The 69,703-nt window shown below is 36.6% G+C and overlaps 9 protein-coding genes and 1 long non-coding RNA gene across 13 annotated transcripts in view; 8 read left to right on the top strand and 2 right to left on the bottom strand.

The window, feature by feature from the left end:
- Positions 1–14,643, top strand: part of LOC113065142 (zona pellucida sperm-binding protein 4-like) — a 20,593-nt gene extending 5,950 nt beyond the window's left edge. Inside the window, exon 9 of the mRNA XM_026236353.1 lies at positions 14,597–14,643. Within this exon, the coding sequence (XP_026092138.1) occupies positions 14,597–14,610 (14 nt within the window). The 3' untranslated portion in view covers positions 14,611–14,643. The remainder of the gene's footprint in view (positions 1–14,596) is intronic.
- On the top strand, positions 860–9,895 carry LOC113065143 (uncharacterized). Its single transcript, XR_003278938.1, has 4 exons — positions 860–1,100; positions 1,725–1,801; positions 2,366–2,452; positions 9,027–9,895. It is a non-coding gene; the product is annotated as an uncharacterized LOC113065143 (long non-coding RNA).
- An 11,576-nt stretch (positions 14,644–26,219) lies between the features above and the next one.
- On the top strand, positions 26,220–36,907 carry LOC113065139 (calpain-2 catalytic subunit-like). The gene is made up of 21 exons (XM_026236349.1): positions 26,220–26,581; positions 27,185–27,254; positions 28,654–28,772; positions 30,063–30,196; positions 32,111–32,279; positions 32,423–32,506; positions 32,592–32,677; positions 32,886–32,954; positions 33,068–33,228; positions 34,040–34,209; positions 34,320–34,331; positions 34,433–34,644; positions 34,749–34,785; positions 35,408–35,473; positions 35,555–35,612; positions 35,692–35,756; positions 35,884–35,952; positions 36,044–36,122; positions 36,214–36,330; positions 36,460–36,518; positions 36,596–36,907. Exons 1-21 carry the CDS (start codon positions 26,345–26,347, stop codon positions 36,617–36,619), a joined length of 2,097 nt encoding a protein of 698 aa, XP_026092134.1. The 5' UTR covers positions 26,220–26,344; the 3' UTR covers positions 36,620–36,907.
- Positions 36,908–37,015: 108 nt separating this feature from the next.
- On the top strand, positions 37,016–46,708 carry capn1b (calpain 1, (mu/I) large subunit b). 2 transcript variants are annotated; one of them, XM_026236348.1, is made up of 23 exons: positions 37,022–37,160; positions 38,025–38,050; positions 38,898–39,144; positions 40,059–40,128; positions 41,490–41,608; positions 41,961–42,094; positions 42,168–42,336; positions 42,423–42,506; positions 42,595–42,680; positions 42,756–42,830; positions 42,994–43,154; positions 43,237–43,406; positions 43,502–43,513; positions 43,895–44,106; positions 44,251–44,290; positions 44,410–44,472; positions 44,553–44,610; positions 44,696–44,760; positions 44,885–44,953; positions 45,038–45,116; positions 45,765–45,878; positions 45,963–46,021; positions 46,156–46,708. In XM_026236348.1, exons 3-23 carry the CDS (start codon positions 38,899–38,901, stop codon positions 46,180–46,182), a joined length of 2,112 nt encoding a protein of 703 aa, XP_026092133.1. In that variant the 5' UTR covers positions 37,022–37,160; positions 38,025–38,050; position 38,898; the 3' UTR covers positions 46,183–46,708. The 2 variants fall into 2 exon arrangements, with proteins under 2 accessions (XP_026092132.1, XP_026092133.1); XM_026236347.1 differs by lacking the exon at positions 46,156–46,708 and having other exon boundaries at positions 37,016–37,160; positions 45,963–46,145.
- Positions 46,709–46,854: 146 nt separating this feature from the next.
- Positions 46,855–47,692, bottom strand: mrps28 (mitochondrial ribosomal protein S28). Its single transcript, XM_026236352.1, has one exon. The coding sequence runs from the start codon at positions 47,642–47,644 to the stop codon at positions 47,096–47,098; it is 549 nt and encodes a 182-aa protein (XP_026092137.1). The 5' UTR covers positions 47,645–47,692; the 3' UTR covers positions 46,855–47,095.
- A 214-nt stretch (positions 47,693–47,906) lies between these two features.
- Positions 47,907–50,995, top strand: sde2 (SDE2 telomere maintenance homolog (S. pombe)). Its single transcript, XM_026236350.1, has 7 exons — positions 47,907–48,151; positions 48,286–48,403; positions 48,708–48,819; positions 48,950–49,119; positions 49,691–49,796; positions 49,890–50,253; positions 50,340–50,995. The coding sequence occupies exons 1-7, from the start codon at positions 48,050–48,052 to the stop codon at positions 50,547–50,549; spliced, it is 1,182 nt and encodes a 393-aa protein (XP_026092135.1). The 5' UTR covers positions 47,907–48,049; the 3' UTR covers positions 50,550–50,995.
- A 350-nt stretch (positions 50,996–51,345) lies between these two features.
- Positions 51,346–54,754, top strand: wdr83 (WD repeat domain containing 83). The gene is made up of 9 exons (XM_026236344.1): positions 51,346–51,585; positions 51,908–52,028; positions 52,108–52,213; positions 52,945–52,993; positions 53,070–53,196; positions 53,278–53,345; positions 53,437–53,545; positions 54,249–54,363; positions 54,465–54,754. Exons 1-9 carry the CDS (start codon positions 51,483–51,485, stop codon positions 54,612–54,614), a joined length of 948 nt encoding a protein of 315 aa, XP_026092129.1. The 5' UTR covers positions 51,346–51,482; the 3' UTR covers positions 54,615–54,754.
- Positions 54,755–54,900: 146 nt separating this feature from the next.
- LOC113065136 (persephin) lies at positions 54,901–57,210 on the bottom strand. Its single transcript, XM_026236345.1, has 2 exons — positions 56,225–57,210; positions 54,901–55,679 (listed from the first exon to the last, which is right to left on the bottom strand). The coding sequence occupies exons 1-2, from the start codon at positions 56,301–56,303 to the stop codon at positions 55,279–55,281; spliced, it is 480 nt and encodes a 159-aa protein (XP_026092130.1). The 5' UTR covers positions 56,304–57,210; the 3' UTR covers positions 54,901–55,278.
- A 3,529-nt stretch (positions 57,211–60,739) lies between these two features.
- On the top strand, positions 60,740–63,849 carry yju2b (YJU2 splicing factor homolog B). 3 transcript variants are annotated; one of them, XM_026236341.1, is made up of 10 exons: positions 60,740–60,815; positions 61,244–61,301; positions 61,827–61,880; positions 61,987–62,069; positions 62,154–62,209; positions 62,313–62,373; positions 62,469–62,611; positions 62,765–62,937; positions 63,022–63,160; positions 63,288–63,849. In XM_026236341.1, exons 2-10 carry the CDS (start codon positions 61,299–61,301, stop codon positions 63,743–63,745), a joined length of 1,170 nt encoding a protein of 389 aa, XP_026092126.1. In that variant the 5' UTR covers positions 60,740–60,815; positions 61,244–61,298; the 3' UTR covers positions 63,746–63,849. The 3 variants fall into 3 exon arrangements, with proteins under 3 accessions (XP_026092126.1, XP_026092127.1, XP_026092128.1); XM_026236342.1 differs by having other exon boundaries at positions 60,780–60,829; positions 63,288–63,745; XM_026236343.1 differs by lacking the exon at positions 60,740–60,815 and adding an exon at positions 60,903–60,997 and having other exon boundaries at positions 63,288–63,745.
- Positions 63,850–66,980: 3,131 nt separating this feature from the next.
- The window catches only part of LOC113065133 (complement C3-like), a 19,980-nt gene continuing 17,257 nt past the window's right edge, over positions 66,981–69,703 (top strand). The window contains exons 1-6 of the mRNA XM_026236340.1: positions 66,981–67,128; positions 67,400–67,426; positions 68,731–68,923; positions 69,031–69,193; positions 69,284–69,354; positions 69,434–69,525. Coding sequence (XP_026092125.1) covers positions 67,052–67,128; positions 67,400–67,426; positions 68,731–68,923; positions 69,031–69,193; positions 69,284–69,354; positions 69,434–69,525 — 623 coding nt within the window. The 5' untranslated portion in view covers positions 66,981–67,051. The remainder of the gene's footprint in view (positions 67,129–67,399; positions 67,427–68,730; positions 68,924–69,030; positions 69,194–69,283; positions 69,355–69,433; positions 69,526–69,703) is intronic.

Here is a 69,703-nt window from a genome sequence, read left to right as displayed (position 1 = left end):
TCTCTAGAAAACGTTCTTAGACCAATGTTCCCGGAACGTCTTTAGGACGTTATCTGTACTTGATGAATGTTCTTAGAAGGTTGACAGTAAACATTCTTAGAACAACATTCTTGGAAAGTCTTTAGGACATTATCTGTACTTGATGAATGTTCTTATAGGGTCACTAGAAAACGTTCTTATAACAACGTTCTCTGAATGTCTTTAGGACGTTATCTGTACTTGTAAGGTTGATAGATAATGTTCTTAGCACAATGATATCTGAACATGTTTAAGACTTTATTTGTACTCAATTAATTTTCTCAATGTTGAGAGAAAACAATTTTAGAACAATATTCTTAGAGCTTTCAATTTTATTAATGTAATTTCTAAATTAATTAATTGCTAAATGTTATGGTGTTATCCTAAAATATTATGATAACAGCATGTCCTTATATTTTCAGGTTATTAGGAACGTTATCATAATGTTGAGAGAAACTTCTTTCTTATAGGCTATATAAAACATGAATAGAATACAATGGAATACATTAGGATAGAAAAATAAATGTATTTAAATATGAAACTACAACCTTGAGTATGTGGTGGCTAATCGCCTGAATGTAATTTATAATTATTAATTATACATCTTTTTGAATTTATTGAAGTCACTTTGGGGTATTATGTGAATGGCATACACTGTAAAAGTGAAATTTGCCAATTGAAGTTAATTAATTTAACTCAAAAATGTAACAGATTATTTCATCTTAATTTGTGATTTGAACTCAAAAGCTATTTAGGTTAAGCAGAACTCAAGCTAAAAAAATACATATTAATTTATTGAATCTGCCATACAATCTATTCTTTTTAAGTATAAATGGCTGACCACAAAATATTTAAAAGAATAATGAACATAATTCGTGTTTTCAAACAGAGTAAAAAAGTAATTATTTTACTCGACAAAATAATATCCGTGTGTTTTTCAAAAACCGCGCGCATTTTTCAGTCAGTCACGTCACGTGCACTCCGCTCATCCACACTGGACCGCGCTCACTCACTCGCTGATGGGATCACAGCAGGATTAACGTTATTCGCGAGACACGACGCGGTCATGGTAAAAAATACAGGTACGTTAACGTTAAGCATTTCGAGCTTCTTTAATCCCATTTAAATCACTCTAAAGTCAACTTTATCTGAAAATTAACAAGCTTATCAAAACGTGTGTAACTCTAGCTAAGGTTAGCACAGGAGCAAGGTGATAACGCACCATTAAGTTATATTAAAGTTATCAACGGTGTAAAGTGTTAAATATGCAGTGTTATAGACAACAGTTCGTCATTGGTAAATTAAGAAGTATTTTTGTGGTTTATCACATTAACACAGCGTAAGACGAGTCCCGCAAAGTGTAACGTTATTTTCAAACTAATGTTACCGTTAGAGAGACGCTGATCTCTAACCGTCACTCCCTACACAGATCTGAAGCGAGGTAAAGCGAACACACATTCACTGCATTAAAACACTTTATCCTTTATGTTCAGTGTTACTGAATATCTGTAGGTTTCATCTAGAATGTCCCATCTGATGCTGATCAAGTTTACTAAATCCGCCGAATGTTTAACAAAGGGGCTGAAGAGCGTTTATAATGGTTGTTTAACCTTAGTTAACATTTTACAGTTATTTGCTCCTCACGTTGTCTTATTTAAAATTCATACTAACAAATTGCTGTCATACTTTGAAATCAATGTTTTCAGTGCAAAGGCAGAGAGTGAAGGTGTGGTGGTATTGGCAGCAAGAAGGCTGCATAATATGGGTCTGAAATGAAGTACCGGTAAGTACTATTCACATTAAACAAATTGATGGGCTTTAGTGTTGTACCAGATGAAATTTGTCACGTTAAAAACAGTTATTTAAATACATCGTAGTTTTGTTTTTATTTTTTGATGATTTGCTATTAATGCAGATGAAATGGTGACCAGAAATGACCAGCAGCACAAATGTTAAGTCTTCTGAAGCAATTCTATACTTTTGTTTTATAAGTTCTATATTTCTTATCTAATTGCATATTAGATTAATCAAATCATTAATACACAGATGAAAAATAACAAACCTCAACTAAAGTCCAACAAGAATGACATCATGACATCTAAGAACCAGTCATGTTTGATTCAGATTAGGGCTTGGCGATATATGAAAAAATCTTGATATTGGCAAATTTTTTATAATATTCAATATATATCTTTTTATTTTATATAATATATATAGATAATATACATTTAATTCCTATAAGTAATTACACATTGCCATGTTTTAACACATGATTATAAAAATAAGTTGTCCATAAATGTTACTTAATTGTGAGTTAAATTTCTCTAATTTTATGTTTTGTCTTCAGGAACATTATCAGTCATTCAAGCTATGATATCCTGGCAGATCTACTTCCTGAAAAGAAGACTCAGCAGATCTTTTCAAGACACACTAGGTAGGACACAGTTCAGGACAACTTTATATTTACTTGGCAACATTTTTCTGAAATCAGCAGAAATTACTGAATAGTTGATCTAGGGATGTTCATTTTAACCGGTTAACCGTTAACCAACCGTTAAGGATTTTGACAAAATTAAATTACAAAGTAATTTATAAAAATATTTTAAAAGGTTTGCTGCATAGTTAAAATATGCTACTCGTATAATTTTTATTTTATTTTTATTTTTTGAGAGAAAAAAAAACACAAGTCACTTATTATTTCATTCAGAAATAGGCCTAAAGGCTATTTTAGTTCCTCTCACTCCCCAACAAATCATTTCAATTAAATGTATCTATTCAACACAAATTAAAATGTTTCCATATTCACAATGTATTTGAATAAATAATATTTATTATGTACTTAGTTTGCATTCTTTTTAGGGATGTAAATTTCAAGAAAAAGTAATAATCGATAATCGCTTTGTATTATTCGATTAGTGGTCAATAACCCCCCCCCCGCGCATGCACCCCCCACACGCATAAACACACACACATAAAAAGAGAGAGAGGGAGAGAGAATATTCAGGCTTTCAGTCTATATGATGGTAAACTGTTGAATATATTAGAGAAAGGTCTATCCTAACCCAAGCCAATTGATGGTTGTATGATTGCTAAAGCATATTAATATAAATCCGAATGATGGCAATAAATAACATAACAGTCCGTCTATTATCAATTGCTCACAAGGTTGTAGGAGCCTATGACATTTCGTTTTTTAAAATGAGCATGAACATTCATAGCATTTTTAAATGAAGTTTACAGATTAAGATTAGAACAGATTAATTCAGACATAATTATTAGGCTTAAAACACATTACGTGTTAAACAGAATATCATAAAACACGGTACGCGTTAAAACATGTTGTGAACAGCCTGAATGAAGGCACTGATTTGAATATTAAATGTAATGTATGTATTTATAACAATAACCTATTTTATATTTTTATTAAAAAAAAATGAGCATGTCCACAGTTCTAGTTATTGGCAGCACTACCCTCTGATTATGTCTCCCTTTTCCCGCTGGCCTGTAGACTGCGCTTCACGCTCCGGGCCATTGCTCTGTCCATCTCTGTTACCCTGTCAGATTCTGTCCCCTTCCATGAAAAAAGTAGGTAGTACTTATATGGGCCCGACAAACCGAGGGGGAGCTTTTAATTGAAACAAGAGAACTAACATAGAGCCTTACATGGCTGGTCGTTTCGATTCTTTATTAATTTAATTCAGAAATATGATTGGAACATTTTATGTTTGTTAAATTCAAGTTTGTTTGTTTTTTAAATAGCCTACAAAGCGACCAGCTCAAGACCGTGAGTTGAGCAATTTTGATCAGTTTATCCTTCTCAAATAAAAAAAAAAAGATTAATATTTTAGTAATTAAGTCAAAACTACGACAATGAAATCATGTTACATTGCATGAAGTAAAATTGAATATATTACACCTGTAATTTAAAAAAGGATGTGGCACCTTTCATGCTTCACGTTAGGGATGTCAACGATTAATCGATGATCGATTAATTGTCGATAAGAGATGCAATCGATTAAGGCTATCGATGGTCGGTTAACCGATTCAATGTTGGGCTGCGTGCGGCTCATGCGCACTCAACACGTGCCAGCGGCTGTGAGTGACGGTGATGATATATAAAAGCATCATCATTCATTCACAATGTACAAATTAAGCTTTTAATGTGATTTAAACTTTAAAGTACATTAAAATAGAAACAACATAAAAGTTCTTCAACATTAAAAGCAATAGAAATGTAGTTACTAATCATTTCATCAGATAACTGTTTTATATCGTGCGCTTTGCAGGGCTGCGGGACACAGTGACAGGACAGGTAGTCTTTTCATTCCTACAACTTGTTAATTCATTCCTACGAATTATTAATGTGGCAATTGTCCATGTTTCATGAATTTTGTTCCCTAAATAACCCATGATTTAAGTGAAATAAGGGAACAAATTAATAAATCGAACGAATTCTTAATTCATGAAATCTTTAATTTCCCTTCCCATGTTTACCACAGTAAGAGATGCGAAAACAGTTATTAAAAGCGAAAGATAATAAAATAAACATGGGAAATTAGAGGGTTAGACTATGAAGATTTAGGAAAAGAAACAATGCCTAAATATACAGAATTTGTGGAAATTCGTGACCAACCGGCAAACCAGAACAAAGCCGCGTAAATGAAGACTATATGGGGTCCAAAAGCATGATCGCGATGTAACATTTTCCAGTTAATCTATTATTCCTCTAATAAACAAAGCTTTTATACCACACTTGTCATAATCAGATCTTATCATTTCTAAATAAATAATTGCTGGATTCAAAACAGCGATTAATAGGCGCTGTGACCGACACATTCCTGGAGCATTCAGTTTAAATAGACCGTAGTATACCGGTCCACTCTGCTGTTATGCCAAGGACGTTTTTGCTCATATGAAGAGGATCTTTTCCGTCTATATGCGAATGCGTGTTAAGTACAAGCCTAGTTTACATTATAAATAATAGTTTAACATTCAAATACATTGCGAATATGGAAACATTTCGATTTGTGCCGAATGAGACATGAGCAATAACCTCCAAATAAATCTAGCCAAATCCGTGCTCGCTCATCCTCGACTGCACGCATGCACTGTCAAGATCTAATGCGCTGTATGCCGGATTTTTAAAAATTGGACATTTTCTAGGACAGAATCCAGCAGGATCAAATTAATGTGAGCAACTGTGTTTTGGTGCAGCAGCGCCGATGTAGTTCACTTAATGTGCAGCGCAGTCACACGCGCTCCACATTTCGGATAATTTTATACAATAATGTCAGTTGAAAACATTGCAATTGTGCTTTAAAATACAACAACGAGCACCACAAAACCATTTAAAGATGCGCGTTCAGCGTTCTCCGTGCGGGATTGGAAACTGTCAACAAAGTAAAATGACCTCAAAAGTATGGCGTGCTCTCTTCATTTTATCAAATGATCATAATCGCATCTATTCATTTTATAATCCTGCTACTAGCATTTTATTCAGACTAAAACCTCTTTAATTCAAGTGAGAAAGCGTTTTGTGTGTGTGTGTTTGGCTTTTGCACATCCTGTCATACCGCTGACTGTGTGCCTGCAATAGACGCATTTTGCAGTATTATGGTTAACAATTAATCGATTAATTGATCGTTAATTTAAACGACGATCGATCATGGAAATAATCGAAATTTGACATCCCTACTTCACGTTATTCATTTATTGTTTGTATTTTATCTTAAAATTGACAGAAGCCTGAGGCTTTGTGTTATAATAAAAAGTAACAAAGCTCAAAGCTTATTGCGATTAAAATAGGGCTGAAACGATTCCTCGAGTAACTCGATTAAAAAAATGATCGAAGCAAATTCCTCTGCCTCGAAGCCTCTTTTATGTGACACAACGCATTTACGTCACCCACAAAGCGAAAGGAGACATAAGGAGTCAGCAGTGTTTTGATTTGAGGGCACGGGCAAACGTAAAGAGAACGTCCTGGCGTGTGTCCATTGCAAGATAGAGCTGGCATACCACAACTAGAGCCCTATGATTTCCCCGATGCAGAAAACATGGAGGGAATCACGGAATCCAGTCATAAAAACAGATTTTACAGTTTACGCGGAATGGCACGGAATTTGCCAAATTTTGAATGAAATAATCGAAAAGTCTTTGCACTTACATCAAATCATGATATGGACTAATATCTGTAAATATTAAGCCGGAACAGTCTATTTAAATATGAATCCTGCATGTTCTGCGTGTCTCTGTTAATGAATGGAGCAGAAGCGCGTCTTCATTCATTAAACACACGGAAGCGCGCATGACGCTAGCGGTGATTTCAGCGTCTGCTGTCTCTCTAAATAAGGACGTGAACACATGAAGAACATCTCAAGAACTGCACTGAAAATCACTTCATGAGCATTTGACCATTTGATTTGATTAAAACTAGCGTCACATCACATACACAGAACTGTAAAGGTATGTCAACCCGTCAAAATAAAAGTCTGGTTTATTAAAGTTATTGCGGGTTAGTACTGAAAAGTTAAGTTTGCTTAATTTTCAATAATTAAAAGATTAATTAAATTAATGTTTTATGTGTTTAATGTGCATCTATTTAAAACCCCAATTGAATGGCACTTAAATGCACTTAATTTAACTTTATATATAACTTTATTGTCATTGTTCACAGGACAAGTACAGACAGAGAAACAATGGGTAGTGATTAAATGTTTATTTTTGATGTATGCATTGCATTCTATGCATTTCAAAAATTAAAATATATTTTTTTTATATAAAAGGAAACTTAGTTGTTCATTTTAAGAGACCCAGGAGTCTTATTTTCTCTTGCATAATTAATATTGCACTTTAATTAAGCAAAAACGCATTTTAACTGATTACTCGATTAATCGATGGAATTTTTGGTAGAATACTCGATTACTTAAATATTCGATAGCTACAGGCCTAGATTGAAACGTTACATATTATTTCCAAGCTTACCATAATTAAAAACTTGCGAATAGTCACATAACGTGTTATGTGAACATAAAAACATAACATGTTCATATGTAAAAATCAACATAACAAGAGTCAAATTTTTTAATGGTTTAAAAACATTTTATGGTTATCTAACCAGTGGAATATTACATTTTAGTCCTTCAACAAATAACAATTCATTTTAATGCAGCTAGCTCGTAATCACGAATTACGTGGGAGACAGGAAGTTTCTCGCTCTGCACAGTGAAGTGTTGTCACGGTACCAAAATTTCAGTATTCGGTACCGATACCAGTGAAAATCCATGGTTATCGGTACCAAAGCAAAACACAAAAATATTCTAATTTAAAAAAAAATAACTTTTTAGCACTAAAAATAAAACCAATGCCATTCTTTGTACTTATTTACAATTTGGTTTAAAGTTTTTCTACAATTTATATAATTATGAAAAACAGTAAACATGTTTCACCCAAATTTAATTTGTCTTTTAATTTACCATTTTATATCTGGTAAATAAAGGGGATTTTCTAGTAAAATTAAAACGTGGAAGAAATATTGTGATTTATTTCTTTTAAAAAAATAAAGTTTTATAAATTATTTCAACAATAGTAGTAGTATCACATACATTTTACTAAATAATAGTAATATTTCTAGCACAATGCCTTTATGTAAAAATTAACTTTTAGGCCTAATGAAAGCATATTTGTCATTTTAACTGAACTTAAGACTGGTGGTGATGCTTATGATATTTTTTGTCATTGATGGTTTCTGTAAAAAAAATAGTAATAGATCATATTAATTATTATTAAAAGATAATACTAGTAGTAATACTACTATCATACTAATGTATATACAATGCACTATGAATTGATGAGCTGCTGGGTTCATGAATATTAATCACGTTGTCTGCGTTCGGTCAAACTGATTTGCTGAAATCAAAACAGGGGAGGGTACTAGATCAGTGCCAGCCAATGAAATTGCCATTTGCGCATTAGCTCCGCCCACTACTGGAGAAACCGTTATGTCTTCTGCTTGTTCAAAAATTAATATGAATAATTCTTTATTAACTTACAGGAAAAGACAATAAAGAATAGTTTACATATAGCGTGTCGATTCAGCGTGGTAAGACTCTCGCTCTCTCTCTTTTGCATGTGTGAGAAACTCAAAAGATCTCTTGATGGAGAGAGAACTCTGAAGCTCAGATGCTGAAATTATGCGCTTCAGTCTATGTAGTAAACAAACCCGCACGTCTCTGCCATTCATTAATACACACAGAGACGCACAGAACACGGATTCATATTTCAAGCAACATTTGCGTTTTAACATTTACAGATACTGGTCCATATGGAGATTTGATTTGATTCATTTATGCTAACTTCGACAAATTCCATGACTGTCCATATTAAAATGTAAGTTTCATTTTCATGACTGGATTTTGAGATTCCGTCCTCGTTTTCTGCTTCGCGGAAATCATAGCGCTGAACCGGGTTTGAACGGGACCTCGGGACTACGGGTACTTAAAGAAACCTGGTACCGTCACTTTTACATTTTTTAGTACCGATTTGGTACCGAAGTACCGGGTCTTTTGAGAACACTAGTGGACTGCATCATCCTGTTAACTTTGTGGTTCATTATTTTGAGTCGTTTGGGATGCGGTGAGACAGAAGACCCTCTCACAACATATTGCTTTATAATTCTATGGCGTTTGCCCCTCCAAAATTGCCCCTTTCAATTAATCATGCATAATCATGCAAAAATCGTTACCCATCCCTAATTCTAATATCAAATATGTTTAGCATAACATTACGCTGGTACGGTAATAACATTTAACAGCACTGATTTTACTGCATATTTAAACTGAGCAGTGTGGCTGCATTGTCCAAGTAGAAAGTTTAACTGTGTCACCCTCATGTTGTTCACACCCATTTAGACAATTATTTTTATTTTTTTATAATCTTTCATCATTTTTGTCTTTCCGTTGAATTTTGTAATAACACAGTTTGTAACATCAGCTAATCTGTTTACTTTACAGATGGAGCGCGGAGAGACCGGACAGTTCCCACAGTGCTAGTTTTTCAGCACCCACACCCCAAACACAAATTCATATAGAAGTTTTCAATAATAAAATGTTCATATGATAGTTTATATTTAGCTATGAAGCAATAGTTTATTGTCATAAATATTAAACTAAATATTAAAGTCCTTCTGTAGTGAAAATCAAGTTTTTATGCTGTTTTTTTGTCTTTGTGGCATTAAATATTGCTACATCACAATCCAATAACCAATCACATCTAAGAATAATTTCCTATAGCATGCCAATACCAGCGCACAAGCACAAAGCTAAAGACAAATTATAGCAAAAAAAATTAGATTAAATATTTGACTACAGGGGACTTACATTTTTTTTTACAAGATATGAAATTTTCACCAGTCTGTTCAATGTGTTGAAAGTGAAAGTGATTATCTTTAATAATTCAGATACCTGTTGAAATGCACATGTAATTGAATGCTTGCTTGGATCTGGGATGTTGTGTTAATAAATGTCATGCTGAAAGAGAATGTTGCAACAGTGCTAACCTGAAAATAAAATTTTATTAAGCTACACTTTGTAATGTTCAAATTAAAGTTTATACAATGTTTTATTCTTAATAAAATTTAAGTGGAAAGAACATTGTAGGCACATTATGCTGACCATAAAATAAAGTTCCAACATTTTAATGTTCTTGGAATTTTCCAAATAAATGTGAATAGAATATTGTGTTTAAATGAAAATTAGGTTGCAGGAACGTTATGCTGACCATACTGTAAAATAATGTTCTAGCAACGTTAAGCAAACTAGACATTTTAACGTTATTGGAATGTTCAAAACAAATGTTCATAGAACGTTATATTTTTTATGAAATGTAAGTTTCAAGAACGTTGTAGGAACGTTATACTAACCATAAAAAAACATTCTGGGAACATTAAGCAAACTGGACATTTCAACGTTTTTGGAACATTCTAAATAAACGTTCATAGAACGTTATATTTTTTATGAAATGTAAGTTTCAAGAACGTTGTAGGAACGTTATACTAACCATAAAAAAACATTCTGGGAACATTAAGCAAACTGGACATTTCAACGTTTTTGGAACATTCTAAATAAACGTTCATAGAACGTTATATTTTTTATGAAATGTAAGTTTCAAGAACGTTGTAGGAACGTTATACTAACCATAAAAAACGTTCTGGGAACATTAAGCAAACTGGACATTTCAACGTTTTTGGAACATTCTAAATAAACGTTCATAGAACGTTATATTTTTTATGAAATGTAAGTTTCAAGAACGTTGTAGGAACGTTATACTAACCATAAAAAAACGTTCTGGGAACATTAAGCAAACTGGACATTTCAACGTTTTTGGAACATTCTAAATAAACGTTCATAGAACGTTATATTTTTTATGAAATGTAAGTTTCAAGAACGTTGTAGGAACGTTATACTAACCATAAAAAAACGTTCTGGGAACATTAAACAAACTGGACATTTCAACGTTATTTGCAACATTCAAAATAACGTTTCCACAACCAAAAGGGAACGTTAGGAAAACGTTCTCACAACATAAATTTGTTAGCTGGGTGAATGCTACAGTCGTGTCAGATCATGTCACTGGACTGGACTCTCGAATATCGTCATCACAACAGCGGAATAATGTAAACAAGAATTAATTTGTGGCTAGTCCGCGAAATGCAGTGGAATCGTCAGTCATCAATCAGGGAAATGTTGCAAGTCTGTAAATTAAATCCCAAATAGATTAACCATCTGTTATGCTACAAAAATCACATATCGAAGGATGTATGAACATGATGTGTCATTCTCCCACAAACATTAATCGTTATTGGGACAAAATCTAAGGACATCATTATTGTAAGGACATCTATACAAACCATTGTATCGGGCCAAGTGCGCCACCTGTTGGCAATTTGATATTAGAATTTATTAGGATTAACCCCTTGAGATGTATCATCTCGTTTTCGAGGGGGTCCTTACAATGAAACACAATTACAACTTAAAGAGCATTACAAGATTACAATTAACAAAACATCAACAAACAGGCGAACAGTAAAACACCACCAAGAAAAAAACAAACAAAAAACAAAACTACAGTACACATAACAACACCGACAGTTTCAATGATAGCATGTGCAATCTACTTTAAAATAAGATAATAGAGATTGTTTAAACAACCGAAAAGAGGTAATGGATCTAATATCTACAGGCAAATTATTCCAGTCTAGTATAGATTTAAACATAAATGCTCTCTTACCAATTGTTTTTTTTTACACGAGGAACGTGAAAGTAAGTCTGGACAGAGTGCCTAACTTGATGATTTGAAGAAAAAAATACAAAGTATTGTTGTAGATAACTATAATAATCAAAGTAAATACATTTAAATATAAATTGGAGCCAGTGAGTCTGCCTTCTCACATTCAAAGATGGCCACTGAAGTGCATCATACATTGTACAATGGTGACTGGAAAAAGAACATCCTAAAACGAATCTACAAATTCTATTATATGCCGAATTAAGTGAGACAAGATCAGATTTTAATGCCGTCTGATAAACCACATCAGAGTAATCAAAAAACGGAAATATTAATTGAACTACTAGTTTCTTACGAACACTCTAAGAGAAGCAATTTAGAGATCGATGCAAAATACTCATTCCAACATTGACTTTTCGTAAAACATGATTAATATGTGGTTTAAAGGAGAGTTTAGAATCAAGCCATACACCAAGATATTTAATAGTGTCAACTTTATGCAGAGGAATACCGTCATTACATGAAATAACACAAGAACAGCTTTTAGAATTAAGTTTATATCTAGAACCAAGAATCATAGTATATGACTTGGTTTTATTAAGAACTAATTTATTAGCCAAAAGCCAGTCTTGTAAACTATTAAAATCCGATTGAAGAGATAACTGAATTTGTAAAGGATCAGAATTACATGTATATATGACAGTATCATCTGCATAAAGTTGAACCTGACAGTTCTTAAGAAGTAATGGTAGATTATTTACATAAATAGAAAAAAGAAGTGGTCCCAGAACTGAACCTTGAGGCACACCTCTTTGCTGAATCAGGAAATCAGATTTATTCCCATTTAGGACAACGCATTGTTTCCTGTTATGTAGATATGAATTAAACCACAAAATTGTATTTTTTGAACAACCAATAGCATGAAGTTTATCTAAAAGCAGATAACGATCAACCAAATCAAAAGCTTTAGTCAAATCAAGAAAAATAGCACCTGTAAGCTTACCATTATCTGAGGCTGAAAACACATCATTTGTAAACTTAAGTAATGCAGTAGTTGTGGAATGATTAGACCTAAAACCAGATTGAGATGATGATAGAATATTATTAATAGATAAATAATTTGAAAGATGTTTATAAATTAATTTTTCAAAAACTTTAGATATAGAACATATAATAGATATTGGTCTATAGTTATTAATATCAAGTACATCACCACCCTTATAAAGCGGAGTAATGCGTGCACATTTCCAGATCACCGGCAACTCACATGTAGACAAAGAAAGATTAAATAAATCAGCTAGTGGATACATAAGAATATGTGAAGTTAATTTAAGATACCTATTTTCAATTCCATCTAATCCTTCACCACTAGTCACTTTTAATTCATCAATCGCACTCTGAACATCAATTGGAGAAATCTTCCCAAATGAAAGGCTGATTCAGCCTGCACTTCTCCAGAGTGACAGCTGGAGCGCCGATGACAATACAGCTGTTCACGATTGGCCAGACTCACTACATGACTACGTTCACGTGTGTTTCGGGGTTTATTCAACATTTCAGTTCCAAAAAATGGCCACAAATCTGCGTTAGAATGTAAAAGCATTAATGTAGTCAGCTGTTGTATTGTCAAAAAAAAAAAAAAAAAAAAGAAATCAAGTGACCTTATTCTTGAAATACATGGCACCGTATTAAGTAGTGTTGAGTATCTGTGCTCACAAAATGTTCTGAAAGGCCTGCGCATTTGACAATTCTGCATTTTATTACTTCATAGTGATAAGTATGTTATTATAGACATGTCTGTTTCTCCTCATGAACCTTTTTTGGACAGGCTTCTGAAGCAGAGTAATGATCTATAACTGATCTACAGCTAAATATAGGAGCATTGGTTATAACCAGTGGATATTTTGTACTACGTACATTTAATAATAATAAAATACGACACTGACCGCAAGGGAAAAAGGACAATGAGGAGGAGGATGAGAAGAATGAGGAGGATAATAAAAAATGAGGAGGATAATAAGGATGAGGAGGAGGATGAGAAGAAGGAAATGGGGAAGGAGAAGAATGATGAGAAGAAGGAGATGGAGGATGAAAAGAATGAGGAGGCGAATTAGAAGGAATGGAGAAGGAGAATGAGAAGAATGAGGAAGGAAGGAACTGCTGCTTAGAGAAAACCCTCGCTGCTACGTAAAAAAAAAAAAGGGGGGGGGGGGGCGGCTGCTGCTTTGTTAATGGAGATGGAGAAGGCAAAGTTGAATGAGAAGGAGATTATAAAAAAAAAAAAAATTATAAAGGAAAAGGGGCTGCTGTTTTCTCCTGCTGGGAGATTACCCCTTGCCGCGATACATGAGGGGGCCGCTGTTATCCCTCAAGCGAGGGACGAGCTCCCCCTCAGAAGAAAGGGACTGCTGTTCTCTCCAGCTGGAGAGAACACCCTTTGCTGCTATGGCTGCAGGGGACTGCTGTTCATCCTGCAGCAGAGGATGAACACCCCTGTTACTTAAATGGAGATGGAGAAGGCAAACTTGAAGGAGATGAGAGAGGAAAAATAATAATAATTATAAAGGAAAAGGGGCTGCTGTTTTCTCCTGCTGGGAGATTACCCCTTGCCGTGATACATGAGGGGGCCGCTGTTATCCCTCAAGCGAGGGACGAACTCCCCCTCAGAAGAAAGGGACCTGCTGTTCTCTCCAGCTGGAGAGAACACCCTTTGCTGCTATGGCTGCAGGGGACTGCTGTTTATCCTGCAGCAGAGGATGAACACCCCTGCTACTTAAAATAAGAGGGGTCTTGCTATTCTCTCCCTCGCTTTAGACAGGAGAACACGCCTCTCCTACCATAGGCTGCTTAAGGACATCTCTATAACATTCTTTCTCTTTTGCAGGAAGGAAACAAGGAAACGCTACTCTCCTACCACTCATACCAAGCTCAGGGACATGCTGCTCATTTATGGTTCTCCCCCTGGAAAAATACCTCGCTGCTATTACCAGCTACCTTAATTATAGAGAGCTCGCTATTTTCTGCCTCATTAGAAGGGAGATACCCCTTCGCTAGCCAGTAGGTTACATTAAGGATATCTCAATAACACTGTCTTTTCTCTTTGCAGGACTGGAACAAGGTTGGTTTTGGGGGTTCTTCTTCAGGCAGTAATACTCTCATTATGTTTTGGGGGTTAATGTTAAAGCTCTTGTATGTTCAATTATTCTGGGAGCAAGAACCCCCATAAGGAACCATACCGCCAAAGATAAATTGTGTTCAATAAACTCAAGTACACTTGCCAAAGTGGTTCCTGTCTGAACTCTGGTCATGTAAATCTAGTGTTTTTAATAAACCGTGCAGAACCCCAAGGTATCTCTTTGTCTATTGTTTTGGTTCGGCAGAATCCGGGATTACATGCCTCTTCCCAGTTGTTTTTTTCCTCCCACTATTAAACCAAGGTTTCACAACCTCTTGTAAGGTTGTGCATTCCTTTATCCATCCTCCAGTTGCTAACCTGGGACAGCACAAGGTTCCCCTTTTTTAATTTGTCTTCAAAACAGTAGTTTGCTTCCCAATATTCACAATCTAAAGTTATGTGGATTACTTTGCGGCTTTTGTTTTAAATACAACTCAAATTGCTGAGCTCAAGTTTTAAATTGAAATCAATTCTCGACTGTCTTGAAGCAAACACGAAACCGTGTCAATTGTCCTCAACTCAAAGTAATGCTATTAAAGGGATACTCCTCCCCAAAATGAAAATTGTGTCCCTAATCACTTACCCCCGTATCGTTCCAAACCTGTAGAAAGAGTCTTTTTACTAGATACATAATCAACATCTGTTCACAAAGCTGACACCTCAAAGTTTACTGTTCAGGAATCAGAATTACTCAGATGGTTATAATAGAGATATACGTAAGCTCAAACATGTCAGTAAAAATATTAAAAACCTATTTAAGTGCATTTAAAAATGATGTAGGATATGATTTTAGATACATAATGAAGCTAAAGCCACAAGTCTACAAAGACCGTGTCATGTGTTTTTAGAGAAGGCTAATAAACTTGATTTATGACTCCTGGAATGCGATTATCTCTTGTTTGGACCGGCAAAACTGCCCCATTCATGATTCTATTGTTCTTACGAAACGAGCCTTTCACACATCAGCCAGGTATTACACAAAATCCTCATTTATCATTATTCTTCATTTCCAGTATACATTTACCCCACTATTATCAAAAGCCTTACTATAAAAATACAACAAAACATTTTCTTACTACCTTTGACAAAATGCATTATGAAGAAGAACTGCACCTGCTATGTAGCTGCATTAGAGCTAATGTTAGCATCAAGCTACATAAGACTTTTCATGAAAATAATCAATTGTTTGTAATAACCTCCTTTTGCGATCACATGTGGAATTTTACTGTTGTAAAAATATGCTATTTATAGCTTTTTACGTGGCTGCACAAGTTAGTATTTCAGATGTACATTTTTAATATTGTTATAAAAATGCCGCAAATCTCAAGAAAATAACATACCAACCATTAACTAACGTAATCGTGTGTTTATTATTTGGATATTTCATGGGTACAGAGGTTTCTCTGTGTTGTTGTGGTCAGATATCAACACAGATGTGTACAGGAAATGCATCATGGGTAGGATGGGGCGGAATATTTTGCACAGTTATGATGGACAAGACACGGCCGAATCCGGTCTCTGTCAGCGCGCAGGGGTTGGGCTGGGAGCGGATCATTATCATCAGATCGCGTAAATCAGTGGAAAATGATTAGAAATTATGATTCTTTCTGAAGAAATATGAAGTAAACATATCTCGGTGTATATGCAACTTTTGACTATAAACCCTGTTTGACGCTTTTCAGTGAATCTATGAGAACACAAACCACTGCAGACTTGACTGAATATGAATGCTTGGTGAGTTTCTATTCTAAAAATGACTCCTATTTATTTTGTACTACTGACATAAATGACGGTCACTGCAACAACGTTTTATCATTGGTCAAATATTGAAGCTAGAGTCTTTAAACTTTCAACTGATCCACAGTTTCTCCAGGTCAAGTGAGAGAGTGATGTTTAACTTGCTGTGAAAGTAAAACAATAATCTGGGGCCGGTGTTGATCCTTGACAGCAAAGGGGTTAAAGATATTTTGGATGAAAACGGGGAAGCCTGTGACCATCCCATATACTGCCAAGAACCAGAAAAGTATGAAAAGCACCGTCGGAATTACCCATCTGCCATCAGTGGATAAACCGTAACGTTAGGAAGCAATGAGAACACTTTGTACACAAATGAAACAAAGACTTTATTCAAAAGATGATCTCCCCTGTCTCTCCCCACATCACCCTAGCGCCATTTTGAATTGAATCTTGAGATCCAATGAGAATCACCCAGTTGTTAATGAAGAGGGAGGGACTATCGTTAAAGGGATAGTTCACCCAAATAGCGAAATTATGTCATTAAAATCTTACCCTCATTTTGTTCCAAATAATTTTTGACTGCACAAGCGAACAGCAACGATTTTTCTTTTTAAAGACTACTTGTGGTTTATTTTTTGTGCATTGGAATTGCGTTTTGAACATTTTGAGGAAACAATACACCTGATAGAACAGTTTTCCAGTTGTCCATGTCCAGAATGCAACTCACTTTCTGGAATGGGCAAACAACGAAGTCCCCTAATACACATTCGGAACCTGCTCTTGATGCAAAAGTTATGAACGACCCTGGAAGTAGCAATGCAGGGTAAGGAAATTCATTTGTAAGACACAAGAGAAACTCCAAAGGGGGAGGATGATTCGCATAGGCAATCTTCCCTTCAAAAGATTTCGCCTCAACCATTTAATGCTGCTGTTCCAGAACATCCTCTCCTATGCCATGTAGAAGATCCCACATCACCTTCGTCTTGGAAAATTCCATTTAGAGTCAAGATGAACTTACATGGCTTGGTGTTAGATGCTTCACTTGACACAGGTGCATAGTTTTCTGTGGTGCAAGCTGACATTGTTCAGAATCAAGCCAAACTGAGGGTTAACATTAAACCATGGTCTGCTCCCCCAATCCAACTAGCAGATGGTGGGGCATGCCAACCCTTAGGTCTGACATGGTTGGCTTTTGGCTTCGTGGGACAGCATTTTTATCACCGTTTTGCCATTGTCCCACGCTTACCCTCAACCTTGGTCTTGGGGATGGACTTCATGTTGTGTGCCTCCATCACCATTCACATCCCATCCAGAACTGTTGAAATAGGCAACGATCCTTTATTAATAGAGGAGATGGAAGACAGAAGTGCAGAAGTCGGAAAGCAGTTTTTATTTATTTATGGAAGTCCCATCTTCTGTACTTTGAGAAAAGGTTGAGGAAGCATGTCTGAGTAATGCTGAGAAGGAACAACTTTCAGGGCTACTTGGAAGTTTTTCAGATCTCTTTGACGGTCCTCTGGGTCCCACATCACTAACTGAGCATTCCATTGACACATGAAATGCCAAGTCAGTCCACCTTCCCCCTTATCAAACCTCCCCAGCTAAAAAGCATTTGATTGAGAATCAAATAGGAAACATTTTGAACAACGGCATCATTGAACCGGCAACAGGACCTTGGGCAGCCCCCGTTGTGATTGTTCAGAAGCCTTGTGGTGAGCCACAATTTTGTGTGGACTATCTTGGGTTAAACCAGCTTACTGTGAAGGACGCTTACCAAGAGTCGTTGAGTCCCCAGACTTCCTTTCTAGAGGAAAGAGACAGGTAGAAGACTCAAAATCTAAGACTGCTTTTGTTTCACATTGTGGGCTTCCAAGTCACATTTCAGTTCTGTGTGCTTCCATTTGGTCTTTGCAATCCACCAGCAACCTTTCAAAGACTTTTGAACAGTGTCTTGGCTGGTCTTGTTTATAGGTGCTGTGCAGTCTACTTGGATGTCATTGTTATAGCTTCACCCATTTTCAAGCAACATCTCGATGACCTCAGGGAAGTCCTTTCACAACTCAAGTCTGCTGGGTTGACCATTAAAATGGTCAAATGCCATTTTTTTCACAGAGAGCTCACCTTCTTGGGTTACCGTGTCTGCCCAAGTGGCGTCCTGCCGGACCAGAACAAAGTGAAGGCAGTTATGGACTTTAAAACCCCTGTCAATGTGAAGCAAGTGAGGCAGTTTTTGGGTCTATCAGGCTATTACAGACAGTTCATAAAGGACTACGCTTGCCACACTGAACCACTGTTCGCACTCATTAAAAATGATACTCGTTTTCTATGGGACAGTGCATGCCAAGATGCCATGGATCTTCTGAAACAAAAATGAACTTCGGCACCTGTGCTAAGTTTTCCAGATTTCTCTTTTTTTTGTTCACGAAATTACAGGTCAAACCCCGTCAATGATGTTGTATGGGAGGGAGTTGAACACTTCATTGGACCTGGTGACTCAGTCTGTCTGGGGTTGAATAGAGGAACCTGAAATTACTTATCCCGAGAGCTTATGATTGACATTGCAAGAGGCACATGACCATGCTAGGGCAGCCCTGGAAACCAGTCACAATAAGAGGAAGCCGCACTATGACAAAAGATGTCGCTCTGTTTTTTATGCTGTTGGTGACCTTGTCTGAGTGAAAACCCACCCCAAATCAGATGCTCTGGCCAATTTTACAGCAAAACTGGCACACTTGTACTCTGGTCCATACTGTGTCACTCAAGTTTTGTCTGATGTGAATTACAGACTTGCAAAGCTGGACACAGGACAAGATGCTGGTGTCTATCATGTGGTCAATATTCAGCCTTTCCACACTCGGAACGCATGCAGCAGCCATACACCAAGTGGACCTCAGGATGAGTCTGAAACACCCGATGAGGGGTTGGAGGACAGTTTGCTGGTGACAGAGAGGGGTGAGGACCAACTTCAAGATGCATGGTTTTCTAATTGTGACGATTCCATTGACAATTCACATGATGTGATCAAGCTTAACATGAGTAGTTGTACTCGTAATGCTGACACTGAGGTTAACATATCTTAACATACACATCTTCCTGACACTGACGTTGATCTTGAAGGTCATCACTACAATCCAGGCCTAGACTCGCACCTAGAATCACCTCAGGGTGGTCAGAAAATAAATGGACTAACGAGTATCATACTATCAGATTGGATCTGAAGTAGTAATGTGTTTGGTTGTTTGAATTTCTTATGTGTTAAAAGTTACGAATATGCTTTTGCTTTCCTTGCGTGGCAATGGGAATCTAGAAAGCATTTTTTTAGTTCTTATGTTTTCATGAACGTTGTATGTTTTAATATGTTTTAATATATGGCATGTTTGTGTGATGCACAGCCCTGTGTGTAATAAGAAAAGTCAACGCGCACTGTGGACCCCGCAGAAGTGCATTTTCTACCAACGTACAGTCTTGTTCAAAATAATAGCAGTACAATGTGACTAACCAGAATAATCAAGGTTTTTAGTATATTTTTTATTGCTACGTGGCAAACAAGTTACCAGTAGGTTCAGTAGATTGTCAGAAAACAAACAAGACCCAGCATTCATGATATGCACGCTCTTAAGGCTGTGTAATTGGGCAATTAGTTGAAAGGGGTGTGTTCAAAAAAATAGCAGTGTCTACCTTTGACTGTACAAACTCAAAACTATTTTGTACAAACATTTTTATTTTCTGGGATTTAGCAATCCTGTGAATCACTAAACTAATATTTAGTTGTATGACCACAGTTTTTTAAAACTGCTTGACATCTGTGTGGCATGGAGTCAACCAACTTGTGGCACCTCTCAGCTGTTATTCCACTCCATGATTCTTTAACAACATTCCACAATTCATTCACATTTCTTGGTTTTGCTTCAGAAACAGCATTTTTGATATCACCCCACAAGTTCTCAATTGGATTAAGGTCTGGAGATTGGGCTGGCCACTCCATAACATTAATTTTGTTGGTTTGGAACCAAGACTTTGCCCGTTTACTAGTGTGTTTTGGGTCACTGTCTTGTTGAAACAACCATTTCAAGGGCATGTCCTCTTCAGCATAGGGCAACATGACCTCTTCAAGTATTTTAACATATGCAAACTGATCCATGATCCCTGGTATGCGATAAATAGGCCCAACACCATAGTAGGAGAAACATGCCCATATCATGATGCTTGCACCTCCATGCTTCACTGTCTTCACTGTGTACTGTGGCTTGAATTCAGAGTTTGGGGGTCGTCTCACAAACTGCCTGTGGCCCTTGGACCCAAAAAGAACAATTTTACTCTCATCAGTCCACAAAATGTTCCTCCATTTCTCTTTAGGCCAGTTGATGTGTTCTTTGGCAAATTGTAACCTCTTCTGCACATGCCTTTTTTTTAACAGAGGGACTTTGCGGGGGATTCTTGAAAATAGATTAGCTTCACACAGACGTCTTCTAACTGTCACAGTACTTACAGGTAACTCCAGACTGTCTTTGATCATCCTGGAGGTGATCATTGGCTGAGCCTTTGCCATTCTGGTTATTCTTCTATCCATTTTGATGGTTGTCTTCCGTTTTCTTCCACGTCTCTCTGGTTTTGCTCTCCATTTTAAGGCATTGGAGATCATTTTAGCTGAACAGCCTATCATTTTTTGCACCTCTTTATAGGTTTTCCCCTCTCTAATCAACTTTTTAATCAAAGTACGCTGTTCTTCTGAACAATGTCTTGAACGACCCATTTTCCTCAGCTTTCAAATGCATGTTCAACAAGTGTTGGCTTCATCCTTAAATAGGGGCCACCTGATTCACACCTGTTTCTTCACAAAATTGATGACCTCAGTGATTGAATGCCACACTGCTATTTTTTTGAACACACCCCTTTCAACTAATTCAACGAATTGCCCAATTGCACAGCCTTAAGAGCGTGCATATCATGAATGCTGGGTCTCATTTGTTTTCTGAGAATCTACTGAACCTACTGGTAACTTGTTTGCCACATAGCAATAAAAAAAATATACGAAAAACCTTGATTATTCTGGTTAGTCACATTGTACTGCTATTATTTTGAACAAGACTGTACATGGAATGTATGTGTGAAACAGGCGTTATAATGTAACACCAGAGCACTGCTGTATTTACCCTCACCACGGCTCACAGTCGCTGCTTAGAAGTGCAACATTGTAAAGGGTACGTCTGAAACAGTGTTGCGCAGCCGTGGTGCAGCATAACATTCATTCCGAACGCTGAGTAATGAAATACACCGGTATGGCAGTATATTCAAAATTAACATCGTAACGAAAATATACACCAGTTTTCAGCATGAACTGGTTTACCGCCCAGCACTAGGACAACCCATTCCAAAAATGCACCCCGGCGAACGAACCATTTTTCTGTCGTTAAAATAGCAAAAGTCGATTTGGACACGCCCTGAGTGCACCTGGTTCATACTCTTTATACTTTGCGTTTAGATTGTTAAAATAGGGCCCAAAGCGTTACAACTATCCCTTTAGCTAAGGTTTTAAATATGACTAGTAGTTTTTCCCCAATATGGTATTGGTAGTCACTAAAAGTAGTTTACTAAAGTATCTCAATATTTCTTGTCTCTAAACAATTTCTTTTCCTTCTTCTCTAAATCAGACCAGACCCCTGTACTGCAGGATAAAGCAGAATGTGCCAGAGCTGGACAGGTTTTTAAAGGTTTTGGGCTGAGCAGGAGGCCCTGACCTTGCTGGTGGATTTTCTGAGAAGAGCCACAATCCAGACCCTGGTGTTTCTCTTCTGTTTGCAAGTGGTACAACATACAGAGTGTTTGACGTGCCTTGTTCAACAAAGAGAAAGTATTGCCTTATATAGTGGCAGTCTTATTGTTTGTGGGCTTTATGTTAAAAAACACCCTGGCTTTTAACACCTCACTAGGTATTTGAGTAAATGAAAACAATGCATACATTTCATTGTGAATTCCCCCACAGAACTCTCACCTGCCTTGTTATTTGAATAAAAATGCTGTTGTCATCTACCCACAAGTGATTCTGGGATATGGTAGGGTGCAAAGTGTCCATTAGATTTAAACTTCATTTTCATGGGAAATGAAGGGCGCATTTTAAGTCACTTCCAAATTTCGTCAACCTTCGTTTCATTGTGGTGCCGCATTTGCACTTCAAATGCGATCTTCAGAGTGAGCATTCTGACTTTGGGACAGCTTATGTTGTGACTCTGTGACACAATTGGACTTCAAATCCGCACTTTGGAGTCCACACACCTCAGTTTGGGACATCTTTCTTCGCACCGCTGTAACACTCCATGCACTTAACTTTGGGACACAGCTATAGTGCTTTTAACAGCTTCTACTATAAGTTTGTCTCAATCAGTGGGCTTCAGTGGCCGGATTCACAAAAGTCTTATTAAGAAATAATTGTAAGACATTTCTTAAGATAAATTCCAAGCAGTTTGTAAGAATGTGAAATTAAGTGAAATTTAATCTTGCTTGATCAGCTTATACTTGTCAAATTGCACCCTCTGGTGGTTATGAACTAGACTGCATGATTAAGCGATCTGTAAAGAAAGACTGATAAATAATTGTTTAAATATATTACACAAGATATCATAGCCAGGAACAGCGGCTATGCGCAACAGACGTATTGTGTTTACCATGTCTCTCTGCTCGCTGCGTTTTACATGCTTTGTTAAATATGAAGCAGTTTTACTCAGGATGCCAACGATTATCATAAACAATGTCCATATGCGGAATGAGATCTAAAGGTTTTTTATTTTTATTATTTTATATATTTACATTTACATTTATATATTTACATTTACATGTTATCATTTAGCAGACGCTTTTATCCAAAGCTACTAACAAATGAGAACAATAGAAGCCGTCAGAGGCCCGTTTCACAAAAGAAGTTAAGTTAATCGGTAATAATTTCAACGCCACTAACACATCTGCCTTATTCTCTCTGTTTACATACCCTTACGAAAATTAACCGTGGTTTTACCACGAAAAAAAAAATAATAAGAAGAAATCAATAAAATTTTATATATATATTATATATATATATATTATATATATGGTTGTTATAGGAATAGACCACAAATTAACAAATTATTATTATTATTATTATTATTATTATTATTATTATTATTAGGCCTAATAAAAACAGACCTAAGCATTTACAATTACTTAAAATGCATTATAAAAACAATGAGGCAATAATGATTGGTTAGTTAATAATAATCATATGGTTTCATCAAACATCAAACTACATGATGTAATACAACATAAATAAACAATATAAATATGCCTGCAGAGGGCCCAAATGCCTGGTAATTGCTGTGCACTTACAGATAAAATCCTTGTCCAACCCTTACAAAAATGAACATGATTTTATAATAGTAAAACTGCTTCATTTCCTTTTGTGTGATTTCTGAATGATTGAGACTATAAAGACAACCAGACAACTGTATTAATAAAATCATAGAAGGTAACTGTTTCTTTTTTCAACTGGTTTTATTACACTGACTGCTATTAACTAACTTTTTTTTTTAACTAATAACTGTTTATTTAGAAGCGCACTCAGTAATTCTTCTGTGACTAATATCTTCTGCTTCATTTAATGAAGGATCAATACTGAAATCTGTTAAAAAATAGGAGAAAGTTTTTTTATTTTATTTAATTTAATCTTTTAAAATGTTGTATTTAATATTTTCGTTTTATTTTATTTTAGAGCTTATACTTTGTAAATAATACAGTTTAATTACAACATATTTATTCATTTAGTTTTATATTTCATCAAAGTTCTATTTTGACGTTTTATTATTATTATTATTATTATTATTATTATTATTATTATTATATATATATTGTCTTTCATTTAAAACACACACACACACACACATACACACACACACACACACACACAAAAACACCCTGGCTATGCAATCTGTACTAGACTAACTGAGACTTGTCATGGCACTTGTATACTGTTGTATTTACTGTAGTTCTGGGACCATTTCACTAGTGAGGTTCAACCAACTCTGAGTTTAAACTTGAGCTCTGAGTTGACTTACCCTGAGATGGTTACAGAACAGCTGAAAGAACAGCTGTAATGAGTTGGTTTAATCAACTTTAAATTGACTGACTTTGAGTTAAGCGCGTGCACCACAACTACGAAAAGCCATTACCAATGGAGCGCTGATATTACAATTCACCATGGCAACAGCTCCCGCCGACAGAAAAAGCCGTCTGCATACTTCAGACTCAATACAAATGTAATTCTTCTCAGTGTTATAATATCACAGGTGATAACTGGCAGAACGTTAGATTAATGAACTAATAGCTAATCATTTTATGGTATTTCACGGGGCAAAAAATAAATATATATATATATATATATATATATATATATATATATATATATATATATATATATATATATATATAATATTTTAAGTGCATTTTTCTTATTTTACAAATGATCTGCCAATAAGAAAAATACGGCAGTGGCTATATTTACGCTAAGTGGAATTAACATACTTTCTAAGCGATAGATAGTATTTACAGTAGGCTTAGTGCAAGTAGCTCTAGATGCTATTTACAGAAAAAAAAAAAAAAAAATTACAGTGAAAATCGTGATATATTCTATTTACCATGTAAAAGTAGCAGTTCTGTGCAACAGACTAAGTGTAAATAATAATTAGATGCTAGTTATACTTCATACTGGCAGATACATTCGCACCTCAGGACTGTTATACATTAACAGGAAGCTATAATAACATATTGTAAATGATTATATTTATAACAATTATAAATAGTTGTATCACTATTCAAATCTCGTTAGGCACTTAACTTCCACCCTTACAATATTTTGTTCATTTTTATTGAAAATAAATTTTAATGTGACATGGGAAAAGAGAGAAGAACGAGCTCTGCAAAAGGCGGACTCTAACCCAATCAATCATGTTACAAGCTAGTTTCCCGTGCCCAAAACATTACAGCCTACACCACTGAAGCCGTTATTCACATGTGTCATATTTAACCTTATGTGTCGATAGAGGGCAGAGCTACAGTAGATTTGCACTTAGTTATAGAGACTCAGAATCTTGTTTTCCATTTGCATTAATATAATTATATCATCTTATATAGAAATGCAATCTTTATTTTTTTTATATATATATTTTGTACTTGGGGAAAAAAAAAGAAAACAAAAAACACTTAATAAGAAGAGCATTTTTCCAGTGTGCATTAATGAAGTGTTTAAAAAGGGGGAGGAGACCGAAAGAAACTCTGGGTTTATCGAAGAAAACCTGCTTCTGACCAGGTTAGGTTCATAGAGTTTTCACTTAACTTCCTTTGTGAAACGGGCCTCTGACGGCTTCTATTGTTCTCATTTGTTTTATTCTTTATTTATCCTCAAAAAATGGAAGTGTCTTCTGCTAGTTATCAAAGCATGAAAAAACGATCTGAACTGATACATAATAGATTGAAGATTAAAATAATAGCAGATTTGTCTCAATTTAACTTAATAATAAAAACTGAGATGAAAAGTTTACTTAAGACAGAATTTTAATTTTACTATGGTAAAATAAATGCTCAGCGATATCTTCAAAAGATTGTGGAAATTGGGCGTTTAGAAATGTAATCCAGCAGATGGCGCTCTTGTGGAGCATTAGGAAGAAAATGACATAATATCGAACATTTCTGGACGAATGTAAGTTCTGTGGATAAAAGTTGTTTATTTACGCTCCAAAATTAATTATTAATTTACAGATGAATTAGCATCACTGTTTCTCCACTTCTTTGCCAATGTAATCATTGTGATAAAACCGTAAACAATAGCCTAAACAACTTTAAAACACAGACAGCTGTTCATATTTATTTTGTTGTAGGCCTATAACACTAAATGCAGCATAAATAACTCGTGATCAGTCAGATGTGGTATGTTAACGCAGCTCTTCCTGTTCTTCACTGTGTGCGTAAAAACGCGCAGTAACGCGCTCATGACAGCCTGACCACGCCTGGAAAGTTTGGGGCGGAGAGTCACAGAAAACTAAGTTGAAGGACCAAGACATTTTTACATTTCTCAGATTTTTTTTCCCCCCCTGGTCTCTTCAAAAGTGGAAAATGTCGGGAGTCGCCTTTACCCTGGCCAAGAAGAGAGCGCAGGCTGCAGGGTTCGGAACTAACGCCAACGCCACCAAATACCTCAACCAGGACTTTGAGGCGCTCAGGAGCCAGTGTCTCAGCAGAGGGACTCTGTTCTCAGACCCGAATTTCCCAGCCGCACCCGAATCCCTGGGCTTTAAAGAACTCGGGCCCAGCTCGCACAAAACCAGAGGAATAGTATGGAAACGACCTGGGGTACTGTTTCACTATCATACGCTTTAATATTAAGGGCTTCATTAATTAAACGGGAAATCGTGCACTTTATATTTGTATGTTGCGTTTATGCTGGATCGTTAAAATCTATTTCTTTATGTACAATAATGTTTTGTTCATCTTTCTTTGCGCAAGTCGCGTTCTTGCCTTCTGTTTGCAATTTTAATTGCTTCTTTATGGCTACACATGCGTCAAACTGACGTCTCAGCTCTTGCGTCTTTGCTTTTTTTAGGGTCGCGTCATAAGCGTTGCGTTTTACGTAGTAAAACCAAATAAATAAATAAAAATGAAGAAAAAAAGTTCTGGAGGCAAGACTTATATAGCGTTCAGCTCGCGCGGTCTTACAATAAAGCAACGTACTAAAGTGTTTCCTCATCTAACTTGTTTGACAGTATTTCTCATAGACAGTCCACTATCTTTCACCAGGCGGTCAGATTAACAGCTGTCATTTTAATAAGTAAATATATTTTAGGATTATCTCGGTATATGGACCCACATATGAATGTAATCTCGGTGTTTTGTGTCTGATTACATTATTAGTTTGATTCTGCATTTCAAATAGGGTGTTGTTGGTCTCTCTTGCAGGAGCTGTGCTCAAAACCCCAATTCATCGTCGGTGGAGCCACACGGACAGACATCTGTCAAGGAGCGCTGGGTAAAAGATTCAAAACATTCAGAAATATTGAGGATCTTTGTTAATCCCCCTGACTTGACTAAAACTGATGAACTTGTTTATTTCACACACTGAATCACTGATCTCTTCCCGCTCTCCTCTTCTTAACTCTTTAAACACACGATACCTGTTTGTCAATACTGTGTCAGCACTGCCTCAGCCAGAAAATTAGCTTTTACTAGCACACTGTGAAAAAATTTTCTGTGAAGTAAACATAAATGTGCTTCGTTGCATGATTCCTTATAAAAAGGTAACTAATTATTTACATCATTGCTTTGGATGAAATGTAAACATTTGCACCATCATCTGACCGGGACGCTGTCCTTGATTATCTTAAAAAAACATGTTTGTTTTAGCCGTGCTGTTTTGGGATCTTAACCTGTATTTAAGCCTCCAATATGATTTGTGAGCAACAACAAATAGGTTGTAACTAAATGGGCGTTTAAAGTGGCATATGTGGATTCACACCTGAATGTACAAGTTTTGGTGTGAACTGACTGAAAAAGGGAGTAAAACTGGATTCACATTTGTTTCTTGGATGCATAACTAATGGTGTTAATTTACATGTTACATTACTCACTACTTGCTAAACAAATGTGATTGCATAATGCACATTATACTCTGGCGAAGCACGTTATTAATTCTACGCAGCTTTAGCAATCGGTTAAGTTCATTGTGAAGAGGCAAACACACACACAATGTAACTCCTCAAATAAGGGTGGGTCATGTTTTTAACCTAATGCTCATTAATACTGTAATAGTATATGAACAACACTCGAGGCTCCCATTTAGCTCTTTCTCACTTTTTTAAATAGTACAATATGCTAAAAAATCTCACTTTCTGCTGCCTTTACCGTTTACTGAACGGCTGAGCCAAACACATAATCCAAATCATCCAAACCCAGAAACCAGCCAGAGGGTTTTTGCACACAGCCGCTTTAGTTATTAAAGGCTGCAGTTAAAGAGTGAAGACCTTGGCTGTATTTCTCCTGTATTAGAAACATGCACGCACACTTAATGAAATACATGTGGCAGACTGCAGGAAAAGCAGCCTGTTGTGTCTTGACTGCATTTCCTACACACGGCTGGTGTTTTAGATTTGCAGCTAACCACTTGGCGTGAGACAAAAACCACAGTGGCATGCATTTGCTTCTCCTAAAATGTGTGCCAGTTCTTTTTTGTCTGTAGGTTGAAATGTCAAACCTTATAAAACGGCTGTCAAAGTTAGATTTTGCAATCGAAATGCAAGTATATGTCATTGAATTTCCATATCTATTGAAGATTTACTGAATACAGTGCTGTATGTGGCTGTTTCAGCTACAGACCACAGAGCGGTGGTAAACACAGTCCCAATCTTACTTCCTGTCTCGTTGTCTCCCAGGTGACTGCTGGCTGTTAGCGGCCATCGCCTCTCTGACCCTGAACGAGGAAGTTCTGGCGCGAGTGGTGCCCGCTGGACAGGGTTTTGGTGACAATTATGCCGGAATCTTCCATTTCCAGGTGTCTGCAAGTTACACTGTTACAGTAAATGTGTAAAACTTTGCATTATAGAGTAAGCATGCTAATGACCAACATGGACATTGTTTTTGTGCAGTGGTTTGTTGCTCAGTGCTTTTATGATTATATGAATAATATTTGAAAAATATATGACACTTCTCAAAAATACTGTGGTGGTACCATGGTACATTGAAGGTAATAATTTGAGTACAAACCATGTAAAATTATGTTTACATCCTACTCCAAGCTATTTTAAAGAATACTTTTGTGATACATGGTAGTAAATGTCCAGAAAACATGGTACTGCCATGACAAGATAAACATGGTAATACTAAAGTGCATTTTCATAAATAAAAATAATTGTAAAACCATAGTGTAGGTTCAAAAAATCATGAAAATACATAGTTCATGTCCAATAAAAACAAAAAACAATCACGGTAGTAATACAGTACCTTAGAAAAATATAGTAGGACTGTAGTACACAACCAAAAACATGGTATTACCGTACCTATATTATCATTCAAAAGTTCAGTAAAAGAGTCAGTAAGAAATAAATTATTACTCAATGTCAAGCTTTTATTCATCAAAGTTTAAATCGATCAAAAGTGACATTAAAGATACTTATAATGTTAGAAAAGATTTTCTATTCAGCAAATAATCCTGAAAAAAGTATCATGTTTCTAAAAAATATGAAGATGCTCAACTGCTTTCAACATTGGTATTAGTAAGAAATGTTTCCTGAGCAACAAATCAGCATATTAGACTGATTTCTGAAGGATCATGTGACACTAAAGAATGTGAGAAGAGAGTAATGATGCTGAAAATTCAGCTTTGCATCAGAGAATTATATATTAAGACACATTATGTATTTACTTTAAAACAGTTACTTTAAATTGTAAATAAAATTCACAATATTACTGTTTTACTGTATTTTTGCTCAAATAAATGCAGAACTGGTGAGCAAAAGCTATTTCTTTCAAAAACATTACAAATTTTGAATGGTAGTGTGTATGGTAATACCCTAGTACATGAACAAAAAACAGAAAAAAACATAGTTATTAACATACTAAATGTCTAAAAAACGTCAGAGTACATAGATCATGTCAAAAAGTGTAGGTGGAATAGTATAGGTGTCCAAAAAGTACTTTTTGGTTTGTTTTGCTTCCTGATGTTAATGCAGAGTTCGACTCTATAATGTTTTAATTTTATATATGGGTGTCTTTTGCAGTTTGACACACTTTTTTGAGACTGAATAGATAACCTGAGTCTGTACACTTTACCTCCGTCCTTTAGTTCTGGCAGTTTGGCGAGTGGGTGGATGTTGTCATTGATGACCGGCTGCCGGTGAAAGATGGCGAGCTAGTTTTTGTTCACTCCGCCGAGGGAAACGAGTTCTGGAGCGCCCTGCTGGAGAAGGCCTATGCTAAGTTAGTGTTCTTGTTTTTGTTTTTTGTTGTTGTTAGAAAGTAAGTTCTTAGAAAGTAAATTTTTCGACTTTGTTGGAACTGCTTCAACCGGATATTCAGCTTATTCGTGGAACTTACTTTCGAAGGACATTTTTGTCCTTAGAAGTATTTGAATTATTACCCACAATCATCTTTTCAGTGTTTGAATGTAATTCTCAATTTGTATAATTTTTAAACCTTTTTAATTAATTGTAATTTAATATATTCATATATTTGGCGATTGGACAATTCTATGTAAATTAAAAGACTAGTGCAAAAAAAAAAAAGCACACACATTCGGTCTTGATCTTGTTGTTAGTGAGCTTTGCATACAACCACAACAGGGTTTACCCACAGCAGGTGTTTTCCAGAAAAAAGGGTGTGTCATTTTGTGTAGTATGCTTTTAACTTAGCGCTCATGGTCTTGCCAGTGGCATTTCTCTCTTTTACTCTCATTCTTTCACGTTAATCATCGTCAACTGAACACATAATGTCATCCATCTGTTGTTTGTTGCATTTTTTCTGTGTTAAAGTGGGTTCACAGCCAATGGCCTTCTAATTCTGGAACCCTCGTGTGAACTAAGAGAATGGTGATGTCATGCATGAGCATTAATAATAGTGATGTAGTGATGATGTGTTTTTATTGGCCAAACTGTACGCAAGCATCAACTTGGTTCCTTTGACTAAAACCCAATCTGATTTCTCCATTGGATTTTTATTGCCAAAAATATGCTCTGTGACCAACAAAAGTTTATGATTCTTACACATTTTGTTTATCATGGTAATCTCCAAAAATAGGCACAGTTTTAATGACTTTTGAAGCCTAAATACAGTCGGCAGAAGTAAAATGCTAAATGTAGGCTATATATGGACTACACCCCCCCGATTTCATGACTTTAAAGGACTTCTTCACCCAAAAATGAAAATTAGCCAATAAATTACTCACCCTGAAGTCATCCTAGGTGTATATTCTTTCAGAGTTATTTTTAAAAGTTGTCTTTGATCTTTCAGGCTGTTTGATGCCACTCATGGGTGCATCAGTCCAAAAGAAGTTTATTAAAAAGCACATCCATTAAAAAAAAAGTGTCTCACACGGCTATGGGGGGTGAACAAAGGCCTTCTGTAACGAATCGATGCGTTTTTGTAAGAAAAATATCCATATTAAAAACATAATTTGCATGTTCGCATGTTCAGCCCTGACCTCAAACATCATTCCCTCGGAACTGCTTCTGTGCACAACTATTAGCGCAAGCTACATTAAAGTGATTATTAAGTTTTGAATATGGATATTTTTCTTACAAAAAAAAACATTGATTCACTACCGAAGGCCTTTGTTCACCCCCCATAGCCGTGTGAGACACTTTTTTTTGACGCTTTAACATTACCATCACCATCACTAAAAGTAAAAGTTTTAAATAAATCACAAGTGAGTAAAACTGGTGTTTTTTATGTTGTAAAATATAACAGGAACATATCTTGAACTTGTGTTCACCACAGACTATGAGATGATGGAACGAGAAGTGCAAAAATGCTATCTTTATTCTGGGTTTTGGTCTATAAATATATCAATATTTAAAGCTAGTGGTATTAAAATAGAGATATACATTTTAACCACTCTGTAAGTATTTGACCATCACATTAAAGAGAAGTAAGTGATTCCATGATTCCTAAATGTGTCCTAAAATAATTTCTTAGATATTCAGGTTTTTGAAACAACAATTAAGTCTATTTTAATCTTTGTTTGGTATCAAAAATGTATTTTTATGGTAGTTTATTTAAATGAGACAGTTTTACAATAGTTCTTATATAGTTTCTCAAATTGAGCTCAAATACATGTGCGATTTTGCGTACATGTCATTTCTTAACTCTAACAGTGTGTTTTATGATCTGTGGCAGGGTAAACGGCTGTTATGAAGCTCTGTCAGGAGGCTCCACCAGTGAGGGCTTTGAAGATTTCACTGGAGGCATCGCTGAGAGCTACGAGCTGAGTAAAGCGCCGTCCAACATGTTTCAGATCATCCAGAAAGCCTTGGAGGCTGGAGCTTTGCTGGGCTGCTCCATCGACGTGAGATTCCTCTGCCTATATTTGAACTGAAGTTGGAATAGCATATATAATTATTATTATTGACCAATCAGCAATCCCTTTCGGGCCACAAGCCCCGCCCATTTTCAGATAGCCTTGTTTTATTTTCTAATTCTGTGATTTAGATCACTAGTGCTGCCGATTCAGAAGCCGTCACCCGCCAGAAGCTGGTGAAAGGACATGCTTACTCTCTCACGGGGGCGACCGAGGTATGAATAGAGTTATTGGCAAGCCTCTCTTTTCAATAATACTATAATACATTTTATCATTGGAGTACATTGTGCTTTGTCTCAGGTGAATTATCGTGGCCGCAAGGAGAAGCTGGTTCGTATGCGTAACCCTTGGGGACAGGTGGAGTGGACTGGAGCCTGGAGTGATAGGTATGGTTTCATTACCACCAGTTATATATAAGTTTATACAATTAGCTAAATGTAACTACAAATCGCAATTCAGAAAGTATAAGGTATCAACCATGCAATATAGGCCTTGTGATGAAGTTGAATTTTGTTAATAACAAATATAACATAATAAAAAATGCATCATGACAATAATTCACAGCTGATGGTTATCTTTTTTCCTTTGCTTTAGTTCATCTGAATGGAACAGTATTCCTGCTTCAGAGCGGCCGAACGCCAGCGCTGAGGACGGAGAATTCTGGTGCAGTTACAAACTTGATTATCGACGGATCGAGATTTAGCGCAACTGTAATCTAGACACTTGGATTTTAAATTCTGTATGTTTTAAATTCAGTGTTTTCTCTCTCCATTCAGGATGTCATTCTCAGAGTTTCTTAGCCATTACTCCCGTATAGAGATCTGCACTCTGACCCCGGACGCCATCACCAGCGATTCGATTAAATACTGGTCTGTGTCCAACCACGACGGCGCATGGAGGAAAGGCTCCACCGCCGGGGGCTGCAGAAACAACCCTTGTGAGCACACAAAAACGCAAACACACATCAAACATTGGGTATTAGATTCATGTTTTTGAATCACTTTATTTCAGTAGAAATAAACTTCGGTGGAGTGTAGCGCGCTGTGACTTATACAAATTGTATAGGCCTAATGTGCACCAAAGATTTTTTTTCAAGATATTGTTTTGATGCTAAATTATACAGTCAGCTAGTTTAATTCCATAGCTCATAAATGTTTTATTCAAATGTAGTTTTTCTCTGCAATGAGGAAGTGAGTAATTTAGTGGATTATGTTTAACAAATTGTTTAAAACAGAGGGACTATTACTTCCACAAACAAAGTATCTATATACTGTTGTGGTGTAAAAAAAAAAATAGCGCTGGTGTTGAATCGATTCTTAGATTATGGAATACTCTATGTAATAAGAGTAACAAAATTATAACTCAAAAAATATTAAAAGATAACATCAGAATTATTTACTGAACCCTTAAATTAATCACAATTATATAATGAAAGCCATAAAAAAACAAACAATTAATCATGATAATCAGCATAATGGTTTGGTTTGTTTAGTAATATTCGCGATGGCTGCATCCATTCATTAAGGTTTTTTGTTGTGCATTAAAGATTTTGTTTGGTAAAAATGTTTAGATTATAGTTTATGCGCATTCAGTATCTTTTTGTTTGGAAGGAAAAGAATTTGGCTCAACTAAGTGCATATGTTTTTATTTGCATTTCAAAAATTGTATTTGCATCTATGCATTACGAAATTCAGTTGGTTTGGTTTGTTTAATGATATTGCTGACGGCATCCATTCATTGCTCCTCAGACACATTCTGGATGAATCCTCAGTATGTGATTAAGCTGAACGAAGAAGACGACGATCCAGGTGATAATGAGGTGGGCTGCAGTTTCGTGGTGGGACTGATCCAGAAGAACCGACGCCGTCTGAGGAAAGCGGGAGAGGACATGCATACTATCGGCTTTGCTATTTACGAGGTGGGTGGAGACACAAATGGAGAGGAAATGAACATAAATACTTCAGTACACCTCCTAGATTACACATATATAACATCAAATCAACATTTTCTTTTTGTTTGTTTCAACAGTTACCTTCGCAGGTAAGAGTTTAACTATAAAGAGGGGCGTGGCATTTCTTTTGACCAGTCATACCATTAATCGAAGCATTTCTGGCTCACCGATTGGCCATTGTCTCTATCAGTTTCACGGTCAGCGCGACGTGCACCTCGATAAGAACTTCTTCCTGACGCACGCACAAAAAGCTCGCTCTGAGACTTTCATTAACCTGAGGGAGGTCTGCACGCGCTTCAAGCTGCCGCCAGGAGAGTACCTCGTCGTGCCATCCACCTTCGAAGCCAACAAGGATGGAGACTTTTGTCTGCGCGTCTTTTCCGAAAAACAGACCGAAACACTGTAACGTATCTCACCTATGTACTATATTCCAGTATGACTGTATATGCTTTTATTTTGAATACTTGGTTATGAATTTGATTGGATAATCTTATGTTTACTCCTAGACCGTGTGATGACCCTGTGGATGCTGTACTACCTGATGTAAGCAACTCTTAAGATCGCAAAGCTCTTAAAAGTCAACAGCCGAAAATTGGAATATCACACAAAAAAAAAAAATTATCAGATTTGCGAATAAAACACTTATCCGATCACGTGATCTGTTGAGGCAAAGACACTTGACTTCTTTGTTTTGCATCGAGACATTTATATAATGAATGCATTTCCACACATTTCCACAGTTTATGCGCATATCTTAAATTATATATAAAAATGATTTATAAAAATGTGATATATAAAAATGATCGCATATAAAAATGATTGACCTCAGTTAATGCATACATATTTTATGAAAATGTTACTTTTTTATCGCAATTTGGTGTTTTCATCCAGGATACAATGTCTTCAAATTTGCATAAATGTATGAAAACATAGCTACCGACTGTCAATAATATTTTTCATTGTTACAAAATTCATAAATAATACATTAAATAAAAAATAATATTTATTTCTTATTTAATAATAATATTAAGAACAAATATAATAACAACGACTACTACTAATAATAATACATAAATAATAAATATAATAATAATAATCATATTTTTGGTGGTAGTCAACATATTGCTAAAAGGTCTTCTTGAACATGTACTTCCTCTTGTTTTAGGAGGTTGTCTCAGACAGTGAAGTTGATTCTGGATTCAGAAGCATGTTTGTAAAACTTGCTGGAGCTGTAAGTAGAGATGACTTGTTATGCAGTAAGCACTCTTATTTTTTGAAAAGCAGAGCAACTGATGCATACTTCTCTCTAAAGGACATGGAAATCTCAGCCTCAGAGCTCTCAACTATCTTAAACAAAATCATCGCAAAACGTAAGTACTCTTGCGTCCTTAATTTCCGCTTGAGATCTAAGGAGGAGTCTGAGGAACTGCTTGATGTGTTCTTTTGTAGGAACTGACATAAAGACCGACGGCTTCAGTTTGGATACGTGTCGTATCATGGTGAACCTCATGGATGTATCCTCAAAGTTGCTAAACTGCTCGTGTTTTGTTGTTTGTGTTAATGTGATGTATGTGGTTGAGCCGGGAATTACAAGAATTTGGTGTGTTTTTGAATTGTAAATTTCCCTTAACTGTATCTCAGGACAGTGGGAATGGAAAACTGGGTTTGGGAGAGTTCGCCACTCTGTGGAAGAAAATTCAGCGATACCTTGTAAGAGATCCACCCGCAAGAGAACACAATTATCCATTTAAAATGATTTCTAAATGTCATGACATGTTGCTCCATTTTATAATAACCCCAGGGAATTTACAAGAAGAATGACATTGATAATTCGGGAACCATAAGCACTCCAGAAATGCGCATGGCGCTGAAAGAAGCCGGTGAGTCTCAGATACTCACACATCAACAAACAGAAATCATTTTGGCGGCATATTTTAATATTAACTTTTTTTGTTCTCTTTCTTCTTCTAGGTTTCACTCTTAATAACACTATATTTCAGCTGCTGGTTGCACGTTATGCCGAGACAGACATGACTCTTGACTTTGATAACTATGTGGCCTGTCTCATGCGTCTGGAGATGATGTTCCGTAAGTCCTTTGGGTGTTTGGTTATTAAATATTTTGGCTAATTTGGTCCTAAAATCATCATAGGAAATGTTTTTGTCAGCACCACTGTAGCTCTGGAGCATTATTAGTGAATGTACCTCTCCTTTTCAGGGGTATTTAAAAAGCTGGATCCCCACCAAAGTGGCTTCATTGAGCTGGACTTTCAGCAGGTATGTCATGCTATAGGATAATAATAAAAAAAAATGTATAAGTACGTATTAAAACACTTTTCTTTTTGTCTTTTTAGTGGCTGAACTTCGCTATGATTTAGATGACCAGACCACTGCAGTCAAGAGTGAATTATTATGATTACATGTGTCAGTTTTTCTGAAATAAGTATTTACTTTTATTTTATAAATTGTCTATTGCACTTTGGATCTGTCTTACTTCTAAAGTGTTGCATGATTTTATAAAGTTTGACATTGCCACACCTTTTTCGTTTAAAAATGCAAGCATCCTTCAACGAGGAGAATCTTAACCACTGTGTAATAAAAACGTGTGTGTGTGCACTATTATGTTTTCTATCTAAAGGACATTATTAAACACTTTTGAAACTGTACCGACTTGTATTTTTGCACATGACTGGATTTAGGAAAAACGGCATTTCCGGTCCCTTTAAGGCTCTGGGAGAGGCTGTTCATTTGACCCCTGAGCTGTCAATCATTCGTTAGTTCCTCCCTCATGGGCGTGGCCGTTTACTGCGGTACCCTGATTGTTGTCTCACATCTGTCTGATCCGATCATCCTCCTCTCTTTTCCGCTATTTTAAAACCCACCCGCTGGGCAGATAACAATAGTGACAACTTAACGCTGGTAAGTTTTGTTTAACTTTTCCGTGTTAACTAAATGCAATATGCGTGTGTTACATGTTGTAGTGTGAAATCTCTGCCCTATATTTCCATCAAGAGACGAAATATTTTCTTATTTTAAAAAGTGTATTTCTTCAATTTCAAACGGTGCTTGTGTATCTTATGATCTTATTCATTTGTAAACAAAGCGACCACATTATACACGGAATTCACATAAACTATTTATGCATTTAGGGCGTGCATCTTACTTGCATTATACACACACACACACACATAAATTATTCATTCATTAATATTATTAACCTTGGTAGATTTGTCTGGGTTGTGATAAATTGAAGAAAAAATGAGCTCAAACTGCATTAAATATTATTTATAATATTATTATTATAATTATCACAGTAATATCACTATATAAAACAAGGTTGCATATGTGGAGCTGTTTTTGAGGGCGTGTTCATTCATCATCTAAAACAAACACTACTGTGCTGATGCTCAGTGCCTATTGATTTCATATCACAAGTCAGCTGACATTTATTAGTATCAGTAGGCAATGCTGTGTTTACATACCGCATGTTCTGCCCCACTGAAACTCAAAGAAGTATACTGGATAAAAGTTCATTATTTTGGTAAATATATTTGGTATATTATTATTATTATTATTTACCATGGTAGTATGGTTTGAGGTACTTGGACTGGCATGTAAACATTATACATGAATATATCCATTATGACATGTCAAAATACCATGATATTGCCATCTGTTAGCATCATATGAAAAAAAAAACATGAATTTGTGCTAGCAAATTAGCATTAAAACTGATTTCTCCCAATGTTAAATATGATTGTAAATGACCTTTTTCTCCTTGAGAACGCAGCCCACACGAAGAACTTAAGGTATATTCACTCTCTTGTTTTTCTGTAGTTGCAGTTCCAGAAAGGAATGATTATTAACTAAATGTCCAATGCTTGAATAGTTATCCTAGCTGGGTCTATGTGGTTATCTTTTGCCAACGCTTAGAGAACTGCCCTCCATGGACATTATCCTTGAAATCATGGTGAATGTAAGGAAACAGGGACTGGCAATATTTTTTTCTGCAGGGATGATGGGTAATCATATTACAAGACAATGTGGAATTAGCCAGTCATTAGTAAACCTCTCTCCAACCTCAGTAAAGCGCTACTCGAGTGTCTGTTGTAGAGGGCATTTCTCTCAGCTAGCTGGACTAAAAGCCGCATGAAGGCTGCTGCACCAATATTGGCAACATGACTGACCATAAGCTAACATAAACAAGCATCTTAAGCCTTTTAGCGCCAGCACTTTGCACTAAATGCTCAAAAACACTGAACATTTGCTGTCGAATGATGGTGCTATTCCTGTGCTAGCTTCAATTAACCATCTGCCATACGCATATAGCTTTTCTTTTTTTGGTTTGGTATAGCAGATAAAGCTCTGGGCTTGTAATCAGAAGCTTGCTAATACTATTCCCACAAGAAACCCTATTACCTATAATCGTTTAAAGGGAAAGTTAATCTAAAAATACTTTTTTTTTACTTGTTCATGTTGTTCCAAACCTGTGTGACTTTCTTGCTTCCGTGGAACGCAAACGAAGAAGTGTGCACTCTTTTCCATGTAATAAAAAGTGAATGGGATCTCCGGGATATGAGTTTGGAAAAATATGGGATTTACCTTGGATTAAAGCATCTGCTTAAATGAATGCTTCTTTATTTTGGTGCGCTACAGTATGTATTCAATTGGAGGAGTGTCGACGCGTATCTACAAGGAGCGCCTGCAGGCAGAAGGGATGGGAACTAATGACAATGCGGTCAAGTTCCTGAACCAGGACTACGAGGAGCTGAAGAGAGAGTGTCTGGAGAGTGGCAAGCTGTTTGAGGACCCTTGCTTTCCTGCCGTTCCTCAGTCACTGGGCTTCAAGGAGCTAGCGCCGCACTCCTCCAAAACACGTGGTGTGCAGTGGATGAGGCCCACTGTGAGTGTGAGAGCACGGCCTATACAAACAGCACACTAGTTACAACAGCATAGTCATTATTTTTGGGCATATTTTAACACTTGAGTGGGAGGACAACAATTGAGAAATCACGCAAGCTAGACTCGAACTCTAATTTCCCACATTAGAACTAAGGTGCAACAATGGGCTCTTACTACTAAGACAAGTTTTATTTTTAGCACAAATGGCACTTTAATTGATTGGGATAGAAAAAAAAAATACAGAAAATCATATAGGAAGAGATTGAGTACATGAACTAGATTCGAACTCTCATTTCCAATTTGTGAACCAAGGTGTAACTTATAGTGTTAATTACTGAGACAAGGTCCTAACTTTGATTTATCTTTACAGTTATCATATGTATTGATTGTTAGAGTAGAGAAAGGCCAGGAATTGAAGTGGGAGGATCAAGGTTTAGAAATTAAATGACGTAGACTCAAGGCAAAACTACTAAGACACGGTTCCAGCAGTGTAGGTAACGTTTGAAAGTTAGAGTTAGGAATAGTTTAGCTCATAAAGAGTTAAACTACAGCCTCCTTTAAAAAAAAATTAAATCTGTTTTAGCAAAGTTTTGTTTTGTTTATATACACTCAAACATTGAATTCATTATTTCAATTGTATAAGTAATATAATTTTATTGGACTCAAAGCTCAAACAATATTTTAAAAGCTTAACTGATAGTATCCAAACTGTATAATATACCTGTATGCACTTAAGACTAGTTTTCATTTGATTTAGGGAAAATGTCATCTCCCAGATGTATAAGTATGTTTAAGATACAGTTGATGTGAAATAATGCATGCAGTGTGTGTTTTTTATAGGCTGACAGAAGCAGTAGCACACTCTGGTCGAGGTGTTTCGTTTATATGATGTGCTTGCTTTTGTAATGTTTGCAGGAGCTGTCAAACAATCCTCAGTTTATAGTGGGTGGAGCCACACGTACAGATATTTGCCAGGGGGCCTTAGGTGAGTATGTACTATATTAGTCTGGGTGTGTATGTTTGTTCATGCTTGCACACGTTAGTCCACCGAATACCAGGAGCTTTATTTGCACTTCACTGCAGTTTGGGGGATCCTGCAGCTTACATCGTATATTAAATATTAAATATATAGATAGAGGTAGATAGTAGGACTTATGGTTAGACCGACGGACAGTTATATAGATGGATGGATGGACTAATAGACAATTGGATGGATGGACAGATGGATGAATGGACGGACAGACATGATAGATAGATAAATATATAGATAGATAGTATATAAGATAACACGTATCTTGTGTATATCACTGCACTGTATCAACCAATCAGAAGCCAGAACTGGAACTACCATTTAATTTCACTGCATATATTAAGTATTTTGGGTTTTTATCAATGAAAAAATGGCAGACCCCATTAAGTCAAAATATGATTCATAAAACCTCTATGATCACAATTTGTAGTGTTTTCTGTCTTTTTTGAGAGGAAATGTGTGTTAGGGGGCAGATGTGTGTGTTTCCTGGTTGTTGGGGAGTGGTTGAACAATGCCTGAGTGGTGATTCATACAGACATGAGTGTAGCAATAGAGAACTCTGGGATTGCTGGCTGCAAGCCTCAGCTGGGGCATGTTTGTGTGTGTGTGTGTGTGTGTGTATGTGAGAGAGAGAGGGAGTGCACTCAACAGCGCCAAACTAAGTGTGTGTTTGTACAGCAAACACTGGGTGGAGGAGGATGGCAAAGCTTATCACAGAAATGCATTGTACCTCTCATTAAACACACAGAAAGCCTCATGACGTGGTTCAAGCTTCAACAGCCAAAATCGTTTTGACAAGGGTGTTTGAGATAAAACAGCTTTCATCCAGGCTGAAAGTTCAGTACTGAAATTGTGCTGTTATCTCATCTTACAAACACATTCTCCACCCCCTCTTCAGCTGTCGGTGGAGAGCGCCCCCTGAAGGGGCATTGTTCTACATACTAACATTTACCACATTTCTACATAAAAACGTTTAATAGACTTAGTTTAAAAAAGTATTATAGTTACAATTATTTTACATTTGAACTGAATGAAAATAAAGTAGTACAAATTATTTAAAAAAAAAATAATTGGCTTTTTTTTTTTAAGATTACAGGTTGATAAACGTAGGTAAAGTGTTTTTTTAGATTTTTTTTATTTATTTGTTAATTTTTTTTACCCAAAGGAATTGCATGAGCTCTCAACACTCTTCTCTCACCTTGCCATTGGTTGGCTAAATAGATAACCCCGCCCCAAACTCATGTCATTGGTTAAGCTAGTTGGAATGTGATAGATAACAGTAACAGTATTTTCTGTGGTATTTTTTCTCTACTCAGGTGACTGTTGGCTGTTAGCTGCCATTGCTTCTTTGACTTTAAACGACAGGCTGCTTCACAGAGTTGTACCTCATGGACAGAGCTTTACGGACAAATATGCCGGCATCTTTCACTTCCAGGTGCCCAGCCGACTGTTAATGAATGACAGAAATGTTGAACACACATTAGCAGATACAATACAAATACAACGTTCTTACATTCCAAACTTCAGCTTTTCAAGAATTATTTGTATTGTTTACAATTTTAACATTTTTATTAAGACTGATGACACCCTTTCACTGCAAAGCACCCAATGGTATATATATATATATATATATATATATATATATATATATATATATATATATATATATATAGATAGATAGATAGATAGATAGATAGATAGATAGATAGATAGATAGATAGATGCAGATCTATTTTTATCACAGTATTTGTTTTACTAATATGTTTTTTTTCCCCCATGTTCTGCAGTTCTGGCAGTTTGGCGAGTGGGTGGACATTGTGATTGATGACCGATTGCCTGTGAAGGATAAAAAGCTGATGTTTGTTCACTCAGCAGAGGGAAATGAGTATTGGAGTGCCCTGCTGGAAAAAGCTTATGCCAAGTGAGTCTCTTCCTCTGTCTTGTTCTTTGCATATGATTATCAGGGACCGTAACATGTGCTTATGTGCCTGTAGGCTGAATGGCTCATTTGAAGCCCTGTCTGGAGGTTCCACCATCGAAGGCTTTGAGGACTTCACGGGTGGAGTGGCCGAGATGTATGAACTGCGTAAAGCTCCCAAAGACTTGCACCGCGTCATTGCCAAAGCCTTGGAGAGAGGCTCACTGTTGGGCTGCTCTATCGATGTGAGTCCCAACAGCACCTACTACAGGCCTGGAGACACAATGCAACATTTATGGATGTAGTTACCCAGTTTTTTGTCTGATGGTAGATCACCAGTGCCCTGGATATGGAGGCCGTAACCTTTAAGAAGCTTGTGAAGGGGCATGCATACTCGGTCACAGGTCTCAGAGAGGTCAGGATCACCTATAAAAATATATCTTGAACTCATTATTTTATCCGTTTTAATTAATTGCATCTGTATTTTGTGGTTTAAATTTTAGGTGAAATTCCGTGGGAGCAGAGAGAGGCTGATCCGCATCCGAAACCCTTGGGGGCAAGTTGAATGGACAGGGGCTTGGAGTGACAAGTGAGTCGACCAATCAGAATGAATTCGAATAGACTGGACATGCTTGTAAATTTAACACTTATACTTTATTTTCAGTTCTTCTGAGTGGAATGGGATTGATCCAGCAGAGAGAGAAGAAATTAACAACCACATGGAGGACGGCGAGTTCTGGTAATTCTCCACAGAAATCTGGACTTTATGCTCCTTCAGAATCACAAAATTCAGAAATTGAACAGCCCTATTCTGTGCACTAAATGATCATTTCTATTTCCTGTATAAATGTTGTATTTCCATTCATGTCATTTACTGATTCTTTGTTCTCTGGCCACTTTAGGATGTCATTCGAGGAGTTCAAACGTCAGTTTTCTCGTCTGGAGATCTGTAACCTCACGCCTGATGCTCTGAGTGAAGATTCTCTAAATTTCTGGAACACAATCAAGTTTAATGGCACCTGGAGGACAGGAAGTACAGCAGGGGGCTGCAGGAACCACCCCAGTGAGATCAATTCACACAACCCCAACAAAACTTGTGCATCAGCTAAGACATACTGCATTACATACTAGTCTTTTTTTGCCAGACACTTTCTGGATAAACCCTCAATATAAGATCACACTGCTGGAGGAAGATGATGATCCTGAGGATGATGAGGTGACCTGCAGCTTCCTGGTGGCCTTGATGCAGAAGAACAGGCGACGTTACCGCAAGCAAGGGCAGGACATGCACACCATTGGCTTCGCTTTATATAAGGTTGGAGGCCAAAAGCTGAGATACAACTGTCGCAGACATTGTTAAATATCATTATTTTGACTAATTCCTTGTCTTTTATTCATAATTTTATTTAGGTCCCAGAAGAGGTATGAAATCCTTTCATTATTAAATGAATTTAAGGTGAAGTGTGTCATTTTTTAACTTCAAAATACTTAAAATAGACTTCAATTAAGTTGTTTGTTGGTTGATTTTCCTTAAATGTGTAATGTTTTCAAAACATTGCTTTCTTTGTTTGAGTATTTCGGCCAACCCAGCATAGCGACAGTGGCTCAAACATTGGCGTGTAGTTAAGGTGGAGCTATCTGTTTGACTGACCATTGACAGACAGGAAAGTGTTCAGGAAACCTGTTTGAAAACAATATTTTTTTCAAAATTACACACTTCACTTCTTAATTCCATTCAATTTCTAATTGTTTTCAAAGCGAAAAACTTGTGATATGAGTGCTCTTGTTTCTTCTGTTTCTCAGTTTCGTGGTTCCCAGAGCGTTCACCTCAAGAAGGACTTTTTCTTGCGTAACTCATCCTGCGCACGCTCAGAAACCTTCATTAACCTGCGGGAAGTCAGCACACGACTGAAGCTGCCACCTGGCGAGTATCTCATAGTGCCTTCAACTTTTGAGCCCGGAAAAGAGGCAGATTTCGTGTTGCGAGTCTTCACCGAGAAACAGTCCGAAACTCAGTAAGTACTGTTCGACTGAAACAAAGAAAAGCTGTATAAAAAAATGTATATGTAAATATTTTTTTCTTTTACTAGCTTATGTGCTGTTGTTGTTGTTTTTAATTGCGTAGTATCACTTTAATAGAGTTTTTTTTCTTTTTTTAGAGAAATGGATGATGAGATTTCATTTAACCTGGAAGATGAAGTAAGGACTTTTCTGTTATTTAAATACAACACTGACTCTGACCTGAATAGAAAACCTCACACTGCTCACATTTTCTTCAAAAAACAAAACATAAAAACTTCAAAATGTCTTATCCACAGGAGGTTTCTGAGGAGGACATGGAAGACTCTTTTAAAAAACTGTTTGCGCAGCTGTCTGGAGAGGTGTGTTTCTATCTATGCTTGTTTTCATTAATATCATGGTGTATTCCATTAGATTAAACTCGATCTAAACTCTCTTGTAGGACATGGAAATTTCGGTTCAGGAGCTCAGGACCATTCTGAACCGAGTGGTTGGCAAACGTAAGCTCGGCTGACATTAAGTGTTCACATCTGGTCTGTGTCTATGTGGACTTAAGAAATACCTCTGCTCTTGTGTGCTCTTCAGACAGAGACTTAAAGACAGATGGGTTCAGTTTGGAGTCATGTAGGTGCATGGTCAGCCTGCTGGATGTATCCTCAGATTGTGAAATGCTAACTTTTACAAGGACTTTTGCTTATATAATAGTCTATACGTTTCATTTGATTATTAATTAGTATTTGGTTGATTTTGTTGGCCTTGACTGATCAAACTCAGAAAGATGGCAGTGCGCGGCTGGGAATTGTGGAGTTCAGGATTCTATGGAATAAAATCAGGAAGTGGTTGGTGAGAAACTTACAAGTCACATAACCTTCCCTAGATCCTATGGATAGTATGGTGGCAACTCAAACTCATTTTTCTCATTTCCAGGGCATTTTTAGACAGTTTGATCTGGACAAATCTGGCACTATGAGCTCGTATGAAATGCGCCTCGCCGTGGAATCAGCTGGTAATAAAGACTTTTTAATGTTCATCTAGTTAAAATGTGACATGGAATGTTGTTGGTTATAAATATTAAGGGGGAGCATTGATCCATATTTAATTAATAAATTTTTATTTCAGACTATACTGATGGAGTTGTATGTTTTTGATTTACTAAAGTGAATGTACTTTTACAAGTATGTTCTAACACAGCCTCTGTATCGAGTAAATACATTTTAGGGTTTTGAATTAAGTTTGCAATTAATCTAGTGCTGGGATAAATGAACCTTTTTGAAGCTTTAAATCAACAAAACGAACTGCTTTGAAAATTGATTCACTATTTTGAAGAGTTGGAAAAACCACAACGTCAAATCTTTATAAATGCAAAAAAAAAAAAAAAAATAAATAAAACAGCTTTTAAAAACGCACTGCAGTTGTTTTCTTGAAAGTATAATATGTTCTTTTATTGATTTTCAGGGCTTGTTTAGATTGCTATGAGGAGGGTTTGGCTAAACAGGCCGATAAGAGACTATGAACTACAACTCTTCATTTAATTTAAGCATTTTTTGCATTAAAAATACATAAAAGTATAAAACTAATCCAAGATTGCTAGTTTAACCGGTGAACATCTATCATTTCACCATGCCCTAACACTGTGCCTTTTCCTTGTCTTCAGGTTTTAAACTCAATAACAAGCTACATCAAATAATTGTGGCACGATATTCTGATGGAGATACGATTGACTTTGATAACTTTGTCTGTTGTCTGGTCAAACTGGAGGCCATGTTCAGTATGTCATTTACACATATAATTATATTTTTATTTGCAAATTTGTCAAACTAAAATGACTAATTAAACGTGTCGTCTTCAACAGGATCTTTTAGAGAGCTGGACAAACAGGGCTCAGGCATCGCAGAGCTCAGTGTTAGTGAGGTGGGTCATTTCTTGCCTAATCTTCACTTATGGTCATTTTGATGTTTTCAAAATGGTGTAACCTTACATTAGTAATGCATTGAAGCCTAATGTTGTACATTACATGAAGTAATCTCTTTTGCTCTCTCTTCCAGTGGCTGTACCTGACCATGTGTGGTTGATGGATGAAGATCATATCATGCTGGACTAGAAGGGCCAAAATCACTCCCTCAACTGCAGCTTTAAGCCATCATTAAGCCAAAGATGCTTGAGAAATCCAGTACATATTGCCTTAAAACCCATCCGCCATCACAAGCTTATGGCACTATATGCTTTTTGATTGAAAAACGGGTTTTCCTTATTATGCAACATGCATTTATCCATTATGAACCACTAAATGTTAACCGAAAAATATATTCCAAATATATTCAGAGAACTTAACATAGCCTTATGATTAACTGCATGCTGTTAACCGTATGCTTTAGGTTATTTTACTGCACTTCACTTATGAAGCTTGAATTTTAAATATGCACCGTTACAGCCATGATATTTAAAGAAATGTCATTTTTATTTGATCTTGTCAGTGTAAGATTTTGATAGCATTTGTGAACACTGTGATTTGCTCTGCAATTATTTATATAAAAACTTGAGTTGTTATAGGATATTCAGGGAATTGTGCTACTAGATCTTTCTTTTATGCTGCTTCTTAATGGAAGGAAATTAAAATAAAAGGCTAAATTTTACTTCTTGGTATGTTATGGCTTTTTAATGGCTGATGAATATATTCAAAATAAAAAGTTTTTCCTTGCAATTCTTAGTCTAAATCTCGCATTCCATGAAAGAGTACAAACTACAAGATTCAAACTTCTGAAATCTTCAAACAAAAATTTGTTTTCATAACCTGCAATGGAAACAGACTTCCATAGTAATAGATGTGAGAGAATTATACATGTGTAATGGTAGACAGACAGACATCTTTACAGAGAACCAAGAATCAAATTCCGTGGAGGTGCAATTTTAAATATCATATCTCATACACAACACAGAGTCCATTAGTTCACACATATAGTTCAGTCCGAGTGTTCTCAGTGGCAGCTACTCCTTCGTCTTGGTGTCTTTGCTCTCTATGAGTCCCATCAGAGTGGCGTCCGCCTCCAGCAGCGTCGTATCGATGGTCGCTCCCAGGAAACGAGAGGTCAACTCCATATCTTCCAGTCTCAGCCTCACCCTGCTGCCCCGCTGGTACTTCTGCCCGTCCGTGGGCGGCCTCTTGCACACACAGTGGAACTTTCCGCCAAAGTCGATGTACAGATCGTCATTGACGATATGAAAGATTTTCCCGATGACGACCTTTTCTTTAGCCGGACCCATCTGCATGAGCGCGGAGTGCCGCAGGAGCGACGCGAAGGACGTCTCGTCCCTGGAGCTCATGCGCCTCGCCGCGCTCTGATCGCCTCTCTGCTGCAGGTCAGAATGCAGCTCATACGCGGCTGCAAACCCACCCTTCGCTCTCTCGGGTGATTTATCATCTCCTCCGCTCGCATCGGAGCTGTATAACGACCTGTGCGTGATACAAACGCAGTGCTTTTGCAGTAAAGATGATCTGGAGCTCACGTTGCGCATCACCTTGCAGAGCGACGCCATGTTGAAACGTCATACGCAGCAGAGAACTCTGGGAACATTTCAAAATAAGAACTTGCATAACATTGAGGGACATTCGTGGGAAATGTGGGATAAGGTGGGATATTCGCAAAGTGGTTTTGCATTCATGGTGGTCATTAGTATGCAAAACTATAATACAATTCTAGTACTACGTACTACTACTAAAATATAAAATATCTACAAAATGTAATTCACACACACAGACAAAAAAGGATATATAAAAAAAGATAAAATAGCTTGGGTATATTGTTCAATTTCTCTATTTGAGTGTTTAATTTACTAGGATGAATGTGGGACTTGGCAAATTCTCTCGGCTTCCGTAGTTGAGTCGTGACATATTTTTCCGGAAGTTTATATGAGCGTGTCTTCGACAACAGAGAAGAAAACATGGAGCTCTTTGTAATTTCACCAAATTTGAGGTTCACTAACCCAACTGTTGCCCCAGGCTCGACTGTCAGAGATCTCATCGATCATTTGACCGTCAAAGAGGTGAGTCGAACAGAGATTACATTAGTCAATCTGAACTCTGGAGTGTGCTGTACTCTCAGCGCTGGTGGTTCAGTTCAATTTGATGATCATTATTATGGTTAGGATGACCTCAGATGTGTTTTATTTTCTCTCAGGGCGTCTCTCTCACAGATTTCTATGTGAAGAGTAATGGCCGGGTATCTCACAGTAATGAGTTGCTTCAGTCTGGAGTCGTGTATCGTGTGGAGCCTCGCTTATGTGGAGGCAAAGGAGGTAAACACCTTAGTTTAGGACTTCAACATTAATCTTTTTGAAGCTTGTAGATATTAGAATTGTTATGTGCAGTTAAAGGAGAGTATAATGGTTAGTGTATTCTTTGGTATAAATAGGTCCCCATTTTGGACACCTTTACAATTTAGTACTTCTTAAAAGTATATGTAAGGTTATAATAGAGTTCCTTTTAGTATTTATTTTCTCTTTCAGTGTTCAATAATATTTATATAATTTTTTAAGCTTTTAAAAGTTATTAATAAAGGTTTTATAATTTTAATGCATCTTAAACTCGTTTGTTTTCTAGGATTTGGCTCCATGTTGAGGGCCCTCGGTGCACAAATCGAAAAGACCACTAATCGTGAGGCCTGCAGAGATCTGAGTGGAAGAAGACTGAGAGACGTCAACCATGAGAAAGAGTAATGATGATTACTGTATCTAATTTAGCATGCTTGTTTGAATATTGACTTCATTTCTGTTTTAAGGATTAATGCATCATTAGGGCATGTTATTGCATGATTAATTGCATTTGTATGTGTTTGTATGAAGAATGGCAGAGTGGCTGAAAAAGCAGGCGGATCGAGAGGCAGAGAAGGAGCAGCGTCGCCTGGAGAAGATTCAGAGGAAATTGGCCGAACCTAAACATTATTTCACAGACACTAATTATGAACAGCAGTGCCATGACCTCTCAGAGAGACTGGAGGACTCTGTACTAAAAGGTACCTTAAATTCATTGTGTGGGTGTGTATATATATATATATATATATATATACACACACACACACACAAATTAGACACATCTAGTGTCTTGTGGTGGTGCTAGGATACATTTACACACAAAGAATGTTAAATAGCAATACACAGCATTATTTACATATTTAGTGTCTTCCTAGTGAGTGAATTTTTTATTTTATTTTGTTCACTAAGGATTTGTGCAGATTAATGCACTAATTTCTTTTCACTTTAGTGACTTTCTCTGGGTTTAACCACTGTACCCCAGCCAAGTCTTGATGCAAGTCTCTTCAAGATTTGTTTAAAAAAAAAAATTGTTTAAAAAAAATTCACCACTTAAATTAACCACTTTTAATCTTAATATTTTATACTAAGATTTAAATCAGAGAATATATATACATATACATTAAATAGTTAGTATTATGAATATTATAACAGAATTATATAATTATAGTTCATTAAAAATTAAGTAATACATATTGAAATTATAATGTGTCATGTTACCATACCCTAATTATTCTTGACAGTAAAAGTTGAAAATGATTGTCTATCCTTCAGGCATCCAGGCCTCCTCTAGTGGTCTCGTCAAGGTGGACGAGGGGCCGAGTCGCAAGCGTCCGACACCAACAGACAGCAAAAAGAAAGCAAAGAAGAAATGTTTCTGGTGAGCTGATTTCACATGTAAAGAAATGGCTAATCTTGCGAACTAGAATTACAAAATTGCTTATTGTAATATGCCTTTCTTTATATCTAATAGGACTGGCCTTGGAGGACCGGAGGACATGGGCAGCTCGGATGAAGGAAGTGAGGACAGCGACAGCGAGGCCTCTCCATCCACCTCTGGGGCTTCATGTAGTTCAGATGTTCCCAAACCAGTGGTGCCACCTTCTGCCACCAGAGCAGACCCTCAGGACCAGCCCAGCAGCACCAGCAGCTCCTCCTCCCAGAGTCCCGCCCCGAGCTCCCCAACACAGGTGGAGGAGGAGGAGGTGCAGAAAGAGGCCGAAAAAGAGTGTACAGCTGAAACCAGCCAAAACGCCAGCACTGAAGAGGATAAATCACAGGATGCGCCCACAGAAGCACCAAGCAGCCCAGCCGAGACCAGTCAGGCCCAAGAAGAGGTGAGACGTCTTGCTTCTGATGTGCATTTTTTTTTATGTTGGAAATGTTTTTTTGATAATACTGACCTGTCTTTCGTTTCCTTCAGGTGGAGGAACCGTTGGATCTGCTTTCTGTGAGTGGGCCGGAGCAGCTGGAGGCTTTGGGTCTGGAGCGGCTGAAGAAAGAGCTGATGGAACGAGGGATGAAGTGTGGAGGAACACTGCAGGAACGGGCTGCGCGTCTCTTCTCCGTCAAAGGACTGAGTCCAGATCAGATTGATCCTGCGCTCTTGGCCACCAAGGGCAAGAAGAAATAACCTGCGTTTCTTAAACCAATGTTTTCGACCTGTTTTGCTTCACTTGTGCTTTGTATGAATGTAGTTATTTTTAAAGTGTCGTTTATAAAAATCTAACACCGAATTTAAAAAGATCCCCAGTTTGGGATAATAATGAGTGCTAGATTTATTTTTCTCCTCATATTAGAATGACGTTTCTAGTCGGATACAAAAAAAATTGATTTAATTTTAAAGTTGAACTTTATCACATGCAGCAGGGCTCCACAACATGGCTTTTTTTTGTCTATTGGCAAAGCATGCCAAGTAACAAAAGGAGAAACTCAGGTTAACACTTTTTTTGTAATCTGTACAGCAAATTCTTTATTATAATTCAGTTATTTTAAATAGCTATTTTGATATTTGAATGTATATGTGATCTGGTCCATTTCCCTCTTGACTTCATGGTTAAGTAAAATATTGTTGCACAATTTTGTGTCCTGTTTGTTGTTGTACTCTATATTATTTATCTTTAGTGTATGTAGAATGTGAAAATAACATTTTATTTAATCATTACATAGAAAAAATACTTACAATTCCCAACATATCTGGTTTCTAATGCAGAATAGGGTTTGATTAATATATATATATATATATATATATATATATATATATATATATATATATATATATATATATATATAAATAGTGTAGATCTACATGATTTTCCATCAAATGCACTGATGCCTGGTTATGACGAAAAGCACGAAACTTAAAAATCTAGATTTAGGGGAACTTTCGTAACTCCGAAACATCAGATGGCGATATTGAGCTCCGTATCGCTTCAACACATTTCGCGGAAGAAAACGCTGTTTTCATGCTGTTTGAGGAGCAGTTCTGAGCTCGTCTTAGTGTTGCCGATATATATGTACATATAATGCCTAATATTAGTATATAACCGAAGCTGTGGAAATAGTTATGGCGTTTCCGCAGCCGCGTCCTCAAGTGACTCAGTTGCCGCAGCATCTTTTGCGGACTGTAGAGTGTCAACAAGGCGCTGTGAGAGCCGTACGCTTCAACGGTAAGTCCATACGGTTAACATTATAATATTATATTATGTATCATATTATCCATGTCGTACATATTATTGTTAAATGAATTTTTTTAAATAACAATTGTCTTTAAAAAAAAAGCCAACCTAAAAGAGTATAACGTTACATAGACTTTTAAAATACATTTATAATCACTAAAGATTTTAATTGGTTGTTCTTGACTAGCGCTGAGAAAAGTAACAGGTATCACGTTATGCTGCTGTTTCACACCTGCATTATGACACTAGAAAGACTTCGAATTGAATATACAATTAAATTGTTCTTGTTTCTATATTTTACACGTTCCTCCAGCTGACGGGAATTATGTGCTGACCTGTGGCAGTGATAAATCTCTGAAGCTGTGGAGTGTGAGTCGCGGGACCCTGCTGAAGACTTACACCGGTCACGGATATGAAGTGCTGGACGTGGACAGGTATGTTTCTGCGTTACATTATACTGAAATACCATCGCTTTTGCATTTGGTTTCCGTTAATTTCACTTACTTTTCGCAGTTCTTATGACAACAGTCAGCTGTGCTCCTGCAGCTCGGATAAAACCGTCATTCTGTGGGATGTGGCGTCTGGTCAGGTGACGCGCAAACTGCGCGGGCACGCCGGGGTGAGAGACCGTTACCGTTGAAGTTTCCCGCCAAAATATCATACAGCGTTTCTTATTTGCTTTTACTGAATCCCAGCTCACACTTGTGCGATTTTGGCCACGATTTGTTTGTCAAACTTTGGAAGTCCTAAAAGATTCATATAATCCTGTAATCTTTGGTTGCTGGTTTGACGTGTTCACCGACCGCCGATTAATAGCCGCTGCGATCAGTTTTTTTCATCCAATTAAATTCTGGCAGTGTCAGAAGATTTCAGAGGCTTTCCTGCAATGTGACTTCTACTACGACTGTCAAGCCAAGAACCCATAGGAGCGTTGAACCTGATAACTTCAAACCACCTCAGTGAAAATGTCAAATTGAGTCAGGTGGACACCTTTTTATATTAACAAACTAATGCTACATATTGCTTTTGTTTGCTAGCTACCATTATAGCGAAAGAACGCGGGTCACGGATTGATAATGTAAAACTTCGGACAAATCGTCGTGTTGTGTACATCTATTTTTGTCGTGTCTTTACTGTCTGACATTGACAACTGAGATCCTACAGTGTGACATGGGGATCATGTTTGTATAGTGTGACAAACAACAATAGCAGAGGACTAATAAAAATCGCAGAGTGAGCCTTGCTTAAGACTAATATCTCTACTGCAGTATATTATGGTAAATAAATATAATACTTTTTAAATAAGTGATATAAAAATGTCTTGTTTTCAATCATATGCACGTTCCCTAGAAAGTAAACTGTGTGCAGTTTAATGAGGAGGCTACTGTGATACTGTCAGGTGAGTCAGACTTGGCTTTAATCGTATGGGAATAATGACGGTCGAATCTCAATCTCACTAGTTCTTTATGTTTCAGGCTCCATTGATGGGACCGTTCGGTGTTGGGACACTAGATCCAGGCGGTATGAGCCCATCCAGATCCTGGACGAGGCTCGGGATGGCATAAGCAGTCTGAAAGTCTCCGAGCATGAGCTTTTGATTGGGTCAGAACCAAACTAAGGATTTTATGTCAGTATATGAGTAGTTTGAATTTGTAGAAGTGACTGTATTGTGTTGTATATCAGGTCTGTGGATGGAAGAGTGAGGCTATATGATCTCCGAATGGGACAGATTCATGTCGATTTCATTGGAAGTGAGTTATAGCACACATGAGGGAATGAGAAAATGCTTTTTGCACTGCGGGATGTCTTAACACATCTGATTTTTTTTTTGTTGCTGCACAGGTCCCATCACTTGTGTGTGTTTCAGTCGGGACGGTCAGTGCACACTTAGCTCTAGTTTGGACTCTACAGTGCGCCTGCTGGACAAAAGCACAGGGGAGATGCTGGGAGAGTATGTACAACACAGATCAATCTACTACATAAATACAATACAACTAAATGTACTATTACTGGTACTAGTTGCCACAGGACCAACATATGGAGAAATTTGAGTGCCATTTAAAAAATAATGGATGTAGATACATCACTTTAACAAATAAATGTGTACATTTTAAAACATTTTAAAGTAACAGGAAACTTTTAAAATGATTTAATTTATTAAAAACATGGTTAAATGTAACAAAATAATGACTAAATCATAAAAGAAATATATGCAAATATAAAACTATACAATTTTATTTCTTTAAAACATAGTTAAACATGGTAAACTGGTAAAATGAATTCATTATTTTTCGAAATTAACAATAATAATGGATATTTAAAACTGTTTATTATATTTATGTTTAAAGCATAGTTAAACAGCCACGTTAATAAATAATTTTTCAATTTTAATTATTTAAAACTGTGTTATATATTTGTAAAAAAAAAAAAAGGTGTAATTAAACATGACAGTTAAATAAATCACTTTTCCAATTAACATGCATTTTGAAATGTTTGGTTAAATGTAACAGTAAAATAAATCTACATTTCAAACTGAAAAATAAATACTTTTCTAAAACGATGCATTTCATGTTAAAATGTTTGTTATTTGAATCAATACAATAATACACTACATGAATGTATTATAATGTGTGTGTCTATGTGTCCCTTCACAGGTACTCGGGTCATGTCAATAAAGGCTATAAGCTTGACTGCTGTCTGTCTGAGAAAGACACGCATGTTCTGAGCTGTTCAGAAGATGGCCATGTTTACTTCTGGGATCTAGTGGAGGTGTGCAGAATAAGTCACAGGACCAACAGAGAAAATGCAGTGACAAAATGTCAAGTTAAATATGAGCAATAAAGCTGTAATCCTGTAATCTCTATTTGTAGGGCTCCCTGTCTTTAAAGCTGCCTGTTGGGAAAGCTGTCGTCCAATCACTGGACTTTCATCAAACGGAGCCCCGCCTTTTGACTGCTATGGAGGGGCAAGTTCAGGTGTGGGGGGCGGAGCCAGAGGATGCAGCTGTGGAAGACGGCTAAGCTGAGTAGTGCATGTTGAACACCAAATGCAGGAGCAGGACTCAATTAAGATGAAGTGTGAATTACTGTTTTGTATCAGTTTGATTGTTATACATATTTTGTATGATAATAAAAAAAATCTAATAAGATAAAAAAAAAAATATTTTCAAATTAATATTTTAATAGCTATTGCTCAAAGTGTTGTTGCCTTTTTTTATATACTTCATTATTGTAATCACTCAGTGTAGTTAACCAAACAAACAACTTTTGTTTGTATATTTAATGAGAACTGTACATATTTACAAAGAAAAAAAATAAAGATTAACAATAATTTATTGGGTAGTAAAAATGGTTTTCAAATAAATAAATAATTTATTATCGCATAAATATGTTCAATTTTTGGATCGGATGGACAATTCGCCGGATCAAGTCTGGACTCGGCCACTCAAACACGTCACTGTGTTGTCATTAACCAGATCTGAACATTTTAACATTATCAAACACAATATAAGCTAATGTCTTCAGAGAAAGTGACATTCACATCTTCATATAGTTCAATACATACATATTATTACTTCCTGAATTAACATACCTTAAACAGCCCTTAATTTTCTTCAAGGCACTTTTTACAGTCTCTAAACCAACAGATATAATGTAGCCAGATTTCAGCTGGCCACCATCATCTCTACACCATACAGATGCACGCAGCGGCAGAGAGTTTCTCCACTTTGTGCCAGTGATGGTGGTTGTCGAGAAAGGCTATGTCTTCATGATGTGTGGGGCGACAGCAGGGCTGATGGTGCCAATGGCCGGTGTATTGAAGGACGCCGCTTTGCAGGAGGTTGGCGAGCGTGAGGTCGTGGTTGGAGGCAAGGCGAGGACAGGTCCCACTGCAGTACTTAAACAGCACTGTCTCGTCGGAGTCGTAGCCCAACCCGAGGTCTCGTACCTGCAGCAGGATGGAGTGCAGAGCACATGGGGACTCAGCGCTGCGGTGTAACCGAATCGTTCTTTCCAACTGCCTCCCTGAACCCTCCTTTGCCTCAACATCACTACCTCTACGTTCTTCATTACGGAGGTCCGTGTCTGAAAAATAATGAGCAAAAAAATAAATACAATTTTGTATTCTGTTTGTGCAAAACAATGTTGTAAGAGGTTGATATATGGTTAATGTGTCTGTGCATCGATATGTAGTTGATAAGTTGTCGGAGGTTGCTTAATGGCTAAAATCAGTCCAGATCAACTGTTTTTAGTGATTTTTTTTTGTAAATATTTTCCAGCAGTTTGTCTGCCATATGAAAATCATCTGATAACTTAGAAAAGTAGAAGCTCAACTCTTTCCAGCAAAGTCACACGATTTGAGGTCAAATTCATGTTAGTAGTGGCAGTAGTGCTGAGACATTTTAGTGCATATATAACTTTTTTGTCTATACAATGGAAGTCGGTGGGGTCCAATATTGTTGGGAACCCATTGACTTCATTATATGGATCAAATATATATATATATATATATATATATATATATATATATATATATATATATATATTATACAGAATAAAAAGAAATCCTATAATAAGTTTTCTGAGATTTAGTTGTCCTCTCCCCAAAAGGTCATGACCCCGAATCTTACCCAGTAGTGTTCTAAGCCAGTGTCCTTCTCCAGCCTGAATGCAAAACAGCAGAACGGAGACCTTCAGTAGTGAATGCATCGTTGTTTTGTCTTTGCCTGGTTCTCCTTCTTCAGGATGAAAGCGCAGGTGATGCTGAGATGCGCCAGAGTCACTGTCTCTTTTATAGCCATCTATGCGGGTCAGAGCTGTTGGGGTGGAGGGGATGGCGGGGTGCGTCCAGGATGGGAGGGAGGTGGGATAACCATTCCACTCCCAGTCTCTCACATGGTCTTAAGGCTATGATTGGAGGCAACTTTACGTAATATTTCGGAAGTCCACTCGTATTTCTCCAAGTCTTGAGAGGCTGAGAGTATGGAAAATGGGGGTAAATTGCTTAAAGCTGTGGGATGTCTGACAAGTGTAGTTATCTTGGCGCTTGAGCCAATTAAGCACAGGGAATTGGCATTTTTACACATATTTTATGCAATATAATGGACCCCGAAAAGCAATGGTTAACTTAACTACATGAAAGATGGAAGAAAGGTTCATAATTAAAAAGAACTAAATAGATGACAGAAGTTATTTGAATGGAAATTCCAAGAATAATGGCTGTCTTGAGATACATAAATTTAGGGATTTAGTTAAAATGTGTTTTTTTTTTTCTCTTTTCGCTATCTACATTCCTTGTTTAACTATGAAGACATGAATCCTGCAGCGCTGGAGGAATAACTGAATGCGCAAGGCTTGCAGTGATATACCGGCTTAGAGTGAAGGGTTTTGTACAGCAGACCCCAAATGTATTTGGACACTTAAGTAACATTTAAACTTTCTTTGCTTTAGGTAAAAAAATATCAAACCAATCTGTGTTTGCAAACAAATTTTACAGTTACTTTTGAAACAACTTGATCACCCATGGTGATTTTTAATGGATTTATTTGACTTTGCAGAATTTACTTCCTGGAAGTATGATGATGAAATAATTCTTGTGATAAAAGGGAGTTATGATGGTAACAGGGTTGACAGTTTATAGAAATTAGTCATTACCTAATGGTAACAGAGTTTACATTCTAGTTTACATTTACATTACATTGAGTTCGCTTCCTGAAAACATTGTCATTTTGACAGAATTATTGTAATAAAATGGAGTTAGAATGGTAACAAGGTTGACATTGAGAATTTAATCAAACTGAACTCCACCATTTGTATATTTTCTTTCCTTACTGTAATTGTTTTACTGTTCTTCTGTCTGCCAAATGCTCAAACACTAATGTAACTTTAACTACCCAGTGGACATAATTAATTGAGAGTTTATAAGTGTAAAAAGATAAACTAATGAGGCTTTATCAGAAAGCCAGGCCTTTCCTTTACTTGCAGGTATAATGGCATGCAAATATGTAATTTATAATCTAAGGTCATTTTATGAAATGTTCCCAAATCTTTTAGGACAATGCCTATTCTTATTCAATGCAATTTTTTTCAGGTAGATTACCTGAGAGCTAGGATTGTGTTAAAATGTTTTCCAGTCAGACATCCATCAGTATTAAAATATCATCAATATAAAAGGATTTCAGCCAATCGTCAGGTGTTTAAAACCTGACACAGGACCATAAAACAGTCTCCTGCTTCCAGGGAAACCTACATAGCAATCTCTTCTCAGGTAGAGTCTGTTTTTATTTAAAACTCTTTTTAACTCACCCATCAATGACCCATCAATGTTCTCCCATCAATGAATATTACAGTTAAATCAGTTTCCACTGGTGGTGCTACCATGCTGTTGACTCAAAGTTCCATATTAGCTTGTTAAAACAAGACATCTTCATCCAGACCAGAGTAAAGTTAGGGTGTCTGTCCCCAGGTATGCATGGGAGAAAGAGTGAATTAAATCCGTAAAAGGAATGGATTTGGAATAAAATGGTAATTTGCCTCTTCAGTGAAAGGGAAGTATGATACATTTCTGATACAGATTATTATTCATTCTGTACTCCTGTTTGTCCTCCCATTCAGTCCTTGCATGAAGCTGGAAAAGATGCTGATGCTGAAGTGAAAGTAAGAAGGAGTATAAAATTAAAGAAAGAAATTGATAAAAAAAAGGAAAGAAAAAAACAGGGTTGAACTTTACAAATGCAGTCAACACAAAATTTTATATAAAATTGGATTGATTTCTTTCTTCTTTTCCTGCTTGTCTAAATTATGTCACTGCTGAGATGTCACAGTTTCAAAGATTTTTTTTTTTTTTTAATGGAAGAAAAAAAAATATTAAGCAACAGAGTGGAATGCAAAAGATTGTGATAATTAAAATGATTTAATTAAGAATAAGAATACATTTATATTGTGTGTATTTAAAAGTAGCTACTTTTGTCAGGCTAATTTTTCCAACCACATCAAATAGGTTTCATAAAAAAAAAAAAAAAAAAACATGGTATTTGGGCACCAAGGTGTATCATATTTGTGGAAGTACAGTGTGGGATACAGCAACCCTTCTGGTATGTCCTGATAGAGCCTCTTAGGAATCCGAGGCCGTCTGAGTCAGGAAGGAATCTCATATCAAAGTCACAGAGTGGAAAAACAGTCTTCCTCACACATTGTAAAACACACGGTGACATGGAAAGGAGGTGTGGACTCACGGCCCATCAGACGGAAAGAAGAAAAGAGCTTTGTCCGTCTAGTACAAATAACAAAAGCTCAACACGCACTCATGGATGAAAAAAGTTAAAAGTCTCATCATTCCTCATACTTTGTATTCTATTAAGAGTATTCTGACGGCAAGATGGATGCAAAACAACACATATTAATGAAAATGGTTTTTATTACATTTAACTAAAACCATAAAAATTGTAATTAAATTAAAACCATAAAAACTAATTTTTATTAATTGAAATAAAATAAAAAACTTTTTTACAGCTAGTTGTCAATATTTCTAATTTTAAATAAATAATAAATAACTAAAATATTTAGCTAAAATAACTAAATAAAAAAAAGTATAGAAAATATATACAGAAAAACAGCAAAAATGACAGCAAAATTACTAAAACTTTAAAATTAAAATGGATATAGAAATATATAAATACTGATCCAAATTATTAATAAGGGATCATAAATGATCTCAATGATACTAAAATAACAATGTTAATGAATTTCAGTATTTTTACACAATCCAATGTAGGCTTGAAGTCTAAATTATTACAGTGAAATTGTTATTTGCGAAATTAATTTGAAAAGTTAAGTGTAAATATGTGTGGAAAAAAGCATCATGACATAATATCAAAATGGTTTATGATTATGTGACACTTACGGTACATTTGTCAAATGTAATGTTTAATTCAAACTCTAAATAACTGAATGAAATACCAAATTTTTGTTCTGAATTCATAATATACACATTACTCAATTCGATGATGATAACGTGTCATATATCTGAAAAGTGTTTTTTTTTTTTTTTTGCATTTTGTGCATATGTCCAAAAAAAAAGACATTTTAACAAGTTTCCCAGACAAAATGTTGTAATGTGTATACTAATATATATATATATATAGAGAGAGAGAGAGAGAGAGAGAGAGAGAGAGAGAGAGAGATTTTAATCAGAATGAGATATAAAGGTTAATTCATAATAGAAGCTCATTTTTGTAATTTTTAAAATCAAATTTACAAAACTGCACTATAACAAAAAAAAAAAAAAAAAATTCTCATACATGCCAGGTGGTCTACAGACAAACACCTGGTTGAGTTTTTACAAACAGAATAAATATGTGCATCTGCTCAGGACAGGTGAGAAGTGTGTTTGTTCGGGGTCATTCCTCAGGGGTGTTTAAGGTATGGATGACCTTACCAGGGCTGTGTTGCATTCTGGGTCTCCCGTCCGGCCCATATAGGGCTTGTCTGTTCAGGGCAGGAATGCAAGAGCAGCGTTCCAGTGTTAGGAAGCATTCTGTGGGAATTAGTGGGGAATCTCAAACTCGCCAGGCAAGGGCTGTTCATGCTGTAAATCTGACCAGCGCACGAGAAGCTCCAGCCTCCTCCATCACCCCTCATCCACTCACACCTTCCTCAACATCCCTCCATCACACTGGACCAGCACTTACCTTTGAGTGTTTACAGTGGTTATATTCACCATCGCGCCATTACAAACTAGTTCAACGCAAACTGTATATGCTTTTTTGTTTGTCAAAATGGTATTTAGTAACCTGTTCATCTCGTCTCATGTATGCTTTCCATACCTGGATTGGAAAAGGCCTCACATGTCCAAGTTTTTCTATCCACCTGGCTACATATTCACAGAATTCCCACTGCTAGTGAAATCCCAAATGGCAAGCATGGTTATTTCGAGTGAATGTGAGCCAACAGACGACAGCATGTTATTTACACCTCACAAGGAGTTTTCCATCTTAGAGGGTTTCCCCGTTTTTCAAATATCTTCTTTGTGTAATAATATTTAATTTTATAAGTTGTTATAAACTTATAAAGAAAAGCAAAGTTACCTGTCAGACGTTTTTACAAATCGTCGTCCTCCGCTCGTTAGGCGGCGCTGTTGACGCACGCGAACACCTCCAGCGTGACGTGACGTGAGGTGACGAGGGTACGCACACAGACGCTGTTTACGCAGAAGGCTGTTTGGTCAGTATCTTAACGTACGATTTTTTTTATTTACTTCATAATGTTCAGATTATTTGTATGATTTTTTTTGTGAAAATGACCTAAAGTCTGCGTAGTGGTTGTTATCTCGGTCCTGTTCGACTTCGTTTGGCCATTTCTAAACATATATCGTGTATAAGCTGACCATACTCCTGCATACTCCAGTTAATTTGCTTTTTATTACAATTATAACACGTTTTATTTTATTTTTACTGTCAATTTAAGTAACTAGTACTGTTATACTGTGGTGTAGAATGATTGCCATATTCATATATCATAGCACCATGTCTGATAAACAATGTATTACCATCGTATTTTTGTAAGAGTTAGGAGTCTATAATCTGATATTTATTTAAGAATACGTATGATTTGTAATAATGTGATTTTTTTTCTCTGTTATCTTTTCCCAGAATTTTTAATCTTATTGATCCTCTAATCATCTGGAAGTGATCTTAAACCAGCAAGATGGTATGAATGTTTTATATTATATTGTATTATCTAGGTTTATATAGTATTTATTGTTTCCATTTTCGTTTTAGTTTAGGATTTTTTTTTTGTTTTTACTTCTTAATAGTTTTATTCATATATATATACATATATATCATCCAAACGAACTGAACTCTGAACGTCAATCGAACCCGGGTGCGCACCAAAAGTGCTAGTGTGAAAGCACCCTTAGATTCTCTGTTCCAAAAACACTCCTCCAGGTTCATATAACTATTGAATTTTTTTTTTTTTTTTTTTTTTTTTCTGAGTATGGCCCTGCATGAAGTCATAAAGGGCTTAATTCCTTGCATGGGCTCCTCTCCCAGAAGAGTCTTTTATAAATCTGATAAAATTAAAGACTCTTTGTAGATATGAAGGATGCAGTACTTTGTGCTCAAGATTGACATGAGATTTTGTCCTCTTTAATAGTCTTAGCTGTAGTTAACAATAATAATGTGCTGGTCCCGTTATAGAAATGATCATGTTAATGTTTGTTCTCTGTTTTAGGGTGAACGTAAAGGAGTGAACAAGTACTACCCTCCTGATTTCGACCCAGCTAAGGTTACAATAACAAATATTATCTCATTTTTCCGGCTTCTGTTTTGCAAAACTGTGTATATTAGAAAGATTCCTTCTGAAATATGTATATCTCATGCTCTCATACCAGCATGGCTCTATCAATGGCTATTATAAAACGCACCCGCTGCGGGAACGAGCCCGGAAACTGTCTCAGGGCATCCTCATCATCCGGTAATACACAATCATTTAATGTGTTGTGTATTCTTTCACTGTTTTTTGATTCACATGTGCTGACAATGTGTTTTGTGTTTTCAGATTTGAGATGCCTTATAATATTTGGTGTGACGGCTGTAAGAATCATATCGGCATGGGTATGACCTTACTCGTAATATTCCTGCAGTATGTAGAATGTAAAATGTACATAGTTTTTCAGCTGTGTACATGTGTACATATGTAATCATTCTGTCTTTACAGGGGTTCGATACAATGCGGAGAAGAAAAAAGTGGGCAATTACTACACAACTCCAATATACAGGTGATGTAGCATCCTGATCTCCCTCAGTTCAGTTTCATGATCAGTCCGTATAGTGCAAGGCAGCATGTCTTAACCTGTAAGTTTGTGTTCCACAGGTTCAGGATGAAGTGCCATCTGTGTGTGAACTACATCGAGATGCAGACAGACCCGGCCACCTGTGATTATGTCATCGTGAGTGGAGCCCAGAGGAAGGAGGAAAGATGGGACATGGCTGAGAACGAGCAGATACTCACTACTGGTGCCAAAACTCATGATGTTTGCCTGTCCGCCAAAATTTTCTGTCACCACTATTCATTTTCAATATGCTTTCAAATGTTAAAGTATGCATAATATGAAGAAAAATACTTTTAAATAATTAGTTAAGGCTTATCATGCTGTTTTTTTGCTACAGAGCACAGTGAGAAAGAGAAACTGGAGACGGACGCCATGTTTAAATTAGATCATGGAGGAAAGGATAAAGAAAAGTTACGGGCCGCCATCCCGTCTCTCAATGAGCTTCAAGAGCAGCAGTCCGGGTGGAAAGATGACTTTCAGCTTAACAGCGTCCTCCGCAGGAAGTTCAGGGTGAGTTACTCGTTTCCCACTGCGGGGATTTGCATCTGTAATGAAAGGTCTGCGTTTTAATCTATTTGGGGTTTGCGAATACAGTCTGAGAAGAAAGTGATGACTGAGGAGGAGGAGAAAGACAATGCAGTGCGATTGAGGACTGGTCTGTCCATCCCCTTGTTACCGGAAAGAGAAGAAGATAAGAAACTGGCAGCACTGCTCACCTTCCAGAGCCCTGACTGTGGGTTTGACCCATCGGTTTAATTTTTTTGTTATTTATTGATGCATTAATCTTCACCCCTTTCCATTTAAGTAAAAAGTTTTATTGCTTATAACTGAGTATCTTGAACAATCCCTTTCTCTTTCAGCATATGATGACAGACAGCAGACGAAAAGGCTACAGATATCTTCTCGTTCCTGGTTCGTTAGCCCGTCTTCAGCAGCAGGGGGAGCCGCTGGGAGCCTCTTGCAAAAGCTAGGCCAGCAGGGTCGAGGAGCAGCCGTGGCTAAAGCACTGAGCTCTACGACACCCAGTGCGCACATCCTGGTACGCAGGAAGTCAGAAAGCAACAAGACTGAAACTGCCAGCATTATGACCTCCAACTCATCCCCTGCTGCTAACTCAGCAGCTGTAGACACAGACCCCACAGACTCTCTTTCTCCTCTCACTAATAACATTAATTCTAGCACAGACACAAACACTCCCAGCGGCACTTCAGAGACACATAAAGGAAGCCCTTCAGAGGAGGACAAAAGCTTGCTCGCTCTTACTGGAAAGTCTCTGGTTGCAGATTACAGTGACTCTGACTCGGGCAGTGAGGTCTGATTTAGACCAGAAGTTGAATTTACATAGCTGTAAATCCTACAGTATCAACGTGTGTTATACAATTAGTCATTAATTACCAAAAAAATAAACTCTTCCGTATTGAAGAGTGTGTCAGGGTTTTCTTTTTAACTTTCGAGCTGTGAGCATTGAACTTGTTGTTTGGCTCCCTAAAAATGCAGTCATAAACTTCAGAAAAAAAGGTGTTAGAGTTGGAGCCCAACATCAAATAACAAGTAGGTACTAATATTGATACATTTTAATGTAAAATATGTGTAGTAGGAAAGAAATACAGATATACTAAATCCACCTTATTGTCGTGTGGCTTTTGACGTCAGTTGTGTCACTTTACTGCCATTCACATCTCCTCTCCATTGGCCTCATGGACAGTAAAGTGCACACTCCAGAAAGTCTGTGGAAAAAGTGCTTTTCAACTACTGTTTCATGAATATGTATTCCAACATACTACTACTGCAAGTACATACTTTGACGCAATATTTACACTGAAGCATGTGACATTTCCTGACCAGGCGCAGAGTGCTGTCAATCAAAAAACACACTGGACCAGCTAACCAATCACAGGGCATTTTGTATTTCAGAAAGCGGGCCTTCATATGATACACTAACCATTCGAGCCGTTAATTAAGGATGGTCGATACCACATATTTTGTTTTTGATACGATACCGATATTTTTAATGGTCAGTATCGCCAATATCGATAGCATTTAGCAGACGCTTTTATCCAAAGCGACTTACAGTGCATTGAGGCTATAAATTTTTACCTATCATGTGTTCCCGGGGAATCGAACCCCCAACCTTGCGCTAGCTTGCTAGCTAACGCAATGTTCTACCAGTTGAGCTACAAGAACACTATAACAATATTATACTTCTAATCTGAACTTTTAGATTATGAAACTAAATTATGAGTACAGTGGGTAATGATAACTACTTCGTATTTGAGATGCATTTTAACATTCAATACACCTTGACGCCTTTAACGTCAATACTGCAACTTATTAGGTTTTATTTTTCTTTACACATGGTTCAAATATGTTTACTGTAGTGTTAACCAAGGAAATCTACAAAATCTATAATTAAACTATGTCCACTTTACCATGATTCATTGTCATAAGGGACTGCCAGTAATGCCAGTAACCTTTTTATTCGGAGAGTGTATGATGTATATTAACATACAGAATAGTACATGAGTAATATTAACTTTTAACATTCAAATTTTAGTAATAATTTACTGTACAAACTATTGTACAATTTCAATAGGTTTATTGTTAAATAACTCCTATATCTGCATTGTTCTGGGCTGCCTTTTCCAAATACATGAGTGCTATCTTATTATAGGCTACTCTTGGGAAACACAGCTTTAGTATATAAATGCACTGTCAGAAGTGAGTGAATGCTGTCTGTAATTGATTGATTCTGCCTTGCAACATTTGCGTGTGTTCAGATGAGCAGGAAAATCCCTTCCACACAATTATTTGCTAACCGAGGATATTCATCCAATTTAAAGCATATTGTAGGCATTGTATTTTAATAAAGAAAATCACTGGTAAATAAAACACATTAGTATCAATATTTTTTATTTGAGTATCGATACTTTCGATACTTGCATCAGTATCAATATATCGGTGCATTAGGATTGATTCGCCCATCCCTAGCAGACTGGGGAGAGAGGTGTTGTAATGTAAAATATGTGAGCTTCTAACCAGGCATCTAACCTGACTAAAGGTGCGTCCCAAATTGCGTACTTGCACTATTCTGTGATGTTTTGTAGTATAAATGAATGCAAGTAGTACATTCACACTGAAAATTCCAAAAAGAAAAAGTGCATTTTAAAACCCTGATGATGTACTCAAAGTCTGCGAGAACCTGAAATTGCTGCAGACTTTATTTCAGTGTAGTGACGTATTTCCAGCTGAAACAAAATATATAATAGAGGGTGTGGTTATATTTTTGCTCATCCCTATGGCCTAATCCCTTCAAAGGGTTCACCCTCAGGAGTGAGAGCTTTGAAGGGTTGAAGGGTGTAGGGGACCTCAAACAATTGTTTCTTGAAGTGCACTTCTGCATTATCATCACATGCCCACACAGAGGCACTGTCATCATGCAAGGAATCTGCTCAAAGGATCATGGGAGCCCGAAGTGTCCATCAGTTGTACCCTATGAAATCCTTCATTCCGAAGGGCACTTAGAAGTGGACTGCTTTGAGGACTTTGGTTTGGAGTAACCCTTCAATATGGCGGACATGACTGTTTTACCTACGAAGGGCCCTTCGGAAGGCGATGGATCCCGTTTGGAATGCAACTTAAATGTGGAAATAAATCAAGATCTCGCAAGAGGTCACGGAAACCTTTACAATGCATGCTAAAAACTAATAACAGTTAGATATTTCATATAATTTGGTACTAAAACAAAGAGTAGCAAGTTTTATGGGTGCAAATAAGTAGTGGTGATAATTAAATTGTAAAACATTTGCAACTGCTTTTAATCACTTGATTAGAAGCACCACAAAATTACATTTTAAAATGCATAGTATTTAAAATAAAAATAATGATCTGTAAACATTTGCTTTTTTACAACTCTGTAAGTGTGTCCCATCAGGCAATGAAAAGTTATTTCATGCACACTTGAACACTTGGATCAAATACAGGAAATATGTCATATAAGTAGTCAAGTGGTTAAGTGCAAAGACAGCTAGTGAAGGTATTTGGACAAGGGGAGTGTGTTGAATGTTGAACATTTCATGCACTGCACTGTTGCTGAGCGTTTAGACTTTGATTGTGAATGACAAAACTTTATATAAGTCATACACTGGTTGAGTGCATAGTGCATCAGTGTATAGTGCATAATTTGGGCCACAATAGGATTTTGGATACAATTGGTATGCAGCTTAATGTATCATCCCTTAGCCCTATTAGCTCAGGATTGATATTATCTGGCAACCTTGTGTGATTTTGAAATTTAGGTAATACTAAAACCATGCATAAAGGGCTATTGCAAACAACTTAGAAACACTCTACTTATGTGAATGGTGCTCAGATTTCTTGGGAAAATATAAAAATCCACTTTTAACATAATTCTGTTGATAATAGTTGGAATTAGAGCTCTTTCTAATGCTGAAAGCCTGAATTTGTTTGATATTTGTCCGATATCTGGCCATCTGTGTTTATAAAGCAAATATTACACAAGGGCTTCTCAAAGTTTGGAGGTGGGTTAGTGGGAGGGATATTTGAGGTATTTCAGCTCCCCTGCTGTTGTCTCTGACATACTGTGAGAGTTCAGTCCAGCAGGACGATGCTCTTTCCACTGCTGTTATGGACGGCGTTGCTCTGTCACATCTCAGACGGCCAATGGAGTTCCTCTCGAATACGGTGCATTTAATATTTTATTAATTTGTTTAATAATGTATAAAAAGTTTACTTTTATTCTCGACATTGTTTTATAATGTGTTTATCTGGTCAAATGAACAGCAAGAGGGCAGTCTGCGGAACTGATATGGGAATAGTGTATTAGCATAGAAATATATATATACATATAGTGTTGTGTATTTTGTGCTTCTAAAAGAATTTTGTGAATTTTTTAATGGAAATAGTGGTTCATGCTGGGTTCATCTGTAACTGAGTTTGTTATCTGTGTTTACAGTGATCCGGTCATCGACCAGTCTCCTACGTAAGTACACAATGGTCCTCTGTCCTAGGCCCTTACGGTTAACAGACAGATGTGAGGGGTTGTTGGGAATGCGGAAGATTTTGTAAATATGAAATTATGATTGCATTATATTTGGTGCAATTTGGTAATATTTTTAACCCCAGATTGGCATCCATTTAAATTTCCAATGGGACGAGACCAAAGCGCTATTTTTTTGTTTGGACGTGTTAATGTTGAAAGGCCACAAAAAAATTTAACTACAGTTTTTTCCGTAAACCTACAGATAGAAACACAGTCCTTGCTGCTGATACTTTCATCCTGTGTAAAAAAATAAATTTGCCTTTTAGTCAATTTTATCGATTACTGACACAAGTTGTGTTGTAAAGCAAGGCAAAGTACAACTTCAGGGAAAGTCCAAAACGCTGTTTAATTACAGACTTCAAACTTATAACGATGACCAAACAACGAGTTCTATAGAAAAGGAGTGACTTATATAAAAAGACAGATCTGGATAATTAACTAAACACAGGTGATCGAGGTAAACTTATTAGGTTAAAAGAGACCAGGAACATGACCAAATAAGGGTACACAGGAACTAAAACAAAAACGGAAGACAGGAAAAAACTGAAACAAAGTCTCCATGGCAACTAAAAGTGTGACAATTACATAATCTGTGATTTCGGAGGAACATTTTGATGAATAATCTTGTATAGTGTTAAGTCAGTTTAAACCTCGTGGATATCCACACATTTGGCTTCAGTCAGCATACAATAAAGTTAAAGTTTTTAATACACAGAAGTTAATAAATCAAGCTCATGGAAAACAAAGGAAAATCTTTTCAGTCAAATGTGTTAACTTAACGAACAGTTATAATAAAAATATTGGAATATCCTCTTGATTACACAAAAATAATGTTCTTTTTAGCAACATCATATAACCCCTTTAACACTTAATCTTGACACACAGTCATGAGGGCTCTCTTGTCACGTGACAGCAAAATTACCTACTACATGTTGGTTACACAGATTTAAAATTGATTTATTCATTTATTTAGTTTTTTATTTATTTAAATCTCTTTTTATTCTATTATTATTATTATTATTATTATTATTATTAATAATAAAGAATTTAAGGTCCCCAGTGGCTTTTTTTTCTAGTTCATAAATTCTAGACACTCTAGAATACTTTTTGTTTGTTTGTTTGTTTGTTTGTTTTTTTAGGTTAGACCACCTTAACATTTTTGATTTTGCTACAGAATAACTGAAAATTATTTTTAATGTGGGTACTGAAAATGTGTGTTATAAAATATGCATGTTCTTGTTTAGGTTTTCTGTTTTAGCTCCAGCAAAGATAAGACCTGGAACAAAACAGAGAATCCTTCTGGAAGGTCACAAACTGTCCCACGCATTAGAGGTCTCAATCACGATCCATGATTACCCAGCCTCCCAATCTTCCTTAATGACGGGCTCTGTTATCCTCAATTCAGACAACAACTACAGCGCCCTCAAAACCTTCGAGGTTAGGTTATCTATGAATGTGTCTGTTCCTGTTTAGAATAAAGAGTTACATTTGTTTAAATGGTGCATGCTCAACATAATAAACAAATGAAATGTTGTCTTATTTAGATCGATCCCAATTTGCTTCAATCAGATGGAAAGAAGAAATATGTGAAGCTAGTTGCTAAGTTTGGTGGTTACCATCATGCAGAAAGAGTATTAATGGTCTCATTTCGCTCTGGATACATCTTCATTCAGACTGATAAACCGGTTTACAACCCTGGAGACACAGGTCAGCTTTCACAAGTCTGAGCACTCGCCACACTTATCGCTCTTTTATAATTAATTTTGTTCATTTTTTCTTGATCACTGTATTTTTCAGTGCGTTGCAGAGCTTTTGTGTCTGATGCTGAATTCCATGCTGCTGAAAGGACAATTTCTCTGGAGATTCAGGTGACTGTCACTGTATTTGCAAGAAAATACTTAATGTTTCTGGAACAATGCTTTACATTACAGTTTGTACACATTTCAGAATCCAGACGGTATTGCAGTATATGGTATGTCCAGAGCCAAAGCAATCGACGGGATACTCTCTAACACCTACCCCCTCTCTTCTATAGTCAAGTATACACGCAGAACAGAAATTTTATATTATTAAACCAGAAAAGTGATTAAAGTTTGAGCAACAAACTTTGAAGTTGGCTTGAGAAAGTCTAGCCTGAAAGTTTGAAGTAGTTGTAAAAACTTAAAAGTTTAGATGGATAGATTAGGAGTTAGATGTTGATAGCAAAGTTGCTAATGT

The sequence above is a fragment of the Carassius auratus genome, chromosome 47 (assembly GCF_003368295.1).
Source record: "Carassius auratus strain Wakin chromosome 47, ASM336829v1, whole genome shotgun sequence".
In the NCBI taxonomy this organism is placed as follows: domain Eukaryota; kingdom Metazoa; phylum Chordata; class Actinopteri; order Cypriniformes; family Cyprinidae; genus Carassius; species Carassius auratus.
The sequence above is the reverse complement of the archived record's forward strand: the minus strand, read 5'-3'. Positions and strand labels throughout refer to the sequence as shown.

Coding starts and splice junctions, on each gene's coding strand:
- LOC113065139 (XM_026236349.1), top strand. CDS start 26,345: ATGTCGGGAGTCGCCTTTACCCTGGCCAAGAAGAGAGCGCAGGCTGCA. Junction 34,645..34,748: donor GAAAAACAGACCGAAACACT/GTAACGTATCTC, acceptor GTTTACTCCTAG/ACCGTGTGATGACCCTGTGG. Junction 35,613..35,691: donor AAACAAAATCATCGCAAAAC/GTAAGTACTCTT, acceptor GTTCTTTTGTAG/GAACTGACATAAAGACCGAC.
- capn1b (XM_026236347.1), top strand. CDS start 38,899: ATGTATTCAATTGGAGGAGTGTCGACGCGTATCTACAAGGAGCGCCTG. Junction 40,129..41,489: donor TATTTGCCAGGGGGCCTTAG/GTGAGTATGTAC, acceptor TTCTCTACTCAG/GTGACTGTTGGCTGTTAGCT. Junction 42,831..42,993: donor ATGGAGGACGGCGAGTTCTG/GTAATTCTCCAC, acceptor TGGCCACTTTAG/GATGTCATTCGAGGAGTTCA.
- mrps28 (XM_026236352.1), bottom strand. CDS start 47,644: ATGGCGTCGCTCTGCAAGGTGATGCGCAACGTGAGCTCCAGATCATCT.
- sde2 (XM_026236350.1), top strand. CDS start 48,050: ATGGAGCTCTTTGTAATTTCACCAAATTTGAGGTTCACTAACCCAACT. Junction 48,820..48,949: donor GACGTCAACCATGAGAAAGA/GTAATGATGATT, acceptor GTTTGTATGAAG/AATGGCAGAGTGGCTGAAAA. Junction 49,797..49,889: donor GCAAAGAAGAAATGTTTCTG/GTGAGCTGATTT, acceptor TATATCTAATAG/GACTGGCCTTGGAGGACCGG.
- wdr83 (XM_026236344.1), top strand. CDS start 51,483: ATGGCGTTTCCGCAGCCGCGTCCTCAAGTGACTCAGTTGCCGCAGCAT. Junction 53,197..53,277: donor GAGCATGAGCTTTTGATTGG/GTCAGAACCAAA, acceptor GTTGTATATCAG/GTCTGTGGATGGAAGAGTGA. Junction 53,546..54,248: donor ACAGGGGAGATGCTGGGAGA/GTATGTACAACA, acceptor GTCCCTTCACAG/GTACTCGGGTCATGTCAATA.
- LOC113065136 (XM_026236345.1), bottom strand. CDS start 56,303: ATGCATTCACTACTGAAGGTCTCCGTTCTGCTGTTTTGCATTCAGGCT. Junction 55,680..56,224: donor CTGGCTTAGAACACTACTGG/GTAAGATTCGGG, acceptor ATTATTTTTCAG/ACACGGACCTCCGTAATGAA.
- yju2b (XM_026236341.1), top strand. Junction 62,612..62,764: donor CGAGCAGATACTCACTACTG/GTGCCAAAACTC, acceptor TTTTTGCTACAG/AGCACAGTGAGAAAGAGAAA. Junction 63,161..63,287: donor CACCTTCCAGAGCCCTGACT/GTGGGTTTGACC, acceptor TTTCTCTTTCAG/CATATGATGACAGACAGCAG.